The sequence below is a fragment of the Ascaphus truei genome, chromosome 6, assembly GCF_040206685.1.
Source record: "Ascaphus truei isolate aAscTru1 chromosome 6, aAscTru1.hap1, whole genome shotgun sequence".
In the NCBI taxonomy this organism is placed as follows: Eukaryota; Metazoa; Chordata; class Amphibia; order Anura; family Ascaphidae; genus Ascaphus; species Ascaphus truei.
The window spans coordinates 30,238,701-30,289,600 of NC_134488.1; the positions used below are offsets into that span (position 1 = coordinate 30,238,701).

General features: G+C 46.6%; 1 protein-coding gene across 1 annotated transcript; it reads right to left on the bottom strand.

Moving 5' to 3' along the window:
* Window positions 1-3,011: 3,011 nt before the first annotated feature.
* STX12 (syntaxin 12) lies at window positions 3,012-18,376 on the bottom strand. The gene is made up of 9 exons (XM_075603782.1): window positions 18,172-18,376; window positions 14,618-14,687; window positions 12,086-12,185; window positions 11,246-11,383; window positions 10,073-10,116; window positions 8,922-9,027; window positions 7,531-7,603; window positions 6,336-6,418; window positions 3,012-5,294 (listed from the first exon to the last, which is right to left on the bottom strand). Exons 1-9 carry the CDS (start codon window positions 18,266-18,268, stop codon window positions 5,199-5,201), a joined length of 807 nt encoding a protein of 268 aa, XP_075459897.1. The 5' UTR covers window positions 18,269-18,376; the 3' UTR covers window positions 3,012-5,198.
* Between the last annotated feature and the right edge of the window lie 32,524 nt (window positions 18,377-50,900).

A 50,900-nucleotide genomic window follows, 5' to 3' on the forward strand; every position in this document is an offset into this window, starting at 1 on the left:
CTCTCGGTCGCTCTCTCCCCCCCCCCCCCCTCCTCTCGGTCGCTCTCTCCCCCCCCCCCCCTCTCGGTCGCTCTCTCCCCCACCCTCTCGGTCGCTCTCTCCCCCCAGTCTCTCGGTCGCTCTCTCCCCCTCAGTCTCGCAAGTCTCTCTTCCTCTCAGGCTCACTATCTCCCTTTCTTTCAGTCAGTCTCTGCGTTTGTCTCGGTCTCTCACCAGCTTGGACAGTCGAATAGACATTTGTCTGAGTTCGGATTCGCCGCCATCTTGCTCTGCTCCTCCTCCCTATGCATTTCGGGAAAGCGCTGGCCTCGCACCCGCCGAGTAACCTCTGCGCATGCGCAGTTGCTCGTGCCTGCCTGCCAACCAGCGAGCCACGGCCAACCAGCCATTCTACGCATGCGTTAGTGGGGGGGGGGGGTGTCGTACAAAACTTTATAAACAATAACAAAATAACAAAATTACTTGCGTTCTCCATCCATACATGCTCGATTGTGCAGGCATCCGTTTAAACTAATTATTTGTATTATTATTTAAACTGTTATTTTTAATTATTATTCTTTATTACCATTAATATAAAATTATTAGATTACTTGGTGTTATTTTATTATTTCCCTTAATACGTTTCTAAGTACGCCATTAATCAACGAATTCATTTCACTATGAATTATTTTAATATTTATTAACACATGTGCTACTATTATTTGTGCGGTTTAATAACCAAGATTTTTTTTTTTTTCAATTTATCGCTTAATTAACCCATTGATGGTCAGAGCGACAAGCACAACGATATATGTTTTATATAAGTGCACATGTATGTGTTTTAATGTAGCTGGGGACATGATTCGTACAATTATAGGGATATTTGGCAGGTTGCCTGGTTACATACTATTCTGGAACCAGGGTCACGTGTAAGGCCTCGGGTATGGTCAGCGCCTAACTGAGGCCCACTGGTGCTTACCAGTGAGCCCCTACAGCCGCAATGAGAGCGGCTTTAGTAGGGGCTCGCCTACGCTTCCTCAAGCGTAGGTCTTATACAAATTTTAGATTTGGCGCTCGCCGGAGCGCAGGGGCCGGTCACGTGAGCGGTTCGCCCAATGAGGGCGAACCAGCTCAGTGACGTCACTGGCCCGCCCGCTGACACCCCCCCGGACCAAGGCCAGGGAAAACACCCGCTTTCCCTCAGCCTCCGCGCGCCTCAGCACGGGAGCAGGCACCCTGGACGCAGCCTAAGATGTGAATGTTAACTCATCCCTTCCCTCTTCCAAAGCACTACAAGTCCTTTGTCTTTTCTATCTTTATTGCAAAGTCAGGGAAATAAAAGGTGCTTGTAGGTGTAGTAGTGTGGTAGAGAGGGCTTCTCTAAGAGGAGTGCTCTGTATCAAAGGAAGGACGTGGTAAAAATGGAATGGCCTTGCCAGGGATGATAGCATGGAAGGTACTCACTCAATGTCCTTTGGCTTGAAAAGGAAGTAAGGGGAGAAGTGTCACACAGGAAAGTAATGAGACTTAACCAACTTGTCAGCAGACACAGGGGAGGATAGAATAGCCCATTTTCACATAAGAGGGCTGAGAGGTTGCTGTAGAAACAATGTGTCTATAAGGCTGCGGTCCCAGTCATGTCTGTGACACGCGCGCCCGACCGGGGGGGGGGGGGGGGGGGGGCGGCGCGTGCACAGAGCTAACCGCGATCTGCGCTCTGAGGGGAGAGAGGGAGCTTGCCCATTACGTCACGCGGCTGGTTCGCCCTCATTGGGTGAACCGCCGGTGGGGGCGTGGCCACGCCTCCGTCGCAAGTTTTAAACTCAATTTCATTCAGTTTAAAAAAAAGTGCAGCACGGCGCGGCTGCACCTTCAGCGTGACGTGCGTACTGGGCCCTCCCCCAGTGAGGGGCGGTGCTTACACGCACAGCGCACGCCGCGCCATTCACTGGGACCGCAGCCTCACACAGACACTGTCAGTCTTCAGAGCAGAGACGCATGCAACTGAATAAGGAGCTGACAGGCAGAAGCTGCAAAGGGGAGGGGGGGTCAGAAACAACAATCCTGTTCCAGGACACATACACAAATACCCATACTTGAATCAAGGAGTTCCTCAAAGCTAATATATGGTCCCCCGATATCCGCATACCCTTGTATCTATTTGTGTTTTTTTAGAGCTTGTACTTCTTAAAACCAGGTGTATCTATTTCTGCCTATCTAGGCACACATCCACTGGCTGCCCCCCTATTAATGAAGGTGCAGCTACTTAAAAAGGTCAATGACCGACCTGTTAAATGATCAGTGTGTTATCAGAACTACAGCACGTTTATTTTATGTACCAGTGCATACAAATGAATCCCTGCATATAACAAACGGCATGTTACAGCACCTTCCTAAGAGGTGGTTACTAGCCTGGAACATCCTATACCCCCAAGCAAGAAAGGCCCCCCCGATGAGGATGAAACATCTCTCTACACAATACATTTACACACGGTTGAGGTCCACACAACTGCTCTCCTGGTCTTAATTCCTTCCAGTTTTCCTCGCACATCACTTTGCTCCTAGAGGGTTTTTCCCAGGCGTGCTGGTTATTTTGGATGTAGGCGCAGATTAACAGAATAGAGGTAGTATAGAGACCTAATACTCAGATGTATTTGGGCTGATGATTCTTGGTTTACCGTTCTTTTTCCTCCCTTCCACTCGGCGTGGGATGTTATTTTTTTTGCACGGTATAAATTGTATCACACTGAACACACAATGTCATGTAATAGGAAGATTTTGCACCATTTGTAATTGTGTAAGGGTGCATTTAGTGGGTTCTCTTTACTCACGAAGGTTAAACCGGAACATTGAAGCAATAAACCTTGCAAGTTTTCTAGTAAATGTATACAATGTAACTGCATACACAGGCAGCATCTATCCCCCTCCCCTCTGTTATCCATCACCTTTTATTTCTCCCTCTTCTGCTTAAGCTGCAAAGTTATTGTCACCTTTGGAAATAAACTTAGTTAAATGAAAACGAAGACAAAAGATAATTTAGTGGTTTTATTTAATTATTATGATTTTGGCTCCTTTTCACAAATGTTAATACTATAACCCCCTACACAGCTAGAGGTGTCAGCAACGCACCGCAGAGGTGGGTGTGGGAGAGTTGGGGGGAGTGCGCGCGTGTGTGGGAGAGTTGGGTGGAGTGCGCGTGTGTGGGAGAGTTGGGGGGAGTGCGCGCGTGTGTGGGAGAGTGGGGGGAGTGCGCGCGTGTCTGGGAGAGTTGGGGGGAGTGCGCGCGTGTGTGGGAGAGTTGGGGGGAGTGCGCGCGTGTGTGGGAGAGTTGGGGGGAGTTGGGGGGAGTGCGCGCGTGTGTGGGAGAGTTGGGGGGAGTGCGCGCGTGTGTGGGAGAGTTGGGGGGAGTGCGCGCATGTGTGGGAGAGTTCGGGGAGTGCGCGCGTGTGTGGGAGAGTTCGGGGAGTGCGCGCGTGTGTGGGAGAGTTGGGGGGAGTGCGCGCGTGTGTGGGAGAGTTGGGGGGAGTGAGCGCGTGTGTGGGAGAGTTCGGGGAGTGCGCGCGTGTGTGGGAGAGTTCGGGGAATGCGCGCGTGTGTGGGAGAGTTCGGGGAATGCGCGCGTGTGTGGGAGAGTTCGGGGAATGCGCGCGTGTGTGGGAGAGTTCGGGGAATGCGCGCGTGTGTGGGAGAGTTCTGGGAGTGCGCGCGTGTGTGTGGGAGAGTTCGGGGAGTGCGCGCGTGTGTGGGAGAGTTCGGGGAGTGCGCGCGCGTGTGTGTGGGAGAGTTCGGGGAATGCGGGCGTGTGTGGGAGAGTTTTGGGAGTGCGCGCGTGTGTGGGAGAGTTCGGGGAATGCGCGCGTGTGTGGGAGAGTTCTGGGAGTGCGCGCGTGTGTGTGGGAGAGTTCGGGGAGTGCGCGCGTGTGTGGGAGAGTTCGGGGAATGCGCGCGTGTGTGGGAGAGTTCTGGGAGTGCGCGCGTGTGTGTGGGAGAGTTCGGGGAGTGCGCGCGTGTGTGGGAGAGTTCGGGGAATGCGCGCGTGTGTGGGAGAGTTCTGGGAGTGCGCGCGCGTGTGTGGGAGAGTTCGGGGAGTGCGTGTGTGTGGTGTTGGGTCAGGCAGAGCATTGCCAGCCTCTCTGGCTGCAAGTGAATATTCTAACGAGACTTGAACAAACGTTTAGCCAAATTCTCTAAAAACGAAAAACAAGCTAGAAAGGAGAATTCTCACAGCGTTTATATACAGGGCCCATGGGCACAGAAGCATTTTTACTACCGGAGCCGTCAGGGAATTTATTGGAAGTTAACAGCTCCTTGTTAAATAAACGAGATTTTAGGGGTTATATATAAAGCGTTCAAGTTTGGTTCACGGATACGGAAAATTACGTCAACGAGTTTAAGGGCCAGTGCCATTCAGGAGCAAAGTGTCACCATCCCCCCCACCTAGTACTTCATGGTTTCTAAAGGCCCACATCACACGGCCAATAGGAAGTGGCTTCCTATTGGCGCGAGATTCAAACTGCCATTTTGTATCCCCTGTAGAGGACAGCAACGTGCTACCTTCACAGGTAAGTAGAAAGGGAATCATTAGGTCCCCCGAGCTTAAAATAAAGCATTTCAGCCAAGGAGACCCCTGGTTTCAAACCACAAAAAATAAAATAAAAAAGGAGGAGGGTGGGGGGTGTGATTAAAATACAAAAACAGGCGGAACTGCAGCTTTAATGGGTTAGTCAAAGTATTAGGCGAAGGATAATTAAAATCCACTCTATACATCAGGGGTGAGCAACTCCAACCGGTCAGGCCCAGGATATCCTTGCTTCATCATAGGTGGCGGAATCAGTGGATCAGTCAAAGATGGAGCCACTAATTGAACCACCTGCGCTGAATCAGGGACTGACAGCCACCTGTGCTGAAGCAGGGATATCCTGAAAACCTGACCTCGGTGGACTGGAGTTGCCCACCCCTGATCTAGATGAAAATGATTTGACCGCTACGTCTGTCTGCCCTTTAAAAATCGATACACCCGAGAGACGTCTGCTGGTCGCCTTTTCGTGCAGCTTCACTACATAACTGTGTTCATTTATAAATACCGTCTCTACTTCTCACATACCAGAAACCTTATACACGTCTGATACTAAATATATTACTATAGGAGAGATGTGTGCTCCGTTCATGTCGGAAAGCACTCAGCAGCGGGCCACGTTGGGGGGCGTGGGGGGGGGGTCTTAGGATTTGACAGATATCCATATAATGATACCCAGGATGCCCGCGGCGATGGCGAGCGCAAGCATGAGGATGCAGATCTTCTTCCGAGATTTTTTCTAGAGCAAGAGAAAGGAAGAAAGGGAAGAGGGTTGTGTGAGGTTCGAGCGTTTAGAAAGCAGTTGTCCGAGCGACTCGAGCCCCGGAGCGGAACCGTGTTGATTTCCGCTCCGGGGACCCCCTGCTTCCTGAGATAATTACCTCGGAAGGGGGTGCCAGTGGCAGCCCAGACTGGGCTTAGTTGGGGAATATAAAAAACAAAAAAAAGACGGCTTAAAAATGTCCCGCGTCACACGGGCCAATAGGAAGCCGTGACATCATCCCTTGTGTCTTCCTATTGGCCTGCGTGGCCAGGACGTGGAGACTGCAGAGAGATAATCGGCAGCCCTTACGGAGGGAAGTGTCCCAGGAAGCAGGGGGCCTCCGGAGCCAAAATCAGCACGGCTCTGCCCTCCCCCTGCTTCAACCCGATTTAAATAAAACCATATCGTTTTGGATTGCTCTTTTCAACAGGTTAATCTCACACACACACACACAAAATCTCCGTGTGTTACTAAAATACACATCGCTGGGAGCATTAGGGAGTAAAAAACAAAAAACAAAAACAAAAGACAAGTTCTTGTAATGGGTTTTTGGCGCAATTCCTCTGAACACCAGAAACGTAATGGTTGTCCTTAGTTGTAAAATGTGGTGCGAAGCAAAGATTGGCGCTGAGGCGTTACGTCACTTGTGTTGTGCTCAGCCTCTTAATACAGTAAGTGTCCACACCTAATCCTGATAAACGTGCATGTGGTCATCAATCAGGCGGTTATTTCTTATACACACACACGGAAAACGACTCTGTGCTTCCCAATCACGTGGAAGCATTTAGAATTAGCAGCAGCGGTAGTCGCCATGTAGACACTGTACAGCAGCTTTGAGGCCTTCATATTATTTAAAATAATTAAATAAAGGTAATTCAAATTAAAACTGCCATGGGGAAAAAAATAAAATACATTTCTAGTCGTCAAAGGGTGTCACGTTGAGCTAATTTTCAAGGTAATTTTCGGGGGCCAACTGCGCATTTTAATACAATATAAAAAGCTTGGTGCAAGGTTTACCTGGTAATATGATGCACTTTGTAGCTGCTCCGTCCCCCTTTCTACATGGACTTCTGCGCTTTCAACATTGGCTTCTATACTGTCTGGAAAAGCAGAAGACAATATGTATTTACGGACCGGCGTGTGCAGAAACGGTCACTCTCAGACACCTCGTCTTATTCACAAGTTTACACGTGCATTGTCATGTAGCGATTACGAGTTGGCTCTTCAGCTACAGGTCGTGCCCCGTTGGCACGTAAATAATCAAATATAAAAAACAAGTATTCACAGGGAATTCCATGAAGCGCGAGACAGGACATGACCGCTACAATCTCATGGATTCATCAGATAGATATAGATAGATAATACCGTTTGGAATCTGGATCAAGAGGCAGCACACCAGGGGGTAGTTGAGAAAAAAAAGTGTATTTAGTGAAAGTGGTACATAATAAACCAACGTTCCGGCTCTCGTGGAGGGACCTTCCTCAGGGTGATGCATCACACGTTTTTACTTCAGCTACCCCCTTGTGTGCCGTCTCTTGATTCCGGATTCCAAACGGTATCGTATAACTGCATTAACTTTATGGGACATGCACCAAACATCATACTTTGTTTATGGGAGTGCCGACTGACTGACAGAGTCCATAGAACAGTTTGCACTCACGTGAGTTATTGTACAGGTTGGTGCTCATCACATAAGGCCTTGTTATGTGATATTTACCGACAGATCAAAAAGGTGAATTGAGATATGTGGTTTTGTGTGCCACCTATCACAATGCACCTGTTTGATCCATCTACCACTGTGTGCTTTCTCTTTTTTTGCCAAACTTCTGTCTGGTAAATAACACACACACACAGGATCAGTGATTGTGCGTGCTTAGAAGTGACAGTATATACAAAATAAAAAAAATATATTTTATATATTTCAAAATCTATATGTAACACACAGACACACACACAGACACAGACACAGACACACACACAGACACAGACACAGACACAGACACAGACACAGACACAGACACAGACACAGACACAGACACAGACACACACACACGGGGGGGGGGGAGTGTTATCTTTATTACAGTATTTGAACAGGCTATTTTTAGCTCTGTGAACCCATGCGGTGCCCGTGATACTTGGCGGTTTCAGTGATGTGTGTATGTGAGACAGACAGACACTGTAAGGACTGTTGAAGGAGCAATAAGGTACTTACCGATCATTTCTCCTTGGTCGTGAATCATTACTGCCAGATCTTTAAAAATCTGATTCACGTCGAGGATATCTGCCTGGGGGAGAGGAGAGAGGGGGAGAGGAGAGAGGGGGAGAGGAGAGAGGGGGAGAGGAGAGAGGGGGAGAGGAGAGAGGGGGAGAGGAGAGAGGGGGAGAGGAGAGAGGGGGAGAGGAGAGAGGAGGGGTCAATCAGCAACATTCCACCAATGAAACCTGGTACTGTCATTCATTTTTTGGGGGTCTGAGAGGTACTGACACTTTAAATATTTTAACAATCTGCATACTTTTTTTTCTTATATGGCAACATAGTAATGTACAGCTGGCAGTGCCTGCCATAAACGGCTTCTAATGTAATGTTTGATGCCCGAGGCACAGGGAGATTAAGGGATTTGCCCAAAGTCACAAGAAGCTCAAACCAAGGGCCCACGCTCCAGCGGCATGATGGGCCGTCTGCGCTAGTGTTGCAGGACCAGCCCTTCAGAGGACCAACATGACCTGGTGGCAGCACCGTGTTTAGGGCCTTAAACAGCAATCTGACATCTAGAACTGTTATGAAATCAGATTTTCAAGTTGGATATCGTCTAGCTGCTCCCTTTTCTGCGACATCACCATGTGTTGATGAAGAATTTGCACAGGCAAAGCTCCCTTTCCTCCATTCTTCACTTTACTGCCTCCAACAGGGACAGCAAGGGCCAAACCACTTGATTGACAAGCACCCTCCCACTCCCCATGCACGAGGACAATGATCTAGGGACAATGACTGACACTGCCTTTGTATGGCCAAGTTTCACCAAAACAGGAGATTAATAGAATGCCCTTTAAAGCAGATCAACATAAACTGTCATTTTCTCTCCTTGAGATTTTTGAACTTCTGTCCATTTTTAGTTAAACGGGCACAAAGCTGCGTAGTGTTCACACGGCAACTCGCACCGTTCATCTTCACTTGTACTCCGTGCTCCTCCTCCCCCCTCCCCAACAGGAAGCACAGAGCCGTTTCCCATGCAGACTTCTGCAGCATCAGTGATCATTTATTCTGAGCTTCTCAGAGAAGGTTCTTCGAAGTCTACGGATGTCACCAGCTGAGGGCGTCTTACTTTCCAGCCACATTCATTTAGGTTTTTGGGATGATTGTTTAAAAAAAATAACCAGTGAGCAGGGAAAGTCTAAAGGCACACTTTGGTGGTGCAAAGCGTTTAAGTCACTAAAACAGGGAGTAGCCAGCTCCAGTTCAAGGGCCACCAACAGGTGAGGTTTTAAGGACATCCTTGCTTCAGCACAGGTGGCTCCGTCATTGATTGAGCCACCTGTGCTGAAGCTGGAGTTGGCCAGCCCTAAACTACAGCATCTGATCATCATGTCCCATACTCCTCCTACCTCTAGCTTCTGGATAGCGTTTTCTCTCTCTTTTATAAGCTCTAGATCCTGCTCTGTAATACCAGCTTCCTCCTCCTGAGTCTGCATCTGATTCCAGTCTTCATTGCTATATATAAAAAGAAAGCAGAGACCAGCAGTGTTAGGCTAAGGCCCCGCTGCCTCAGACCACGCGCCCGCACTGCAGACAGGCGGCGCGTGGAGAGGCACTTGAGACTTTCTGCGGTCCAAAGGGAGCATTTTTGCGAGCTGAGGGGGGGTGGGGAGGGCGTGGTCAAATGGGTCAGGGGGGCGCAGCCATGACACAACACAAGTTTTTCCCTCTTCCATGTTTGAAAATAATGTGCTCCCATTGGCTAGCACTAGCTGGCTTGCCATTGGTTGAAGGGAGCAAGTCTGTGATTGGCCCCTTCGCGAACCATGTGACGCGTCGCCGCACGGGAACACAATCCTCGTGTATCCCCTGCTGTCTGACGCGTCACAGCACGTAGTCAGTTGGCAGCGAGGAGGGACCGGATCGTGAGGCTACAAGGTAATGGTGAGTAGCGCTCAAGCGGCAGTGCGCGCCGCCGGGCGCAGCGGGACCCAGGCCTTAGGCTGTGGCCCCCGTGGTCCCGGCTGCACGTGCGCTGGAGGGTCTGGCAGAGCGTGCAACCATGACAGCCGCGACCAGTGGAGAGCAAGAGATCAGACGGGAGGGGGCGCGGCCATGACGTCACGCAGCTGGTTCGCCCTCATTGGCTGAACCGCCGCCGTGACGTGGCCAATGGTCAGCCGCCGCGCCAAGAGACAAAAATCTCATCTTTTGACCAAGGCGGTCGCGCATCGTAGCTTGTGCGCGCACACACACACGCCGACTGGAGCCTGCCCCCTAGAGGGCTGTGCTCTGCTGTGTGTGGCGTTCACGCCGTAGCGGCTACCGGGGACCTAGCCTTTGGGCATCAGTTCCATGTACGAGCAAAATGACCGCATGACTGCCACGTGTTTAATGGGTTTAAAGGGTCAGTGACATGCAGCAGCAAAGTGACCGGTGGACAGGGACACGGTCAAATGCCCCATTCATTTCCCAGGACGGCTACGGCAAGAGTCTCAACAGTTCTCTCACTTCAAAGACTAGCATTATATGTATTGACCCCACGGTGCTATTAACTTACTTGTCGAATGAAACAAGCTGTTCCTCCTTCTGCCTCTCATCACCCTAAAAAAATAATAAAAAAAATAAAATACAAACATACAGGAATTAAGGAATGTAGATGTAACCTTGTGTAAGATTTATATCAACACGTGAAAGCTGTCAGCCATATAACCGCTTTTCTGGCATTTTCACGGTTTGTCTCATAGGAAAACACGCAAGTGCAGACACCAGAAAGCACAAGGCCGAGCCAAATAGACCTTGCACTGCGTGTGGAGGGGGGGGGGGGGGGAGAGGGATACTCTTACACGAGAGGTTATAGGAAGACGCGTTTCACACGCGTGTTATTAAAGTGCAGGTTACAGGTCAGCCGCAGACAGGTTTGCAGTAGATGCCGCTTCTTGTTGAGGAATTCTCCACTCTCGGGTTAGGAGGTGAAATCTGTAGAAGTATAAACACAGCAACCCAGTGTAGTGTAGCCAACTACAGTCCTCAAGAGCCATCAACAGGTGAGGTTTCAGGATATCCCTGCTTCAACACAAGTGGCTCAAAGACAGCCATCTGTGCTGAAGCAGGGATATCCTGAAAACCTCACCTGCTGATGGCTCTTGATAACTGCAGTTGGCTACCCCTGGCATAGGCCGTGCCAAATATTCAAATGAATACAGAGCAGAATAAGATGCCCTCACAAAGATCCATAAAATCAGACGTCGCTTCACCCCCGTTTCTCCGTGGGTGGTGGCGGTGTTAGTTATGCGGCCGGTGCCGACGTCGCCCCTGGCTTACTACGGATGTCCACGAGAGATAAAGTGACCCGCTGGTTGCGAAATGCATAGGAGGAACTGGTTCCCAGGTAGAGATCCGTAGTACGCCTGGGAGGTTCCGGAGTGACGTCAGCGCCAGCCGCATCACGAACAGAACGCCAGCGCACACGGATCAGTCCCGATTTTATGCATGTTATTTTGCCTTTACCAAGTAAAATATGTTGTACAGTCTACGCTATGTTGGGTTTGGTTTGCGCTTCTACAGATTTGATATACATACACACGTACATGTTGACCATCACAAATATTTTATACACGAACATGTGTGTGAGACACACACAGACACACACACACAGACACACACACCTCGCAAGTGAGAACAGCGGTACATTTGCACACCTGGACTCGCGCCGGTGGCAGAGCGCCCTTACCGAGAGTCGGGAACCCGCGCGTGCCCTGGCCACCGTCTCCTTCTCCTTCTCAGAAACTTTTCTCTGGATCGCCTGGAAGTTGTTCAGTGCGGAAGAGAAGTCGTTCATGAGACGCTCCTTCTGTAGCTTCTGCTGCCGCTGGATGAGAAACCCCCGGAGATATGATTTTGCGGATTAGGGAACGTGATTAGGAGGAGGGAAGGAGTGGGCGTAGGTGCGGAGCCCTTTTAAACCAACCCATGCAAAAATTATTTATTTTGCACCACACCCATATAACTGTGCCGTTTCTTTTCTCCATTGCCCTATCTCCTCTCTGCCCCAACATTCACATACACGGCTGGTTACAGCCAAATGTGTTCTGCCTCTGTTAAAAATGGAGGATATCAGTGTTTGCGAACCGGGGATCCTCGGCACACTGGGGGTCCGTGAGAGGACTGCAGGATTTCCCCCGATCTCCCACACAGGGAGAGAGCAGGGCAGTTTCCCCTATCCTGATTGGATGCATTACCCAGCAGGTGAGGAGGTGTCAGGAGCCTGTGGAGTGTGGCCAAGCAGGGAGTAGGAAGCAGCATGGGCAGGAGAGGCGAGGCCGTCTCTCTCTGTCGTGTGCGTTTTCTGTGACTCCCCGTCCCCTCGACTCCCTGTGACCCCCCTGTCTCTTGTGACACTGTCCTGTTGTATTGTTGCCTCAGCAACTGAGCATTGTAGTTAGGGGTGCCCAGAGAGCAAAAAGGTTGAAAACCACTGGAGTACAAGAACAATGACTGTCCTGTCCTTGTCACCATGATTATGTTCTAATACGCAGGAAAACTCCATACATGCTACTTTATAAGCACCTACCTGTTCAGCAGGGGAGAGTGGTTGGAGGAGAGATCCCAGGTCCTTTAAATATTTGTTGGTATCCTTTGCTAGGACATTGGTGGAATGTTGTATCTGCTGTCTGGCCATTAGGACACATGGGAAAAAAGTAGGAAAAATATATTAAAAAAACAGTTTATAAAAGTTTGAGGTCATCTCCAGAAGGTGGTCATACCATGAGATGAGGACCAATAATCTGTAACTTGGTATCACCACCTCACTTTGTCCTTCTGGAGATGTAGCGTCCAGTACTAGCCACGGGACTGTAGCAGATCTGACCAATGATCTAGAATGGACGCCCTTCTGGAGATGGGATGTCTAGGAATGAAAGCTAGGTGAAGTCTGATCAATGATCTGTAGAGTCATGATCATCAGATGTGACTTCAGAAGAGCATAGGAAAGTGTCACCACATTCAGATCTTTGTTGAGACCTCTTCCAAAGTACTAAATCAATGTTTTGAGGTCACATCTCCAGAACAACATTAAGTAGATACCATTTGATGTCGGACCAAATCACCTCAGCGTGTCATTCTGGAGATGTGGCCTCCAGAACTAGACACAGGACTATAGAAAGTCTGACCAAAAGTCTAGATCAGGGGTGTGTGGCGGTTACAAAGGGCCCGCACTCTCCCCCAAGGCATTTAAATTAAGTGCCGGGGGACCATGCGAGGCCTCTAACTTCGCTTAACTTGTCTTCGGCGACAGCAAATGACGCCAGGGAAGGGGGAGGGTGGTGGTGTCACGTGACCCAGCGGCGTCATTTGACGCCAAAGATATAGTAAGGAGGTGGGCGCGAGCAGGGAGGTGGGGGGGGGGAGGAGTGCAGACAGGGGGGGGGGGCAAGGGGAAGTTTTGCAGACCCCTGGTCTAGTTTGTAGTATCATCACCAGTTCCTCATACCCTTCTGGAGACGTGATCTCTAGAACTGGACACTGGACTACAGATTAAGTCTGATTATCTGTAGAAACATCTAAATGTAAACATCTTCAAAAAAAGGACATAGGAAGGTGGTGATACCATGTGAGGTTTAACCGATGACCTGTAAAGTGGCATATGCAATGGGATCTCTAGAACTGGAAATAAGAAAGATTGACCAAGAATCTCAAGAACCATGGCATCTTGGTCTGGACACATCTTTAGAAGGATTGCAACGTGTTGTAACATCTCCAGAAGGACATAGGACGTTGGTGATACCATCTGAGTTAAGGTCTGACCAATAGCATGTAGCTTGATTTTACCACCATTATGTTTTTCTAGAGATGAGGCCTCCAGAGCTGGACTCAGGGCCCTAGGCGAGGTCTCTTAAATGATCTGTAGTGTTGTATCACCTCCTTCCTGCAACCTTCCAAAGACACAGCTCCTGAATTGGACACGAATTCTAGATGAGATCTGTCCAATCAAAAAATATAGAACCCTTTAAAACCCAATCTAAAAAGTATCATCACCTTCCAGTGACCTTGCGGAAATTTGATCTCTAAAACTGGCGACAAGACTACAGATGGTCGTTCTAAAGGTAAAAATCATTAACTAAATTCTTTGAATACTGAGGAAAAAGCGATTAAATGTTCTTTTTGACAGAGAAGGAAAAAAACAAACAAACAAAAAAAAAAACAGTATTTACAAAGGAAGGTATTTTGATATGACAAGGAAGTATATTTAGTGCATTTTTGCCAACAACGCACTTAATGAGTTTTTCCTCTACAACGATGAGATAAGGTCTCATCAATAGTCGGTGGAGTCACTGCATCTAGGTCTGCACATGGCTCTTCAGAAGGACGTAGGAAGGTGGGGATACCACATTCAAGTTAATAGTCAGACCTTATCTAGAAACCTGTAGCAGTTCTAGAGATCAAATCTCCAGAATAACATCAGGTAATGTTACCATTAGAGATGAGGTCTGACTAACGTGATCCCCACCTTCCCAAGTCCTCCTAAAGACATTGCCTCCAGAAGTGGAGGAAAACTCGAGATGAGGTCTATATGGATGACTAAAACGTGTATCACTACCTTCCTATGTCTTCTAGAGATGTGACCTAAAGAACTGGGCATCAGACTATAGATAAAGTCTAGTCAAATCATCTCTAAAGACATGGCCTCTAGGTCTGGACACAGATCTTTAGAAGGATATAGAAAGGTGAAGCTACCACCTTCCAATTAGTGTTTAGACCTCAAGACTCCTGTGTCCAAGTTCTAAAGGTCATATCATCAGGAGATAGGAAGTCCCTTAGTATGTGCAATTTAGTAGTGATGACGTGCAGTACTTATTTTAAAATTGCACTCTTTGAAGCATTTATAAGAAACTACTGGAGGGGGTCAGTGGAATAAACAAACTATCTGGTGATTGGAGAGTGGAAACCAAAACGGTTTGTATGAAATTATGGGGTCTACGTTTTGGAAATCCAGAACCCCTTGTGAAGAGAGTTCCACCAATGTATCAATGAAGCCAGGAGTGGACAGGAGAGTGTGAGAGCGACAAAACAAGTGTATTATAGATCACTCTAGATTACTACTTACAGGTTTTCCTGAAGTTTGCTTGAATCTTGACTGCTTCCCAGTTGACTTAATAAGCTCCTGATTTGAGCAGCTAATGAGGAAATAAAAGAAAGGGACGTGCTTAATTGGTTAAAAAGGGTCAGTGCCACATAGAGGAAACTGTATAAAATCAATAATTGGCCAAAGTGTAAACCCCCTTTATCCCAATATCATGTCACGATCAAGTCACTTTGGTCCTAAATGGGACCGACTCTTTAAAAGATTAAACACGTCACGGTCATCCGGTCACTTTGCCCATACATCCCATTAACCATTTCAATGCCTTAGGGCACTTTCTTCTAACATGGCACTGTGCCTTTAAACATTATAATAGAGCAGGGGTGCGCAAACTTTTTTTGGCGTTCCTTCCTCCCCCCCCTCGCATGCTCTCGTCCTTTGATACACCCCCCTCCTTACCTCGCGCTGCGCCATATGCCACCGCGGGGCCGTGTTGCCATGGTCACGCGTCCTATTTACAGAGGTTCAGCGGGTCGCAGAGGCCTCGCGCTGTCCCCCGGCATTTAATTTAATTCCCTTGGGGGAAGAGCGCAGCACCTCTGCAACCGCCGCGCCCCCACCCAAAAAAAATCTCACGCCCCCCAGTTTGCGCACCGCTGCATTAGAGCGCACCGCTGCCCCATTATCACCTTGAAATAGAGGCGCTGGCTGTTCTGACACGAACCCAAAGCACAATGTAATCTGGCTTCGGAAATCCTTGTGTGCAAATAGTTTCACACACAGCAATGTTCCCTTATCTGTGCTGATCAGGAGTCTGCTGGACGTAATAGGGCAGTTCTAGACATCACAAGATGTTTTATATACTGTACGCTCATTACAAACTCTTCCAAAGTCATTGCTAGGACAGAATCCATTCCCCTACAAAAGGAAGCATTGTACTTTTTAACAAATTAAGCTGAAAAGAGCAGCATCACTTTGACCCTGCACTAAACAAAAACACTTTTTTACACAAGACTTTTCCACTCATTAAGAGCATATGATGTCTATTTAAAAAAAAAATGTATTGGTTACACGTTAGTTCAACTAGCACAAGGTTATTTAACTTTAGATAGATATATCTATATCACATTTGCAGGTACTGTAGATTAACAAAACGTTACAAAAAATTTGTCCCTGAAGAAGCTCCTTTGCTGGAGGGAAACGCGCGTTGGACGCGCAATGTTGTCAGTCTCCTACTTGGAGCTGTTTTAATGCAGTGTCTGTAGTCTCCTGGTTCTAACTTTGTAGACCCTAGCAGATAGTTGTTTATCTATTTATTTATTTTCACAGTTTGTGTGCTTGCTTTCCTTGCACTCTATGAGAGGTGCCTTCACAATTATCTTTGTGCTATTTACTCCAGCACTGCTGAGTCTGGTGGTTGTATGTTGCAGTGTCTGTATTATCATTACACTGTATATGTTCACGTCACTATTCAGGCACTTGCACTTCAATACACCAACGCCTCTATTGCAGTGCGTAGCACTGGTCTAACTAGCAAGGAAGCTCTATCTGTGAACAATTATATATTATCACTACTGGGTCTCATCGTTGCTCCAGAGGGGTTAACACCCTGACTCTTAGCATCCTCTGTCTTTTGTATCCCATCAACACTAAGTGGATATCTGGGACAGCACGACCTAATAATTAAAGACACGGATGCCAGATATGTCTGATTTAATATATTTTTAATCCACATTGCACATTACTTAGGTAATATATGTTTTAAGATACTTATTAAAAGTTAATTTTTACATTAGTTTGGTGTGCATATAAGTGAATTCTTTTAGGGTGCACATCCATTTTGTGTTTCCCTTCCCTTTTCTGATTCACTTTTCAGTTCACAGTTTGCACCCATCTTTTTGATTACCTCACTTAAATAATTGATTACATTATACAATTGGTATGGTCCTGTGATCACTCCCTATCCCTTCGTTGTTTCTATTGGTTACACATTAGTTCAACTAGCACAAGGTTATTTAACTTTAGATAGATATATCTATATCACATTTGCAGGTACTGTAGATTAACAAAACGTTACAGGTCTCCCTAAATATGGCTTCCTCAACATGAAACATTGTGTTTTTCTTTTATTTCATGCACCTCATATATAACCATAACGACCAATCGTTGGAAACAAGGACATTTGTCGTGCTTCATATCATCATATGGTTGTATGTCTATTTCCTCAAATGTATCTCTATTCCATATTGTCTATATTTGACCAGGTGGCCATTTTTTTTTTTTAAATTTGGCAGCCGCCCCTCACTAAATTGTATGTGATCTTTAAGGGATTTCACCTACCAATTGGTCTGACTTTACTATTGTTAGCGCTTTTTCCTAAACATGACCCTGCGTTTAACTCGCCAAATGCTGCATTTGACCCGATAAAAGAGCAGCCAAAACCCCACTATCCAATCCACCTTTTTAATGTATACAGTTTAAGAGTCTTACATGGGGTAAAATGTACACAATTCAAATAGAATATATAGTTAATTCATGCACAAAAAGGAACCACTGTATAAGGCGTGCGGGGGGGGGGGGGGGGGGGCAGGAGGAGAGGTAGAGACGAGCACCCCTTGTATAAGGAATAATGCAGGGACGTAGTTAAGGTGTCAGTCCCATGTAGGACCACATTGATCCAAAGACATGACTAATGGGTTCCAGTACATTTTCCCTCCCAGAGAGATTCCTTCCGGCCTCACATCCCGAGTCCTCTCCCCCTTGTATCCCCTAACACATCTGTACACACAACTGATTAGAATAATCCATATCATTATGTTAATACCAATATTTAGTTGTAAACTCCCACTGCCAGAGTTAAATTAATCTCTGAGTGGCAGTTTAAAACGGAATATTAATAATAATTAACAAATAGAGATTTACATACACCCCCGCCTATACACAGCTGTTTAATATATACTCTATTTATAGACATTGTATTTGTGTGTACAGGGAGGATATGTATGTATACAAACATGGAGGAGTTGTGTGTGAATATACACAGCTAAATACAATGAGTCTCTACACAGCTATATACAGTAGTATATCTCCTACTGTATGTATATACAGTAGATATATACTGCCTGTATATTCACCCTATGTGTAAGTGTGCATGTGCATATATCCCAGTACATCTCCCTGTATGTATACAGCTATATACTGACTGTATATATTCACCCCATGTGTATGTGTGTATATATCCCAGTATATGTCCTCCCTGTATGTATGTATATAGATATATATACTGCCTGTATATTCACCCTATGTGTAAATATATCCCAGTATATCTCACATATATATATATCCTGTCTGTATATTCACCCTGTGTGTATATGTATCTCTATATATCCCCTCCCTGTATGTATACAGATATAAACTGTGTGTGTGTGTGTGTGTGTGTGTGTGTGTGTGTGTGTGTGTGTGTGTGTATATATATATATATATATATATATATATATATATATATATATATATATATATACACACACACACTACACACTGCTTGTATGTATGTACTGTATACAGATACATATACTGACTGTTGCGTGTGATCCTCTGCACATTCCCGCTACAGGTCTGGATGATGCTGCTGAAGTCTCCGCCCGAGGGCCGCTGCCGCTCCGGCTGCCCGTACATGGCGGTATCTCCCCGGCTGGGTCTCCGGTGAAGGCCTCGCTCTCACTGCGCTCCCCGGTGCAAACTCATACAGCGCATGCGCCGAACTCCGCCCGGGGTGGGATCACTGTCATGACGTCACAAGGAACGGCTGCCTATCCCATGCCACCGCGCGTCTCCATGGTTACCGTTGCTAAGGCGTGGCTTCGTTCTTGGTATTCATGGAGGCGTGGCTGCTGTTCATTCTGCTAAGTAAACACCGCCCCATAGTTACTGTTGCTAAAAAGGGCGTGTCTATAGAAGTTTCTGCTTCATATGTGATTATATGTATAGGTTCCAAGGTGGGCGTGGCTTACACCCAAAAGTTACCGTTGCTTGGGCTCAAGAAGCGTGACTTGAGAACGGGTCACGTGCTCCCGGTTGCTAAAACCAACAATTTTTCCTGCTCCAAAAATATGTTTATTCCACAAAAGTCCATTTGTTTCCCCATTTTTACCCTAATTGTGTATATCATGTTTCCATCAAATGCTTGTTTCTGGTGAAACTGAATAAAAAAAAAAAAAGAAACCAATTTTCTCCTGGGATAATTAAAGATGGCCACCCCTAAACACTTATATAACTGTAATCATTTCTCAGTTAGTTCTGAGCCCCTAATGCAGGGGAGCGCAAACTTTTTGAGCTGCGCCCCTCTGCTTTCTCCCCCTCTCTTTCGCGCCTCCTTCACCTTGTATGGCCGCGGTCAGATGACGCAGAGGGCTCACGTGATGTGACCCCATTGCCATGGAGACAGACGCGTGATGTCACTCCGCATGACACCGGGCATCATTTGACGCCGTATTGTCATGGCAACGTGTCTGCAGCTCTGCAGAACCCCCGGTAAGTGAGTTGCAGAGGCCTCATGCGATCCCAAGGCATTTCATTTAAATGCCTCGGGAAGAGCGCGGGACCTCTGCAAGCGCCCGCCCAAACAAATCCAGCGCCCCCCACTTTGTGCACAGCTGGCCTAATGTATACCTTTATTTATATAGCGCCATTCATGTACATAGCGCTTCACAGCAAAAATACACGTGACAATCATATAAATAACACATAATAAAATAACACATAATGGGAATAAGCGCTTCCGACATAAAAGTAACATTAAGAAAATGAGTCCCTGCCCTGAAGAGCTCACAATCTAATTGGTACGTAGGAAGTACGTACAGATACAGTAGGAAGGCCTAAGCAGCATATATAGTGCTATACCCTATATACTGTGTGTATATATAGGGGCGTCTGTCCTCTTTGTATAGCACGTGTGCTAAAATAAAGAATGTTATGCGTTGAACTGAGACACTGGTTTGAACATGTTCTCATTGCTCCTCACCCCCAGCACATGCAGCACTTATCATCTGAGATCTGACTCCAAAAGACTGTTCATGATCCCAGGTTCAGCAAATTATCCGGCCGCTCCTCCTTCTCTTACCGTGCACCCCAAAACTGGAACAATTTACCGGAGACTCTCACAGCCGCCCTCAATCTAAGTTCTTAAAAAACTAAAGCTGTCTCGTATTTTAATCTGGTCTGTAACTGTTACATACGCCTATAATATATATTATCTCTTACTGTGCATGCAATGTCTTGTATATAATGTATACCCTGTTCACTTATGTAACTATGTATTTGTAACCATGTATTATTTGTCATCATAACTCTGTGCCCAGGACATCCCTGAAAACGAGAGGTAACTCTCAATATATTAATTCCTGGTAAAACATTTTATAAATAAATAAAAATAAATTACCCCCCACCTTGGAGCTGCGTCAAATGATGCCGCGGGGTCATGTGACGACACGTCACGTGACCCGTGGCGTCATTTGATGCATGTGACATCGCGTCACATGACCCCCACGTTGCCATGGCGATGCGTCACATTTAATTTAAATGCCTTGGGGTAGAGCGCGGGGCCTCTGCAACCGCTGCGCCCCCCATAGAAAAATCTCCCGCCCCCACTGGGGGGCGCAATTCGCCATTTTGCGCACCCCTGCCTTAATATATCATAATCAGATTTTGCATGAGGTTCCTGAGATCAAGGAGCAGGTTCGTGTCTATGTTTGGAAATTGGATACTTTCTATTTTTAATTTTATGAGTTATTACAATTTCTCCAAGAAAGTCAGTACCTGGGTGTTGTACCTGGTAGGTTATGGATCTGGCACGTGACATCATAATGCACATAGCCTGGTGGCAGATAAGGACAGTCAGATGGCTATAAAGTTTACAAAGAAAGAGGAAGTCAGTTGGCACGTGAGGAGAAAGTAACAATGCTGGAGAAGCAGAGAGGCAGAAAGAATTGGGGACATCTTAGTCCTGGGACATGGTGCAGTTAGCGGCGCTGGGCAGCGCTGACGCTCATGCTCACCTGCTCACGCAGGAGATTTTTCTTGTCCCTGCATGGGCGTCAGCGAGCGCGCTTGTGTGCAGGGTGGGAGCAGGGCGGGAGGCGGCATGGAGGCGGGCCGGGAGGCGGGGCTAGGGTGCCACGTCACGGCGCCGACGTCACGGACTGCCATTGGCTTCTGGCAGTCACGTGACCGGCCCTGCGCTTGCATGAGCGGCAAATTTCAAACTTGCCTGTCTCCTGCATTTCCACACACCTCCGCACGCCTGCGGAAGCGTGCGGAAGCGCCCTCTAAAGCCGCGCTGATAGGGATAATGTTTCCCCTCAGCGCGGCTCAGCGCGGTTCAGCGCTGCTCACCCTACTATGTCCCAGGCCTTAAGGTATTCAAGGAAATTGAGAGATGAGGGAGAGAGAGGGGTGGACGGAGTGAGAGCGGGAGGGAGGGGGGGGGGGGGAAAGAGAGGGGGAAAGAGAGAGAGAGGGGGAAAGAGAGGAAGGGGGAGAAGGAGATGGGGGAAACAGGGGAGAGAGAGAGTGGAGGGGGAAGAGAGGAGAGAGGGAGGGAATGAAACGGGCAGGGGGAGAGAGTGGAATGAGAGAGAGGGGAAGAGATGATGCCCTGGAGGATTGAGGGGGCCCGTTAGAGGCCTGTGGAGAGGACCTGCAAAGCTGCCTGCTGGAGTGTGTCCATGGAGGTGCTTGTCAGGGGAGCCTCCCTTCCACAGCTTACACAGCATTCTGCCTTGACGGGCACCTCCTAAGACACCTTCCAGCAGGCCCCCTCTGACAACACCTTCTAGGAGGTCTCCTTTGCAGGGTTTGCAGAAGGGGGCCCGGGCCTCTTTACTCACAGGGCCTGGAACAGGAGTCCCAGCTGTCCCCCCCTGTTGGCGGCCCTGTTTGCATATCTCAGACAGGTCTGCAACCCTGTCTTTCCCCCTTTTCACTTAGCAAACAATGCTTCCACTGTGTCACTCTTTACTTCTTATCCATGTGTCAAACATATTCTTCTTAACTGAAACAAGTGACTTTAAGGGACCTTGAACCTTTCTAAGGATGCCAATGACATTGATAAATGGTTTGAATGAAATTGTTTATTCTGATTCAATCAGTTTAATGACGTTTAAGAATTGGGAACTTGTATAATAATAATAATAATAATAATAATAATTTGTATCTCTCTCTCTTTATGTATTTATGTATGTATGTGTGTATGTATATATATGTATATATACAGTGTTCGACAAACCTATACATTTGCTCGCCCCGGGCAAGTGGATTTAACCCCCGGGCGAGTAAATATTGGCCCAAGCAGCACACGTTTGGTACTAGGTGGCGAGTAGATTTTTTTGTGTGGCGAGTAGATTTTTTGGTGATTTGTCAAACACTGTATATATATAGATATGTAACAGGGTATGTCCCACCTTACCTGTTTTTCCCCACATAGGATAACTACTACGTAAGCCCTGATAAGTTCCAGGCCATAGTGGGTTAATCTATGGGCAATGACCCCCCTTTTTCTTTCCTAGAAGAGGAAGGTAGGTGGTGTCTCATGACCTGTGTACAGCCCCTTGAAGGTTGGTACAGTCCATGAGCCCACCCTTTCTAGATTCTTCTGGGGAGGATCTAAAGTTAGTCTGGCTCTACCCTCCAAAGAGTGAGGAAGCAAAAGATTCTTGAGCTGTCCTCTGAAGCGAGAGGGAGTCCAGCTTACCCTCCAGAGGGAGAGGGTGTGAGGTGAGGGAAGGAATGATGTCTGGCTCTTTTCCGTAAGGGGCGTAAGAGGGCTATGAGCCTTCCCCATTGCAGGGCAAGCATGCCATTCTAAGCCGACTGGCTTAGACAATATCCAGACAGAGTGCCCCAAGAGATGAAGCCTGCACCATCTAGAAGTTCTGCACTGCGGCAGACTAAGAGGAGAAGTGTGGAGAGAGAGCGACAATAAAAGCTGCTTATTCATCGGACCTCTACCTGGGTGTCGGTTACTGGGTAGGAGGATTAAAGGGTTCTCACGATGGACACCAAGTTTATCAACACATTTATATTTCTGGGTACTTGATTGAACAGAACAAGTTGCAAAATAAATTGTGATTTATTTCCTTGATAGACAAACACACAACATCTGCAGAATACACTTAAAACAACACTTACTGGAATAAGGGAACGAAATAAATTGTCCTTTGAACGAAAGAAATTGTCCTTTGCTTGCAAGCGCCAGAAAGGCAACCTTGGTTTTAAAAGTCCTGTGGTTATGTGGTTATTAACCCCTTCACTCCTGGACCAGTTGCTGCTGTGCTGGAACAAAGTCTTGCATCTTTACATCATGGATTAAAATTCAGGAATCACCCTGGGCATACCTGGGGAGCCACAGTTATAGTCTGCCCAAAGCTATCTTTAACATGTGGATCCAATCCCCCTCGTGGGAACAAAAAAAAACACGAATAGCCAAGTTACCCCCAGTTCATAAGACCGGTCAAAAGGGCTGTCTGGTGGGCAGGGTGCATGGGTCAGGTTGACGCCCATGCCACTTAGCATACCTGGGCTACACCCATATCTTGGCACCACTAAGTCTGATTTTTGACCCGGAGGGGTCACTAGCCTGACATCTGGTGTGCATCAGTATGTCAGTTTTGTATACATTATGGGTCTGCTGGGTCTTTTCATAACTGACACTCTTTTAGACAGGGAGATGCTAATCAGCTGGATCCCTTTGAGGCTCCATCATAAAAATACCGAAGCTCATTCACCCATCTCACAGCTGTATGTCCACGGAATTCCTGCTTGGACTTACAAAAAATACCTCCTGCCTTACATTTAAGATCTGGAGTTTTTACACACTTTATTAAACAACATGTTACGTTTGTGTTATAACTTGTAAAAATGATATTTATGTGCATGTAGTGGTTCACTGTATTGGCACCTCAAAAATCAGGTTTCTGGGTGCTTTCTGTAACGATGCGCGGAACACGCCCCCTGCGGCGTGTCCCTTCCTTACCTGTTTACTTCTGATCGCCGCCCTCTAGCTGCGAGTCAAGATCCTGTGTCTTTAAGGATTCTGAAGCAAGCAACGCCATCTTGCTTTCTGGCAAACCCTGCCCTCTTCCTCCTGACAGGAAGTAAGCCTCTCTTTGACTTTCTCTCTGCTATTAGTCATTTGCTGTCTGCCCTGGTGCCTGCTATATTCATTGCATACTGTTCCTGCCTGGACCTCCTTGGGACCTTTACTTATCTCCTGTGGATTCCGGAAGACTGGGACAGTCACTCTTATACTACTGAGGTTAGTTTACCGTCGGGTAGTGTAGGTACCTGCTTAGTAGGGTTCACCTTGACGTGGTAGCAGGCTTATAATTCCTTGGCCAATGGATTAGACTAAGAACCCTTATGTTATGTTTAGTTTCGCTGCACCTTGCTGTTTTTGTTACTATGCCTTTAAGAAGTCTGGACGTTCTCCAAGAAGCAATCCTTCTCTGGATGTTACCTTGTGCTCTGGACTCCATGCCCATGTTCCATGTTCCTGGTTTCCGTTTCCAGACACCCGTGCTGAAGCGTTGGCTTCCCACAACCCCGCGTTGGTGCCTGAAAAAGCGCGCACTCCCGCTCTGCTGTCAGAGCATGCGCGTGCGTGCAGCTGGATCACTCGTGTCTCTGAGTAGGCACCGCACCTCCGGACGCGTCGCGCATTCTCATGCGCGCGGCGCGGTCACGTGACTACGTGCACCGATCCCAAGCTGCGCGGCAACTTACTCCCTTCGTATCCCCTGCGGCCTCCCCACCTCGCTAACGGGTCCTTCCTTTTCTCCCTGCGCTTGTGAGGAGAGCACAAGCGTGACACTTTCGTTCTAGAATTAGTATTTCTCATTGAAATGCCGGTTTCTATACTGCCATCATGTGTCGGTTAGAGGGTATGGCAAGCAATGCGTCTTGTCTTGTACCCTCGCAGGCAGGGAATGGCCTGCAAATGGGGAATAAAAATGGCTGGGACGGGGAAAACACAGTAATGCATAGCAAATAAGTTTAACCCCTTTCTTCCCCATCACACCTCCCCCACTCAAGACGCAGGGACTGCCCGGACCACCCCGTCCGGTGGCTGGGCTGACCTGCCAGCTCTTGAAGTTAGTAAGTCCTGAGGGCTGTCCTGGCGGGAAAGGCCATCAGCATTACCATGCTCACTTCCCTTCTTGTGCTGGATGGTGAAGTTCCACTCCTGTAAGGCAAGACTCCATCGCAAAAGTTTAGCATTTTCCCCCGACACCCTCTGTAACCAACTCAAAGGATTGTGGTCAGTTATTACCGTGAAATGTCTGTCATACAAATAATGTTGTAACTTCTTTAGAGCCCACACTATGGCCAGACACTCCTTCTCAATGGTGGCATATGCAACCTCTCTGGGCAGCAGCTTGCGGCGCAGATACACCACTGGGTGTTCACTGCCCTCCTCCTCCACTTGGCTGAGTACAGTCCCAATGCCATAGTCCGAGGCATCAGTCTGCACCAGGAACTTTTTTGCATAATCTGGAGCAGCAAGTATGGGGGCGCTGGCTAGTGCAGTCTTTAATGCCTGAAACGAGACCTCACAGGCAGGAGACCAGACTACCAGCACAGACTGTCGCTTCTGGGTCAAGTCAGTCAGGGGTTTGGCAATGGCGCTATACTGAGGGACAAACTTTCTGTAGTAGCCTGTGGTGCCTAGGAAAGCCATGACTTGCTTCTTGGTTTTGGGAACGGGCCACTGCACTATAGCTTCCCCCTTAGCTGGTTCTGGCTTAAGATGCCTGCCACCCACTCTGTGCCCTAGGTACAATACCTCTGCCATCCCCACTAAGCACTTGGTGGGTTTCAACGTGAGTCCCGCTTCCCTAATCCTGGCTAGCACCACAACTACATGCCCTAAGTGTGAGTCCCACGAATTACTAAAGACAGCAATGTCGTCCAAGTATGCCCTTGCAAACCCTTGCATACACTCCAGCAAGCGATTGAACAGGCGATGAAAGGTAGCCGGTGCATTTTTCATCCCGAATGACATCACTAGAAATTCATAGAGGCCACTTGGGGTAATAAATGCAGACTTCTCTCTAGCCTCCTGGGTCAAAGGGATCTGCCAATACCCTTTACTGAGATCCATAGTCATCAGATACTTTGCCCCCGAGAGTTCATCTAGCAACTCAGCCATGCGAGGCATGGGGTTGGCATCTGACACCGTGCCCGCAATGAGCTGCCGGTAGTCCACACAGAACCGGGTGGTTCCGTCCTTCTTAGGCATCAGGACTACCGGACAAGTCCAAGGGCCTTGGGACGGTACAATTAGCCCTAGGGCCAGCATCTCTTCTACCTCCCTTTCTATACTGCCCTTTACCTCTGCTGACACTCTATAAGCATGCTTATGCAGAGGTCTCAGATCCCCTGTCAGCACTGGGTGATCTGCAATGTGTGTCTTCCATGGCTTGTCTGAGAACAGAGCCCTATACTTCTGTAGCATAGCCCTGGCTTCTGCTTTCTGCCTGACACACACCTGAGCCCCTATCTCAACCTGCTCTACGGTACCTCCCTGCCTAGCCTCCCCCAGGAGATCAGGCAGAGCATTGCTCGCCGGATCTCCCATCGGTGGGCTGCAAATGGCCAGCACCGACGCCACACTCGGTGCTATGTACTCCTTCAGCATGTTGATGTGATAAGTCTTATTTCTCCCTGTCTCAACATCTACCTGTACAACATAGTTGCACTCGTTCATCTTTCGCAGTACCGGATACAGTCCCGACCAGCCAGCCATTAATTTGTTCTCCCGAATGGGCTTGGCAACAAGTACCTGCTGTCCTGGGCTGAACTCTCTGCTACGGGCATTCTGATCATACAAAGTCTTCTGCTTGGTCTGAGCAGCCCTAAGGTTGTCCTGTGCCAACCCCATAAGCATCTCTAACCGGTCCCTGAGATCTATCACATACTGAAGCACAGAAGCATCAGTAGTGGTAGTCTCCCCTTCCCATCCCTCACGGAATAGGTCCAGAGGTCCCCGTACCCTGTGTGACGATAGCGTTGTAACAGGCTATTAATAATACACACCAAATATAACTGGGTTGAACTGAACGAGACTTAGATATGATAAAATGTAATTTATTCCTTGAAAAAGGTGAACACACGAGATTATACAAATAACAGACAAAATATGCACACTCACTTAAGATGGAAATGATGAAATAGTCAGAAATCGTGACTAGCAGTTCATACAGCAATCTTGAAAATCACAAAAGACACGAAAGACAATAGCCATAGGCTGAGCCTGGTTCTTATACAATTATTTCCCATTGAACACAACCTAAACCCAGCCCCTCTCATAAATCAGTGGTGAGGTTGACAGTTTCCCTCAGAGTAAAACTCCTCCCACCCAAGGACGTTTAAAAACTGCTTTTCCTATCTAAATAACTTCATAACTTCAGTTCAGTAATACTTGCTGGCACGTGAGACATATTAATACATTCCGGCACGCATGACGCTCCCAATAAGACTAAATATTACTGTGTAATATTAAAATTAAGAGAGATATTAATATCTGTCTCTTAGTACCTGCTAGACATCATGTGTCTGTAATCCTTATGTGCGAATCAGTCCCACGAATACACATATGCAGCTTTTAGCACGTTCAGCGAGGACATCTCATAATATTCTTATATTTAATAAGGTCACTCATTCTGATATCTCCTTGGGTAACCGCACCCCTGGCCCCCATAACCCCTGGTCAATAAATCCTTTGAACCAGGGACTCGTGTGTAGAGAACATTTGTCACAGGTGCTAGATTTCACACCCAATGCCCCAGACAAGGGCCTAGCTGTCTCTACCAGCAATATGTGTTAACATACACCCAACCCCCTCTGTACTTTTCACACCCAACTTCAATCAAGCCTGTTGAAGCCCAGATATTTCTGAAAAGACTCCACACATTTGTATCTTTCTAAACTGTAGCTCATTAACCCCTTAAGCCTCCCGCATCAATCCCAGTGTATGTGTTGGTGCAACACTGGAACAGAAACAATACATTTTTACAGGGGAATATACATTAGGATGCTGAAGCAAGGTAAAAACACATTACTGGACCCCAGTCCAGTTAACCCCTTGCTTCCCAGGTGAGAGTAGAGGGTGGCCAAATGGGGTGTAACCCCTTTAATCCTGGGCCAAATCCCCTCTCTCTTGACACCCTGCCACCATATAGCAGCTTAAAGGGAGAGAAGCCTGTAGATTCTTGCGGTACCTCTCGGTATGCAAACAGCAAGTGCTGCAGGTGAATCTCCCAGTCTTTTCCCTCTGCCTCCATAAATGTTCGCAGCATCTGCTTTAGGGTACCATTGAACCTCTCACATAGTCCGTTGGTTTGGGGGTAGTAAGCGGTCGTGCGCTGGTGCTTCACTCCACACGCATCCCAGAGACACTGGAGCAATTCACTCATGAACTGTTACCCTTGATCGGTTAGGATCTCACTAGGGAAACCTACCCTAGAAAAAATGGCTAACAGAGCTTTAGCTACCGCCCTAGCATCAATAGTGGCAAGCGCTACCGCCTCATGTTACCGGGTGGCAAAATCCACCACCGTGAGAATGTAGCGCTTTTCTGACCAGCTGGGAACCATGAGGGGTCCCACGAGGTCCATAGCTACCCGCTGAAAGGGTTCCCCTATTACCGGTAACGGTTCAGGGGTGCCTTCACACGGTCACCCGCCTTACCTACTCGCTGGCAGGCGTCACAGGATCGGCAGAACTCTGCCGCCTCACTGGATGCCCCCAGCCAGTAGTAACGCTGCAACAGCCGGGCTCGCGTCCTAGCGACCCCCTGATGCCCCGCTAGTGGAATGGAGTGGGCTACCTGCAACAACTGCTGCCTATACTCCCGGGGTACCACTAGCTGTTTCTTCCCCATTCATATCGCATCTAACACGGTGGTCCCTTGCTCTCTATACAAGAGCCTGCGGTGCCACAAGAAGTAATCAGACCCCTGGCTTGGCTTAGACTCGGACGCCCGCAGTCTCATGCCCTCCAAGCTGGGATCAGATCGCACTGCATCCCTAAACTGGTCACCTAACTCTGGCTACCCCCGGTCACATCTGAGTCAGGGGGAGAGGGAACAGGTACAGGGAACAGTAAGTCAGTGTCTGTAACGATCCAGGGGATTCCTTCCCCTTCCTTATCTTCCCCTGTCCCATCTCCTGTTACACCTTCTACCCTGTCCCACTCCTGCCCCGTTCCTTCTACCTCTCTCCCACTTCCTCATCGCTTGCCCCGCAGACCTCGCGCACCCGCGCGGTCCCCGAGTCCCTGCAATAGCGCTCCCCGCTCCCAGTCACCCGTTGCACCCACGAGCAATACCTTGCCATCCTTGGTGGTCCCGTCCGCTCCTCTGCCTCCCTCCTGTGCGGTCCCCGCGGCGTGGCACTCCGAGCGCCTGGTGACGCGCCCCACTCACGCAGGGCGCAGGCACACGCTCCTCCTCTGGGCCCTGTCCGACCTCTGCGTCCTCCTCCCGGTCCCTGCGGGTCATCGCGCTCTCACAGCCTGTGCGCGCGCATCCTCAACTTACAGAGGGCGCGCAACACGCTCCTTTTCTCTAACCTGCCACGACCCTGACTTCTCCTCCCAATCCCTACTGGTTACTCCCCTGTTTGCCCCTTCTGTCTCCTCCTCTCTTCTTCCTGACCAATCCCTATCTTCTCCCACTTCTCTCTCTGCTCCTCCCCTCTCTGTCATTGCTTCCATTATAATCCCTGTCTGTCCACTTCTTCCTCGCTCTGCATAGTTCCTGTTTCCCTGTGTGCTGACCTATGCTGTGCTCCCTCTGTGTCCCTGCTGTATCCTGCTCCTGTGTTTCTCCTTCGGATTTCCCTGGCTTTGACCCTGCTTGCTCTGGACTACTCTGCTCTCTGTACCCCTTTGAACCTTGCTACGCTCTCGACCATGCTGCTCTCTGGAACCCTTGGACCTGGCTTTGTACCCCGATGACTCTACCCTCTGGAACCCTTGGACATTGGCACACGGACACGACTATCCCTACGCATACTACTAAGGACGTTGCAAGTATCAATAATCACTCTTTCAACAGGCCCAGCAACGCTATACCACACTCCGGGCTTGCTCCCACTGCTGTGGGTGTGTGGTGTAATACCTTTCCCACCTCAGTACTGGGGTCTTGCCAGGTCTGCGGGCATACAGGCGTGACAGTGTCAGAAAGCGACTGAGTCTGGCGTACCTGTCTGGTCTCCGCAGAGACTATTGGAACTGTAGGTCCCAAATGCAGGGGGACAGGGGCTGTTTCTGCTGCGATCCTTGCTGACTGGCTCCTGGGGATCGCTGCAACAGGTGCCAGCTCAGTATTAAAAACACAGGTAACGTGTCCTAGGTCGTTACCCAGCAAGACCTCGGCATCTAACCTATGCAAAACCCCCACCTCCCTCATGCCACGTCCGTCACCCCAGTCCAAAAAGACCCGGGCAACCTGGAGTGACCGCGGTCCTCCGTCTGGCATGGTCACTTGCATCCTGGTGCCCGGGAGCAAATCCTCTGGCTGCACCATATCAGGGCGAACCAGAGTCACGGTGGCACCGGAGTCAAGCAAGCCGTCCGCCTACCGGTCTCCGATGGTCACCCTCCGCAGATGCTTCTGCCGGACATCGTTGGGCTGCATCCTGACTGGAGCAACCTGATGTCCCCCGCTCTCCGCTGCTGGCCCGAGATGGCAAGTGCAGTCTCTCCGCTGGGCATCCCTCTGTGGGCTGGTTCCACGGCTGTACTTGGCTCCTCTGTGTGTGCCAGTCCCACACGGGCGACCGGCCTCGCAGCTGGTGAGCGTTGCCCCTGATGGGGTCCCTTGGAACGGTCCCGGTCCGGACAATCTGGCCTGAGATGCCCAACTTTATTGCAGGAATAACACCACCTCTCATGCTTGAACTCTGCAGCCTTGGGTGCGCTGTTTGCTGCTGCAGGCTAGTGTGTCCACTGAGGGGTAGTCTTAGCGCCCTGGGCCGCACAGCCCACTCCTTTGGGTGCTACAGGGTCCTTCATTGCAACTCGGCTGGCCACATACTCATCTGCCATTTTCGCTGCATCCTCATAGGTCTGAGGTTTATGGTCATTGACCCATCCCCTCACATCTGTGGGAAACTGCTGCAGCAGCTGCTCTTGAAAGAATAAGTCCACCAGGGTATGGAATTTTGTAACCCCATTCCCCTCCACCCACTGAGTCCCGTACAAAGCCATCCTACTGGCATAGGTGCTGTATGACTCTCCGGGGAGTAGCACCCCCGTCCGGAACTTGCCCCTGTAAGATTCTGGGGTCTGGGCATACTGGGTTAGCAGCTTGCTTTTCACATGACCGTAGTCATCGGCATCCACGCGTGGAATACCCATCACAGTCCGTTTGGCTTTGCCAGATAACAATGGTCGCAGTCTGACCACCCAGTCCCTCCTTGGAATTCGGAACCGGGAACACTGCGTCTCGAAGTCATTCAGGAACGCCTCGAGGTCATCTGTGCCATCCACGAACTTGCTGAAGCTGTGATGATCCGCCCGTGAAAGACCTTATTACATGGGGAAATCATACTTTCTATTGGTAAGAAGGGGTTAACAATCCCTGTGCCTCCTGCTATAGGTAGGATTTAACTTGTGTCCAAATATCACCGTTATAGCATGTATACAATGAAAGATATAATTTTTTCACTTTATCCATTGTCAGGAATACAATACAATACCATTTCTCCCTCTCTCCATGTTAATACATAACATAGCAATTCATTCTACTGAAGCAGGGGGGCAGATCAACATATACACAATATGGTTAACCCTTTCCCTCCTGACATGATTTATACATGTAGCCATGTGTAAAATTGGTGTACATATCTCTTTCTTATGCTGGCAGTAAACCTGGTAAGTATACAGGATTGCCAGCAACAATCATGGAGGTTTGCCCTCAAACCCTGGTGAGGTGTCATATGTCCCAAAGGAAGTGACAACATGCTGTGTGTCCACCCTTAGTGACCCAGAGTGTGTCTGTGTTTCTGGAGGTGATATAAGACACAGAATTGCCTAAAGTTAGGAGTTCATTTCCTGTTGTTGTGCTGCCTCTGTTCAGTAAGAGGCATGTGGAGGTCTGCAACAGTGTTGCAGTGGTCTGATGCAAGAGCTGTGAGTCTGTGCAGCTCTGAGCAGAGAGACAGAGAAGCTGGTGAATCTCTTTGAGAGGAGAGGTGGAGAGCAACTCTATTAGAGGAGAAGGAACCTTCCTAATGGAGTGCAGCAGAGGAATGAGCGGCTAAGCTGCTAGCTGTGAGGGGCAGCTGGCCCATACCACCATGCCAATAAAGATATCCTTGATAAAAGATACCCTCATGTATGAGTCTGGAATTACTCTGCAGAGGAAGGCACCACAGAAGAGTTCCTCATCAGAACCATCCCCATGCAGACGCAGGGATCCTGATGAGGTGGAGGCGCTGCACTGGATATAGGTAGGACTCGCACACACTACCTCAGCTGCCTGTCTGGGTTGACAATCCCCAAACACCATCATGCGGGAGACTCAGGAGTCCTGTTGCCAACAGGTGCACCACCAGACACGACCATGTAATGGGGACTGGTTAGACCACAGGGGCCAATGTGAGATTGGGTGGGTCAGGCAGGTCCAGAAAATCCATTACATACACAACCAAAGTAAGGGGGAGGGGAGGAGAAAGGGAACAGGGAACCCTCGCTACTGCCTGGACACAGGTGCTACAATCAGGGAAAATAACTGAATATCAACTAAGAAGAAAAAGAACCCTGTGGCAGGACGGCCTGTAGCCGAGGTCAGGGAACAGTCCACACGTATAGTTTCAGGATAATGAAAACGTTCAGTGGCTTTATTTCTCCACAGCATACATAACATGCGGGTACACTGTCCCTTTAAACAAAACAAATCCTGCTCCCCATTGAGAGGACTGACTAACACACCAGGCCTATCTAGCAGGCTGGCTGGCTAAACCATAACCAAACCGTAAGTGTCTTTTAAGCAGTCAGGAAAAACAAATGAACAAGTCTCTTACTTTGGTTGCAGTAGTTAGCTTGATGTATCCGTCTGGCTAGCAGCACATATAGCCGTGTGCTCTGGTCTAAGGCAGGCAGCTACTACCACTAACAACATCCTTTTATACATTGCTGGCTATCAGGTGTCAGCTTACCTCCTGATTACCTAGCTTCCTCCTGAGTTAACCTTCTGAGTGCTAGATGAAGCACTCAGACATATGTTTCCCAGGCATAACTGATAGGGGTTGACTTCACCCTGTCACAAACCCCTATAATGAGAGCACTCAACGGCTGGTGATACTGCTGACCTGAGAACCTGATGGAGACGAGTGAATCTAATGTAACATGTAATGATGAATTATTTCAAATCAATTTTAATCAGAGAAATCCTCAAATAAAATGTAAGTATATGGATAACCCTCTATGTGAGGTAACCCTATACAAATGGCGAAAATAAAAAGGAGAATGGGGATAGGGAGAAATAGTCCTATTAGAGGCAATAGGTACTCTCTAAACCAGGGGGGCGTACAAACTTTTTTCCCTGCGCCCTACTACCGGCAGTCCCCTCATTCCCGCGCCCCCGTAACCCCCACTTACCTGCGCTCTGGCGTCATGACATCATTTTGCCATAGCAACGTGACGTCACATGACCTCGCGACATCATTTTGACGCCGCGTTGCCATGGCGACGCAGGAAGGAAGCCGCCGGAGCCTAGGTAAGTAAAGGTTTACAGCTTCTGCCTGCTTTATTTTCATCCAAGTAAGGTACTGCAGCTTTAACATGTGTAGGTTAGAGGTACTCAGATACTTTCATTCAGCAGTTCACTTATTTCAGTGTTACAGTATTTCCCACACTGTTATTTTTAAGAAATAAAACCAAAATCATATAAACAAAATCCTATCCCTTTCAGGGATTTAACTACACATCAGAATCAGTCTCTCTAACAGCTGCTGGCCAACTAACCTGGTTCCGCAGCTTAAAACAATGCTCTCTCATTTAGGGTCACTAGATACAGCACAGTCTTTTAGCCACAGCAATAACCATTTGTTTTGTCTTATCTGTTCGTGGTGGGAACTCGGTCCCAAGTGTCCAGGCAAATTCTCTGGTACTGTGATACTTGGAGGGGCCGTCCACCCCGAACTGGATTCCGGGGAACAGCGATACCCCCAGCCTCCAGGCTCTAAGGAGAGAGAGTGAAATGCAAAACCTCTCTGCTCTAAATACCTGTGCATGTGATTAGAAGAGCAGGTGAGGGAGAACTAGAGCCATTGTAATCTGTGGTCTGGATTTTCCATCCAGCTGCCTGAGTTAATGAAACATACAGAACACCTACAAGCTCAAATTGAACCCCCAAAATACCCACAACATATATATAAGCATATAAGTTTCCCAGAGGAGTGCTACTGAGCATGGCAATATATAGTTAAAACCAGAGACATAACATAAAACACAGACAAAGCTCAGTGCACATCCAGAAAAACTTATATACGGTACAGTGCCTAAATATACATGTATAAATAACTAATAAATAAAATGGTCTTTTAGTTTAACATTTTGGCCAAATTGTTGTAAGCCCTTGAGCCAAACTTCACGGCAGACCACGTTTCAAGGGTCCCTACACTAATATAAATTCTTAATAACCTGTGCATTGCCAGGAAGAATGATTTATAATAAATCTGTCAATATTGGTTGCAAAAGTTCTAAGTCTGATTGAAGCTTTTATTAACCTGTACATTACCAGGAAAAGCACTCTGTAATAGATTTGTCACAATCACACTGCATGCAGGCAAGTTCCCCTGATAGTTGGAGATGCCATGGAGTGAGCTTTTAACCATTTAAATGTGGGAGGGAGTGAGCTTCAATTGGATAGGATGTTGCCACCCTCCAAAACAGCCAAGACTAGCTGCACAAGAATGATAAAACATACAGAACACCTACAAGCTCAAATTGAACCCCCAAAATACCCACAACATATATATAAGCATATAAGTTTCACAGAGGAGTGCTACTGAGCATGGCAATATATATTTAAAACCAGAGACATAACATAAAACACAGACAAAGCTCAGTGCACATCCAGAAAAACTTATATACGGTACAGTGCCTAAATATACATGTATAAATAACTAATAAATAAAATGGTCTTTTAGTTTAACATTTTGGCCAAATTGTTGTAAGCCCTTGAGCCAAACTTCACGGCAGACCACGTTTCAAGGGTCCCTACACTAATATAGTGCCTGCATGCAGTGTGATTGTGACAAATCTATTACAGAGTGCTTTTCCTGGTAATGTACAGGTTAATAAAAGCTTCAATCAGACTTAGAACTTTTGCAACTTATATTGACAGATTTATTATAAATCATTCTTCCTGGCAATGCACAGGTTATTAAGAATTTATATTAGTGTAGGGACCCTTGAAACGTGGTCTGCCGTGAAGTTTGGCTCAAGGGCTTACAACAATTTGGCCAAAATGTTAAACTAAAAGACCATTTTATTTATTAGTTATTTATACATGTATTTTTAGACACTGTACCGTATATAAGTTTTTCTGGATGTGCACTGAGCTTTGTCTGTGTTTTATGTTATGTCTCTGGTTTTAAATATATATTGCCTGAGTTAATGGGAAGCTGTGGAACGGATCATTTTTAACTATTCCTGCACTTTCTGACCTAAAATGGGGCAGAAAGCTGCCTAACATCTTTGGACTATGATAGTGTGCAAAAAAACAGGCGCTTACCTCAGATTAGAAACAAAAGTGTGCTTACAGTGAAGCGGTCAATTCGACAATAGCTCTCTTACAAATACTTAGAGCAAACAGTAGGATCCCTTCAGCTTCAACCCCAGAAAAGGGTTAATCCAGAGCCCTTATAGAAACATGGGAACAAACAAACAATGGGGGAGCATGGGATTAGAAAGACATATACAATAATAATGGTGATGAATATTGACAGTAGTTCCAAAGGTGGGGGGCGGGTTGTAAATATAATAATACTTACACGGCCATGTGTAAGCAACCACAATTAGTGATCACCTCCTTGAGGGCGAGCTGTGCCTCTCCCAGGTAGATATAGCTGTATGTTGATAGGGTTAGGGGAAATGATATATAATCTATAAGGCTATACTCACACGGCCTGTGTGAGCTGGTGTAGAAATTGGTTACTTTGGGGTTAAATTGAACCCATCCACATCTATTCGTCACGTAATGGGGGTTTTCTCCAGTATCCAGGGCAGCACGAAAATCAGTGCTAACTCCCAGGCGTCAGCCAGGCTCTCCCCCCAGGTGTTATGATGCGTGGGGGGTAGATGGGTTGGGTGATGAGAAAATCGAGTGAGGCACGGTTCCAGTTAAATATTCACAAGAAATCGCATTTATTAATTAAAACAGCAAAGGGACTCACATACATATAGAATGGACCCCTGGCCTCCTCACGCAGTCCAGGATCGAGTTTGGCAGGAGGACTATATATTAGTAACCTGTGACGTTACGTCTCTGTATACGTCAATCAGGCATGAGGATGGGTGTACAGCAGTGGCATCAGCTTTAGATAAAGACGCTTCAGTTCCACCAGAGCAGAAACGCTTTCTGTTAGATGGGATTAAATTCATCCTAACACATAACCTGTTCTGGTTCGATGGGTCAATGTTTTTGCAGAGGTGCGGGACCGCCATGGGGACCAGGTTTGCTCCCAGCTATGCTAATTTCCTTCATGGCACATTGGGAAGAGACCAACATTTGGTCTGGGAACCCATATGGAGCAAGCCTGGTCCTCTGGCGGAGATACATCGACGATGTGCTCATTGTTTGGCAGGGGAGTGAGGAGAGCCTCGGCCCCTTTTCGACGCATATTAACAACAATAGTGTCAACTTGAGTTTTACGTCTGAGATAAGTTAAGAAAGCATCAACTTCCTTGACTTAACCATCTACATTGAGGACAATGTGGTTAAAACCAAGACTTATTTCAAGGAAGTTGATGCCAACAATTTTCTGCTTAATAATAGCTGCCATCATCATAGATGGCTAAATAACATACCGTTCGGGCAATTTAGACGAATAAGGCGGAATTGTACGGAGGTTGAAATATATAAAGAACAAGCAGAAATTCTGGGAGCCAGATTTGGAGAAAGGCAGTACAAACCAGACGTAATTGAAGCAGCGCACTTGAGAGCCTTAGATTTAAACCAAGAACAATTGATGGTGCCAAAACAAAAAAAAGACAAAACAGATTTCATTGTACCATTTGTCACCAAATATAACAATGAGTCCCATAAAATTAAAAAAATTTTAAGGAAACACTGGCATGTGCTGTGCAAAGACCCAGTACTAAAAGATTATTTGCCAAAAACACCCCGCATAATTTTTTAAAAAGCAGAGAATATAAAAAGTAGACTGGTACCGAGTGTATATAGAAAAGAATCGGAAACCAAGGTTACTAATTGGCTACCGAAACCAATAGGATTTTTTAAGTGTTTTGAGTGCAAGGCCTGCAAACATGCACTTACTGACAGAATAAACTTCAGTTCAAATGTCACCAAAGAGGTCTTTAAGACCAAACAATTAATTAGTTGTAGAACGAACTACGTAGTGTATTTACTCCAGTGCCCATGTGGATTGCAGTATGTGGGCCGGACCTCAAGAAGTCTTAGAGTCCGCATACTGGAACACTTGGGCAATATAAGAAGGGGCCTGACCACACATAGCGTGCCACTCCACTTTACACAACATCATGGGGGAGACCCCTCAGGACTACTCTACAGAGGATTAGAGGTGGTTCCTGAGAACTGGAGAGGGGGAGATAGATTGAAACGTCTCCGACAGAGAGAGACGTTTTGGATATATCGTTTGAAATCAATGTCCCCAGCTGGTCTTAATGTCGACCTTGATATTGCAGCATTCAACTAAAAATATAAAAAGGCAACTGTGATTTTCTAGAGGTATAAGACATTTTCATAAGTGCCACATATATGTCTAACTATTTAAGAAGAGTGTTATACATTATAAAGTATCTAAACAAACTTTTTATTTGCGCTTGTTCTTTTCCTTTTTTTTCAGACTCTTTTTCCGATCATTATGCATTTTTAAACATTTTTATGTATTTATGTAATTATTTATGTTTTAATGTATTAATAAGTAATCATTGAGTGTGTCGAGATTATCAATATATTTTAGAGAGTAATTACCTTGAATTTTTAGATTACACATGAGGTGTATATTATATGAATTTTAATTATTTTTTAGATTTTGAATATGATGTTTATAATGAACATAGCCCTTTGCTAAAATCATTCTTTGCCCAAATTCAATGCCAAATGCTTAGGGGGTATACATGACATTAATGCAAGCTGGTAACCTAATAGGACCATTAATTAATGATGAAAGAGTTAATGGAGAATTTTGTGACAATGGCTATTTAATGATTTTACAGATATTTGTATAAAGATTGTATTGTATTATATATTTATATACTTAAGACATTATAAGTAAACACTGTCTTAAATCCTTACCCCTATCGGGTGATAGTTTATTCCATTGATCCCTACCTTAATGGAGGCTTGATTAATGATTTTAACATGGTTAATGAAACCAATATAGATTTTTAGACTCAAATTAGTATGAAAGTGAGCAAGAGGCACATATGTGTGTTAGAATACACTGGCGACACACTTTATTCGAGCTCGGCTAGTCCCACGAATTCGGGTATACCCGGGTGTATTGAGGTTTGTGACTGTTTTCTGCCCGAGTGCATTGAGGTATTTTCCAGGCAGGGATTGAAGCATTTTATTCCCGCTGGCTGCAATACTGCACAGTATATATATATATACTGCATAACAATTCATGAATTTATGCCATCTGGTAGACACGCGAAGCATTGCAGCCTATTAAATCCTAATCATTATCATTTAACAGATCAGCCGCCCGTCAGCCAGGCATGAACCCAGGCTGGGAAGGCAAACACAACGGGGCTTGTCAGAGGTGAGGAGCGGCGCATTCCAGGTATCAGCCAGGTACATACCGGGTATTTGCTCGAATAAAGTGTGTCGGTGCAGTATGTACAGAAAGGATTTTCCATATATATGCAATGCCATGTCATTGAAAACAACACAACCAAGCTGAATTCAATTTGAAACAACAAATCTGCTTTAATCAATCCTTTAATCATCCAGAGGGTCTATAAAAAGCCACCAGACCCCTGCAACGTCATTATTTGAGCCTGAGGAAGTCGATGTGTCGACGAAACGCGTTGCTCTAAACCACCAGAAGATTTTGACCTAAGGAGGCTTCCGCAGTCAGACCGTGGAGCAGTGTTTGCAGCCCAGCAGGATAGTTTTTCTTCCTGCATCCCGGACGCGGGAAGGGCGCACAAAGCTGCTCAAACTCGATCCTGGACTGCGTGAGGAGGCCAGGGGTCCATTCTATATGTATGTGAGTCCCTTTGCTGTTTTAATTAATAAATGCGATTTCTTGTGAATATTTAACTGGAACCGTGCCTCACTCGTTTTTCTCATCACCCAACCCCTCCCCCCCCCCCCCACGCATCATAACACCTGGGGGGAGAGCCTGGCTGACGCCTGGGAGTTAGCACTGATTTTCGTGCTGCCCTGGATACTGGAGAAAACCCCCATTACGTGACGAATAGATGTGGATGGGTTCAATTTAACCCCAAAGTAACCAATTTCTACACCAGCTCACACAGGGCCGTGTGAGTATAGCCTTATAGATTATATATCATTTCCCCTAACCCTATCAACATACAGCTATATCTACCTGGGAGAGGCACAGCTCGCCCTCAAAGAGGTGATCACTAATTGTGGTTGCTTACACATGGCCGTGTAAGTATTATTATATTTACAACCCGCCCCCCACCTTTGGAACTACTGTCAATATTCATCACCATTATTATTGTATATGTCTTTCTAATCCCATGCTCCCCCATTGTTTGTTTGTTCCCATGTTTCTATAAAGGCTCTGGATTAACCCTTTTCTGGGGTTGAAGCTGAAGGGATCCTACTGTTTGCTCCAAGTATTTGTAAGAGAGCTATTGTCGAATTGACCGCTTTACTGTAAGCACACTTTTGTTTCTAATCTGAGGTAAGCGCCTGTTTTTTTGCACACTACCACTGTCACCCACCCAGTCACTGTCACCCACCATCTCCCACCCAGTCACTCACCCACCGTCTCCAACACACCCACCCAGTCACTGCCTCCCACCCAAGTGTCCCAGTCCCCCCTCCCACCCACCCCCCACCCATCCCCCACCCACCCTCCACCCAGTCCCCCACCCACCCCCCACCCAATCCCCACCCCCACCCACCCAGTCCCCCCTCCCACCCAGTCCGAGTCCCCCCTCCCACCCACCCAGTCCCAGTCCTCCCACCCACCCAGTCCCAGTCCCCCCTCCTACCCACCCAGTCTCCCCACCCACCAAGTCCCAGTCTCCCCTCCCACCCACCCAGTCCGTCTAAAGTCCCACCCACCCACCCAGTCCCAGTCTCCCCACCCACCCAGTCCCATTCCCTCCACCCACCCAGTCCCAGTCCCCCCTCCCACCCACCGAGTCCCAGTCCCCCCTCCCACCCACCCACCCAGTCCCAGTCCCCCCTCCCCCCTTCCACCCAGTCTCAGTCCCCCCTCCCCCCTCCCACCCAGTCCACCCTCCCACCCAGTCCCAGCTCCCACCCAGTCCCAGTCCCCCCTCCCACCGTCCCAGTCCCCACTCCCACCCAGTCCCTCCTCCCTCCCACCCAGTCCCCCCTCCCCCACCCACCCAGTTCTAGTCCCCCCTCCTCCCACCCACTCAGTCCCCCCTCCTCCCACCCACCCAGTCCCTGGCCCCCCCCCTCCAGTCACTCACATCCGTCATTGCCTGTAATTCACTGTTTGTGTCTGTGTGCGTATAGGGGAGAGCGAGTGTGTGTGTGTGTGTGTGTATCAGGGGCTGTGTGTGTGTGTGTGTATCTGTATCAGTGTCTGTGTGTGTATCAGAGTGTGTGTATATCAGGGGCTTTGTGTGTGTGTGTATCTGTGTCTGTGTGTGTGTGTGTATATCAGTGTGTGTGTATCAGTATTAGTGTCTGTGTGTGTGTATCAGTGTGTGTGTGTGTGTGTGTGTAGCAGTGTCTCTGTGTGTGTATCAGTGTGTGTGTATCAGTATCTCTGTGTGGCTGCGTGTGTGTGTGTCAGTGGCTGCGTGTGTCAGTGGCTGTGTGTGTGTATCAGTGGCTGTGTGTGTGTCTGTGTGTATCAGTGGCTGTGTGTGTGTGTATCAGTGGCTGTGTGTGTGTGTATCAGTGGCTGTGTGTGTGTGTATCAGTGGCTGTGTGTGTGTCTGTGCAGGCCCTATAGGCGATAACATTTTTAGTCGGTCACGAAGGAGAAGTTCAAAAATAACCGGGTCACGGAAAAAAAAGTTTGGGAAACCCTGCAATAGACAATAAATCACAATTGTAGTTGAAGTTCACAAACTGGAGTTTATCCATAAAATGTATTGGACAAAGAGGACATTTTAATTTTCAACTAAAGTATTGCAATAAGTTAAGTACCAATACAACAAAACACATTTAAAGGTGTAGCGCACTTTCCTCCACTCCCAGGGAGATATGGCGGCTACAGTATCTGTGGTGCGTTACCTGCGGCTCACAGGAGGCCTGAGCCTCCGCTGCTGGGAGCCTGGTGTGTACCTGATCCATCGGGTGACAGCGCCTCCACCTGCACGGGATCCTAACAGTGTGCGATACCCCGTACAGGATACTATATAAGTAATACACACTGGTATAGTATAACACTAAGGGTTTACTACATGTATAAGAATAGCGACACAATAACCGAACCACTCAGGCCTCGCATGGCTGTAACCCCACAATGTCCTCCAACCAAAGTTCCCACCATGTGGATTATACCCCAATGTGCTGAGAGGTCCTTGAGCACCCAACCACCCTGGTGTCCACAATTAGCAACCTACCCAAATGTGTGAGACAGCGCTGCCCACTAGAAGAGAGTTGTGTAGTTGGTGCACGTGGTGAGGTGTGGTACCTGGAAAACAATAACAATAGCGCTCAAAACAAACCCAAAATATGATAATAATAATAATAATGATCACTATTGTGACAGTGGTAATGTGATAAATACAATCAGTGACAGTGCAAAAACAGTGATGGTGCACGTGCCTATTTAAAGTGCATATATAAGGTGAAAAAAAACCTCAAAATAAACTACAACCCTTGAAAAAAGACTGTTTCACTTGTCTTCTCATGGATAATTTTCAAAGCGTCAGGGGAGTTCGTCTCGAAGTCATAAAAAATAGAAAAAACATATCATAGTGCAAAAATGTTTAAACAGTGAAAAAAGTGAAATTTCTTCCAAAATGACTACTCACATTTTAAGTAGTCAATTTAGACAGTCATCCAACTTAAGGGGTGGATGCGCCCTATGTGTGAACTGCAGCCACCAATCACAACCTCCAAGGGAGAAACAAGAGAGAGACCATATAGTGTAGAGGTAATACAATCATATTGTCAAAACATGATTCAAGGCTCACACGTCATACGGTCGATGTGGGCACTCATATGTAGCAGTTGGCGGATAGCCCAGCGGCTCGCGATTCCTCTGGGTATCTGGTCACCTCTGCTCTCTCTGGAGACACTTGTATTCACACCGGAGCTTTCGTCCCTTCACTTCCGGCACGCCGAGGGACTCACAGGCTCCCGCTGCGTCACTTCCGGTGCGCCTAGGACTTCCGGATCGGATGGTAACAGTGAATTGCAAGTGCCTCCCTTCTCGTAGCTGTTGGACTGGAACACTCTACGCGTTTCGTCGCTCTATCTGGCGACTTCCTCAGGAGTGACTAATAGCTGCTAACTGAACTGTTATATACCCTAATGCCCTCCCTCTAATTAAGACCTCATTCTACAATTAAAGTGGTATTACATAAAATCGATGGTTCATATACATTCAATTGAGGTGGTATCATATGTAATATGTAATATATATATAAAATATGGCTAAGGATGTCTGTACACATCTCTGTGATAGGCTGAAGGGCCTGTCACTCACCCAGGGACAGCCAATGAGGCTGCACATCCCTCATAGAGAGACAGCAAGGAGTGGAGGAGACAGACTCGGGATGACGAGGAGGAGTGAATGGACAGCAGTGTGCACATGGGGTAGGATGGGGTGCAAAGAGAGGGGAGGAGAGACAACAAGGTGAGAAGGAGGAGTGAAGTGTTCACAGAAAGGAAAAGACACAGTAAGGCAGGGAGTGCAAAGAGGGGGGAGAGAGTGCAAAGAGGAGCAGGGTATGATGGAGGAGAGGGTAAGGCATGTAAATATTGCGCGCTCATGCGTGCGCTACTGTGCGCACGCGTGTCAATTGTGATTGGCTGTGTTAGTCAGACATTCCTATACTAGGGACGTGAGCGCTGTCGCGGCAGACCAGGGAAATGACAAATAAATTGTATTTACATGCTGCTGCCACGCCACGAACCAATCACACCCCCTAACCGTGCGTGTCACCGCTTGCACCCTAACAACTAAACGAGCACGCCACGTGCATGCGCAACGCCGGGCGCGCTCCCACCAGCGCCTACTATATAACACAAGCCTAAGGCTGAGTCCCCGCTGGCGCTGAGCGCGCTCATGCTTGGAGGAGAGTGCTCCAAGCATGAGCGCCGGGTGTCCTCCGATTTATGTAAGCGAACGCAGGGGGTGGCGGGGCGGCATTGCGGGCCAGCTGAGCGCGCGGGGAAGTATAGTGTTTTAGTTTTGGTAAGCGCCGAATGCGGGTATTTATATATATATATGTAAGTTAACGCGGGGACGCAGCCTAAGGTGGGGAAGAGGAGACAAGAGACAGCAAGGCATTACAGGGAGGGGTGAAAACAAAGAGTCATGTTTAAGTAATAACCTTTAAGATCTCCTAGATCAGTGTATTTTAGGAACAGAAATGCATTGTACAAAATTATTGTAAAAGTGGCTGCAATTATTTTTCTAAACTGTAAAAGAGACCACATCAGTGACTGGCAACATGATACTATTTATACAGCTACCACCAGGGGGCATCAGCAGACAGGAGTTTAACACAGGCTATATTGTGTCTATTTGTGTATCACTTTGTCTGTATGCTTAGCAATGGAAGGAGTTATAGGGAGCGGTTATATGGAGAGATAGGAGGAGTTATATGGAGAGATAGGAGGAGTTATAGGGAGCGGTTTTATATGGAGAGATAGGAGGAGTTATAGGGAGAGGTTATATGGAGAGATAGGTGGAGTTTTATGGAGAGATAGGAGGAGTTATAGGGAGCGGTTTTATATGGAGAGATAGGAGGAGTTATAGGGAGAGGTTATATGGAGAGATAGGAGGAGTTATAGGGAGCGGTTATATGGAGAGATAGGAGTTATAGGGAGCGGTTATATGGAGAGATAGGAGGAGTTATAGGGAGCGGTTATATGGAGAGATAGGAGGAGTTATATGGAGAGATAGGAGGAGTTATAGGGAGCGGTTTTATATGGAGAGATAGGAGGAGTTATAGGGAGAGGTTATATGGAGAGATAGGAGGAGTTATATGGAGAGATAGGAGGAGTTATAGGGAGCGGTTTTATATGGAGAGATAGGAGGAGTTATAGGGAGAGGTTATATGGAGAGATAGGAGGAGTTATAGGGAGCGGTTATATGGAGAGATAGGAGTTATAGGGAGCGGTTATATGGAGAGATAGGAGGAGTTATAGGGAGCGGTTATATGGAGAGATAGGAGGAGTTATAGGGAGCGGTTATATGGAGAGATAGGAGTTATTTGGAGTGGTTATATGGAGAGATAGGAGGAATTATAGGGAGAGGTTATATAGAGATATAGGAGGAGTAATAGGGAGCGGTTATATGGAGAGATAGGCGGAGTTATAGGGAGAGGTTATATGGAGAGATAGGAGGAGTAATAGGGAGCGGTTATATGGAGAGATAGGAGGAGTTATAGGGGGAGGTTATATGGAGAGATAGGAGGAGTTATAGGGAGAGGTTATATGGAGAGATAGGAGGAGTTATAGGGAGAGGTTATATGGAGAGGTTATATGGAGAGATAGGAGGAGTTATAGGGAGAGGTTATATGGAGAGATAGGAGGAGTTATAGGGAGAGGTTATACGGAGTGATAGGAGGAGTTATAGGGAGCGGTTATATGGAGAGATAGGAGGAGTTATAGGGAGCGGTTATATGGAGAGATAGGAGGATTTACAGGGAGAGGTTATATGGAGAGATATGAGGAGTTATAGGGAGAGGTTATATGGAGAGATAGGAGGAGTTACATGGAGAGGTTATATGGAGAGATAGGAGGAGTTATAGGGAGAGGTTATATGGAGAGATAGGAGGAGTTATAGGGAGAGGTTATATGGAGAGATAGGAGGAACTATAGGGAGAGGTTATATGGAGAGATAGGAGGAGTTATAGGGAGAGGTTATATGGAGAGATAGGAGGAGTTATAGGGAGAGGTTATATGGAGAGATAGGAGGAGTTATAGGGAGAGGTTATATGGAGAGTCCAACATTACATTTCATAGAAAAATATTTCAAACAAAAACTGCTTATTATGTACAAACTTATATTATATCAATATTAACTCAGCATGTGTGCCAACCTTTCTCCTCAACAGCAACTTCACATTCCTTTTATAAACATTTTAATTGAAACTAAATAAAAGCCTTAACTATAACATTAATAGCTGCTACCTTTAAAGGATTAATTAATGACCAAACATTTTAAGCCACACCCCGCCCCCCCTCCAAAAAAACCACACCGTATTATTTTTTCTTTTTCCCCACATTGTCCCCCAATGACCCAAACCTCTTAATGGTCACTGAAGGTGGGATCATGTCCGTATCTGTCTCTCTGGAAACATCCATATTATGTTCCTCTTCGGATAAGGAAAGTTCCTCTACATCGTCGGAGTCCTCAGCTCTTGACCCCCAATCCTTCCTAAGAGCAGAAAAACGGTTCTTTCTAGTTAACTGAGGAACTTTACCAGCGGGACCTGCAGGACGTCGAAGGGTCCCTCCAAGTTTTTTTACCATGTTCTTCCTTTTCTTTTTTCCCTGTGCCCAAAGCTGCTCACTTTTATTCTTTATTATTATTTTCCCTCACTTGGGTTTTCATCATAGTAGGATCATCTGATTACCCAGATTGTTACCCTGCTGGGAGTAGATTTGAGGAGGTTCCTTCTAAGGGGTCTTCTGACATTTCCTGGGCCCTGTTAACACTCTCAATAATTGTTTCTTCTGTAAGTGTATCTGGGCAAACTGCATCCACAGGCGGTCCAGGACAAGCTCCGTCCCCAGGAGGATCTAAGCAAGCGCCATCCCTAGGCTGAACCACACCAACCCCATCTGCAGGATGATCCGGACATATTCTGTCTGCAACTTTCAGGGCCCGGTCGTAAAGTGCTTCATTGTCTTCGAAGTCCACTTCCTGCTCCCATACTTTTGAAATATTATGCCAGGCTTCTGCGCAATTCGTATATGAATGTCCAAATTTATCGCATAAATTACATCTGATGTTTGTACAACTTGCCCTCTCGTGGCCCAAGGACTGGCACAAGTTGCATTTTAGAACATCACAAGACATGCTTAAATGTCTGGCTGAACCACATCTATGGCACAAGGTTGGCTGCCCATAGTAAAAACAATTTCCTTTTTCTCTTCCTATGAAGAAGGAGTTGGGCAAATGCTTTGTAACATTGCCATGTCGCCAAAGTCTGACTTGCACTTTCCAACCTCCAATCCAAATTTCTTCCGCGTCCATAATTCTTGTAGGTGGAGCCAGTACTTCGCATTGTCTGCAAAGCCATATCAGATTATCTGATATTGGGACTGATTCGTGTCTGAAGAGAATTGTCACCGACTTTTGTTCCAGTTTGGACACAGGAATAGCTGCAAAGGACTTCCATAATTCTGAATTTTTAAGACTCATATTTTGTCCGGAAATAGTCCAGAGCCTGAGGTCTCTTAAAGCTGACATCGTATTCGCATGAACCTGGAACATGGATAAGGGCATAAATGTCATCTGCACTGAAGCCCAAAGATTCTTTCAATAGATGTTTTCCTACAAAAATCCTGTCAGGCTTCATCTCCTCACTGCCTTTATACCTCAACCTTACCACATTCCTCCTTTTTAAAGGTTGTGCATTTCTGGTCACAGCGCTCACAAAGGATCTCCCACTCCAGGCTGAAGGGGGTGCTGTGTGAACTGGGGTTACCTTAATGCCATTACTTTGCTTTACCCCATCTTCTGATTGGGTCACTCTATTATCAGAAACTGTTTGGATAGAAGCAGCACTTTCAGTCTCCACAACCTTAATTTCATTCCCAGGCACTACAGGGTTAATGCTGTCTCCATTGCTGCTAATTACCACCTGCTGTTCTCCTCTCTGAGTTCTGAATCCCAGGACCAGCTAATAAGCAGGGGTGTGGTTCTGTAAGTCCAGGTGAGCATGGGTTCTCTGGCTCACTGCTCTCAGGCACAAACTCCATTTCCAGCTGATCTCCTCTCAGAGTTTCTAAATTCTTGCTTTGCTGCTCTCCAGATTTCTTTGTAATTTCTATAACTTCTCCCAGCGTGGGAGTCTGAGATAACCCAACATCACAGGTGTCTGCTGCTTTCTTTGCATGTAATGGTCTTTTAATCAGATCTTCTGCTGCTCCTGTTTTAACCCCTGGGATGCTGGAAGCTCTGGAACAGATCCTTGCTCACAGTCTGATACACCCTGAGGTGAGTCCCCTTCCCTGAAGTCTTTGGACCCTATTACAGGGCTGTTACCTTCTCCTGTGGAAATCTTTAGCCTCCGGTCCTTTGCTTTCTTTTTTTTTGCAGCTTTACCCTTTGGGGTTTTCTTGGCAGTTGGTGGAATTAAACTGTCAGGATCTGAATCAGAATTTTCCTGGGTAAAGTTCTCTGTTTTATCTTTAGACTTTGCAGACTTGTTCTGGGATCTAGTTTCTCTCCCACTTCTTGTAGGTGTCACCAAACTTATCTTTTCTTGAGAGCATTTAATGGGGTTTTGGCTTCCGTTTCCACAATATGAATCTGCGCCTTGTTCTGCACTTTGCTCTGCACCCTGCTCAGCATTTTGCTCTGCGCCTTGCTCAGCACCCTGTTCGGCACTGTGGGTTAGCATTTCAATAGTTTTTAAAAGGGAACGTTTCTGTTTCACTGGAACCCCTGTTATTTTAGCAATCTCAACCTCCAACCGGGTTAATTCAACATGCAGATGATTTATTTGCTTCTTGCTTATGTCTACCTCACGACCACGACATCTCTTTAATTTAATATTTTTTATTTCCAATTCTTCTACCTTCCTGTTATACTTCTTCAATAAAGCTTGTTTCTCTTCTTTCTTAAGCAGACTCTGTTCTGCCCCTTCCTTTCTCTCCAAACTCTCCTGTACCTTGCATTCAGCCTCACCAAGGCCTACACCACTGCTGCAGCCTGCGGCCTCTCCTACTTCCATCTCCAACTCACAGCCACCAACCCCTGGGTCTAAGGCCATCCTGGCTCCCCTGCAGGAGCTCACCTGCAGCCCATCCTGGAGGAGTTATAGGGAGAGGTTATATGGAGAGATAGGAGGAGTTATAGGTAGCGGTTATATGGAGAGATAAGAGGAGTTATAGGGAGAGGTTATATGGAGAGATAGGAGAGGTTATATGGAGAGATAGAGGGAGTTATATGGAGAGGTTATATGGAGAGAGGAGGAGTTATAGGTAGCGGTTATATGGAGAGATAGGAGGAGTTATAGGGAGAGGTTATATGGAGAGATAGGGGGAACTCTTTTTATTGAAATTTTTTTCCAACATTACATTTCATAGAAAACCATTTCAAACAAAAACTGCTCATTATGTAACATTATGTACAAACTTATATTATATCAATATTAACTCAGCATTTGTTCCACCTTTCTCCTCAACAGCAACTTCACATTCCTTTTATACACATTTTAATTGAAACTAAATAAAAGCCTTAACTATAACATTAATAGCTGCTACCTTTAAAGGATTAATTAATGAACAAACATTTTAAGCCCCCTCCCCCCCCCCCCCCCCCCAAAAAAAAACAAAAACAACCACACGGTATTACTTTTTCTTTTTCCCCACATTATCCCCCAATGACCCGAACCTCTTGACGGTCACTGAAGGTGGGATCATGTCCGAGTCTGTCTCTCTGGAAACATCCATACAGGCATACCCCGGTTTAAGGACACTCACTTTAAGTACACTCGCGAGTAAGTACATCTCGCTCAATAGGCAAACGGCAGTTCACGCATGCGCCTGTCAGCACGTCCTGAACAACAATACCGACTCCCTACCTGTACTGAAGCTGTGCGCAAGCGGGGAGACTATAGAGCCTGTTACAAATGCGTTATTTATATCAGTTATGCACGTATATGACGATTGCAGTACAGTACAGGCATCGATAAGTGGGGAAAAAGCAGTGCTTCACTTTAAGTACATTTTCGCTTTACATACATGCTCCGGTCCCATTGCGTACGTTAATGCGGGGTATGCCTGTAGTATGTTCCTCTTCGGATAAGGAAAGTTCCTCTACATCGTCGGAGTCCTCAGCTCTTGACCCCCAATCCTTTCTGAGAGCAGAAAAACGGTTTTTCATAGCTACCTGAGGAACTTTACCAGCGGGACCTGCAGGACGTCGAAGAGTCCCTCCAAGTTTTTTTTACCATGCTCTTCTTCCTTTTCTTTTTTCCCTGTGCCCAAATCTGCTCACTTTCTTTTTCTTTATTATTATTTTCCCTCACTTGGGTTTCCATCAAAGTAGGATCATCTGATTCCCCAGATTGTTCCCCTGCTGGGAGTAGATTTGAGGAGGTTCCTTCTAAGGGGTCTTCTGACATTTCCTGGGCCTTGTTTACACTCACAATAATTGTTTTTTTCTGTAAGAGTATCTGGGCAAACTGCATCCACAGGTGGTCCAGGACAAGCTCCGTCCCCAGGAGGATCTAAGCAAGCACCATCCCTAGGCTGAACCAGACCAACCCCATCTGCAGGCGGATCCAGACATATTCTGTCTGCAACTTTCAGGGCGAAAGCTCGCACAAATAAAAGCATTTCGTTAGCCACAGAACGGTATCATCTATTTATTTTTTATTTTTTATTTTTTTGATTATTGAAGCTCGGCTAACACGGTACTTATACCTCTACATATATATATATATATATATATATATATATATATATATATATATATATATATATATATATATATATATATATATAAAATCAAAAAACAAAAAAATAAATAGATGATACCGTTCTGTGGCTAACGAAATGCTTTTATTTGTGCGAGCTTTCGAGATACACTGATCTCTTCTTCCGGCGATGTTACAATGAATGAAGCAAAAGGTAAACTTAAAACCAGTGTCTCTTGGAATGTTATCTGTGCTGTTATCTGTGCACACATCCACACCGGGGGAAGGAACAGCACAGATAACATTCCAAGAGACACTGGTTTTAAGTTTACCTTTTGCTTCATTCATTGTAACATCGCCGGAAGAAGAGATCAGTGTATCTCGAAAGCTCGCACAAATAAAAGCATTTCGTTAGCCACAGAACGGTATCATCTATTTATTTTTTATTTTTTATTTTTTTGATTATTGAAGCTCGGCTAACACGGTACTTATACCTCTACATATATATATATATATATATATATATATAATCAAAAAACAAAAAAATAAATAGATGATACCGTTCTGTGGCTAACGAAATGCTTTTATTTGTGCGAGCTTTCGAGATACACTGATCTCTTCTTCCGGCGATGTTACAATGAATGAAGCAAAAGGTAAACTTAAAACCAGTGTCTCTTGGAATGTTATCTGTGCTGTTATCTGTGCACACATCCACACCGGGGGAAGGAACAGCACAGATAACATTCCAAGAGACACTGTTTTTAAGTTTACCTTTTGCTTCATTCATTGTAACATCGCCGGAAGAAGAGATCAGTGTATCTCGAAAGCTCGCACAAATAAAAGCATTTCGTTAGCCACAGAACGGTATCATCTATTTATTTTTTATTTTTTATTTTTTTGATTATTGAAGCTCGGCTAACACGGTACTTATACCTCTACATATATATATATATATATATATATATATATATATATATATATATATATATATATAATCAAAAAACAAAAAAATAAATAGATGATACCGTTCTGTGGCTAACGAAATGCTTTTATTTGTGCGAGCTTTCGAGATACA

Excerpts from the sequence above, each read along its gene's own strand:
- STX12 (XM_075603782.1), bottom strand. The coding sequence starts at position 18,268 with ATGTACGGGCAGCCGGAGCGGCAGCGGCCCTCGGGCGGAGACTTCAGC. Across the intron at positions 9,028-10,072 it reads CAGCTTGTTTCATTCGACAA|CAATGAAGACTGGAATCAGA; the intron begins GTAAGTTAATAG and ends TTTTATATATAG. Across the intron at positions 5,295-6,335 it reads AAAGTGCATCATATTACCAG|AAAAAATCTCGGAAGAAGAT; the intron begins GTAAACCTTGCA and ends CTCTTGCTCTAG.